Below are 72,089 nucleotides of genomic sequence, written 5' to 3' on the forward strand. Positions count from 1 at the left end.
CAACACAGTCATTAAGTGTTTTATATACCAAATTAACTAATTTTCTGAAAGTATACATATATCATCTGAAAGAAAAGAAAAAAATGTCACGTAACTTGACATGCACAAGATGAACTATACGTTTTTTATAGCTCTTCTTGTATTTGTAAATATTCCACTAATTGCAATCAAGATCAGAAATATTTGTGTTAAATTTTCTGTGCATATGATAAATTGAAGCTAAAGTGCACCAAACGCAAATTCACTTTTAGAATACGATAACCGAACCCATATTATGAATAAGGTACTATATTTTAGATCTTTAAATAAATGCGCGCGAAGATTTTCTCTCTTTTATAATTGCTTCTTGTAAGTGAAATAACAATCGACACAAACAGATCATACCGTTAACAATATTACAGTTTGACGTTGCCAAGCAAAAGAGTCCATGAAATCATTATTGTCCAATGGAAAATAAGCATGAAAAAGTATGGGAAAGATGATAATGAAACTATTGACCGGGGTAATAGTCTTTGAAACTATTGACTGGCAAATAGTCTGTGGAATGAAATAGCACAACTATTTCATTATGTTTTATATAGAAAAAACATACTGAGGTATAATAATTGTAGTTTTTCCGATCTAAACACCATGATATAGAGAACGCTCTGATTGGCTTATTTATTTTTTCATTTTTGTTATCTATCATATCAAAACTACATTATTGTCGTTTTTCAAAAATAACTCAATCTGAATAATCATAAGAATGGATGACAAATGCGACTGTCCATGTTACCTATAGAACACAGAGGAATGATGATTAATTTATCGTGGCACACAAAATGAGGTCTTCTCGTTTAAAGTATAGATTGTCAAAAGATTGTGTTAAAATCCGTATTATAGTGCGAAGTGGAAGAGCTTTAAACAAAAAAATTCCAAATACAGCTAAGGTTATTTGTTTCTCGGGTAGAAAAGACTTAGTATTTCAAAGATTCAATGTTTTGTAAACAGTTTGTAAACAAATGATAATTTTTTGCCAAAAATATGTTGATTAATTTTGTTAGTGGATATATAAGTCATATAATATTGGTTTCTTGCATACGGCATGGATTGATTGCATACGAAATGAAACGATTTGACGGAATCAAATGCTTATTCTTCCCACTAGCAGATCAATAGATACTCATTTCTATAACATATATAAATTGAGCTATTACTGTTTTTATAAAGACATAGACTATAGTTCTTCCTGAAAAGAAATCAATTGTTTGACGGATGCCATCATGAGTTGGTTGACTGTTATTGAATATCTGTTTCGCAGATGATGATGGGTATGTTCCTTATGTCTGCAATCCCGTACCTTTTTCTCAAACATGACAGTTCCTTTTTTTTCATTATTATCGAGGCATATCATCCTTTATACCATTCTTAATACTGACAAAAATCACTGAGACATGTTAACTATGCAAAAGAAGTAAACAAACCATTCACAAACGAACACAAAGTCTGCACGTGAATATTTTAAAATGTGCAGATTTTGACGCTATAACTAGCATTTACTTTTGTTTTATTAACGTTAATCGTTCAATTTTAAAGTCTGTTACCATAAATTTTGCATTTTCTTTATTACAATATACTTGTGAGGCGCTTACACAGTCGAAAATATTGCCTGTTCGCGCAAAACTATAAAGAAAGACAAAAGATACCAGAGGGACAGTCAAACTCATAAATCGAAAATAAACTGACAACGCCTGGATAAAAATGAAAGAAGACAAACAGACAAATAATAGAACACATAAAACAAATAAAGGCAACAGTAGTATACCGCTGTTCAAAACTCATAAATCTATGGACAAAATACAAAATCGGGGTAACAAACTAAAACTGAGGGAAACGCATTAAATATTAGAGGAGAACAACGACACAACATTAAAATGTAACACACACAGCAACGGACTAAGCATTGGACAACATCCGATGAGAATAACCAATATAACATCAAAACCAAATACATGAATTTGGGATAAAAAAGTACCGTGAAACGTCTTATAGTAATGTGAATTCACACTCAAAAATAGGAGAAAACAAACGACACAACGGAAACACAACGTAAAAATGTTACACACACAGAAACGAACTATGATATAACAATGGCCATTTTCCTGACTTGGTACAGGACATTTTTAAAGAAAAAAATGGTGGGTTGAACCTGGTTTTGTGGCATGCCAAACCTCGCACTTTGATGGCATTGTTAAATATAACATTAAAATGACAACATAATAATACAGGACTACAATACAAATAAATAGCAGAACGTATAAGGCATAGAAACACATGAATAATAGATAACAAAAGGCATCAGGTTTAAAATTCATTACGTCAAAAACGCGCCTCGTCCAAACAAGACTAACCAGTGACGCCCAGGTATAAAAGTTCGAAAGTCAAAAAAAAGGGGGACAAAGTTGTACAGCTCTGAGGATCAAAAGTTGAAAAAGATTGTGCCAAATACGGCTAGGGTTTTTTGCTTGTGATAAGAACATCCTTATTATATAGAACAATTTATGCTATTGCAAACAGTAAATTTTATCAAATGAATATAAAAGATTTACATGATCAAACTGACGTTAACTAATTACAGAAAACAAAACCATAATACATAATGCATTGAAGACCAACAAAGAAAACTAAAGAATAAACAAAACGAACCCCACCAAAAACTAAAAAAATTAAAACGAGCTGACTATGCAATTGAGAAAAAGACATTGCACGTATATCAGCATAAAATAAGAAAAATCTACAAATCATTAGTTTCATCAGATCGATAAACAGAATGCAAAAAAGCATCTAACAAAAAGCACACAAAGTGCGGATCTGGTAATACCCGCAGACAATAAAAACTAATTAACCAATCATGTTATTAAACGTTATTACACATGTTACATGAGCAACTCGATGAATTCTAAATGTAGCAACTGTGATCGACCTAGATTTTTGTGGTGCTCGTATTGATCAGTCTTTAGTTTCTATACTGTGTTTTGTAAACTATGGGCTTATAGGAGATTGATTCAATGTCCTTTAGAATTTTTGCCTCTTTTTGCAAATACTTAAACAATTTACAAACATTTAGAACATACCATATGTATTCCCGAAGATAAGTGGATTTCTAAATTGTTTTCTAATTTCCAATGGAATCTCACTCATCTTTTTTCTTCTTTTATGAAACAACTTTTTGTTCTTATCAAACAGTTTATAACAATAAGGAGATAATCTTGTAAAACAGATGAATGAAAGTTGTATAACTAACTGTATATAAAGTAAAAGTAGGGCGACAGATACAAGAGGGACATTCAATCTCATAGATCGAAAATAAATAATTACAATAACATGGCTGAAAAAGAAAAAGACAAACATACAAATAATAAGTCAAAAGACACAACATGCACAGCATAGAACATCAAAGGGAAATTCCGCGTTTTTTTACTTATCATCTAATTATGTTCATCTTAACATAAAAAACACATTTGCAAAGTTTTAAATTTATATTCCTTCTAATAACGGAGAAAATCAAGTATTTGTAACTTTTTTGGTTGACCTTCTCGAGTGGGTTGGGACGTTTTAGCCCGATGTGTTGAATTCTGGGAAAAAATAAAATCTGTTTAACTCTTATACCTTATCGACAATATACGTAATTAAAAGCGCACAGCTGACGAATGGTCGTAGTTATTAACCACAATATAAGAATGAACGAAAATGAATATGCGTATACCGTTTTGTATTTATTGAATTAAATATAAAATCTATAAAATTATCGCTAGTAAATATTTTCGAATAAATTTCATTAATTTTTGTTGAGATATTTTCATAAGATATCTATTGAACATTTTTACTGATATTGAACTGAAAATATTTCCGTTCTATTTACCGTTATTATTTCAATAATCATTTCAATGCAACTTATGTGTGAGCAGAGTGTGTATATTATTTTGTAAAGGTCACTGTTTATTTCTCGGCTTGAGGTCAATTCGTTTACCTTGTAGCTATTTAATCGCAGGTGAGAGTTCAATCGTACACAGGTATGAAAGTTGTTATTTGGAAAGGATAAACAGGAAGAGTATGCCGGCGTATTTATTTAATACACTAAAATTAAATACACGATGAGAATAACGATACAATAATTAAATTGTTTAAATCAATTGAAAATAAAATTCAGATTAGTAATTCCGAAAGTGTATAAAAATAAAAGGAAACAATTTTTGATTACTTTCTTAGCGGCAATTGGCGTAAATATTCAAATATGAAGGTCAAAAATAGTACTTTTAATCTTTAAGAAAAACTAAATGCAATATTACCCAATTTGATTCACATTGATCATTGCACATCTGTTTGATATACTTTACTGGAATTTCTTGACTTGTATTCAAATCTGGCTGTGTTTGAATGCTAACAATCGTAAAAATATCGCAATTTTAAAGTTTTCAATTGAAAAAAAAAAAATACACCATACAACATGCAGGATTTTTTTAGTTTGTTTTTAATATATCATTCTTACATAATTAAATTCATTGGACAATCATTTACACGAACTATTTGTGAAAAGAATACCAATCATCGTTTATCTCATTAATGGATATGCATACAATATTATAAATCTAAGCTAATACATTATTTTGTTTGAGGATTTTTTTTTTACATTTTTTTTTTAAATTCTATGATAATATTTGTGCAATGTTGAACATGATAGCCGTCATTAATCCAAATAAGTAATACAGTAGTTGTAATAAATGTAAATATTTTATTCATGTATAACTGATATTGACGAATTTAAAATAGTTCGTCACTACATCGTTGTTCTTGAAACCATCATTATTAGTATACATGTAAATTTCCTGACGTATAAGCGCCATTGAGGATTAGCTCCAGAGAAAGCATACTAGTAGCGTTTCGTTAGTTTGTTTGTTGGGAAAGGAGAGGACACGCAGCCACTGGTACAGATAAACGACAGAATCACCATACATGCAATTATAGTCAACACAATCAGAAAGAGTTCCCATCGTCGGACGGGGAATATGAAGGCTTCCAAGAATGAACAAGTTACATGTCTAACTCTGAACAGTTAGAAAACGGACTATCGACATCGACCGCTTGTTCTTGATATTTTGATATTTGAAACTGCATGCATATACGTATACGTGTATGATAGTGTTGAGTTCTTGCGTCGTCTGACGAAAACTAAATTCCTGCATGGTTATATCTTGCCATACGTTTATATTGGTTTGGTAGGTGATTACGCAAAATCTTTATTTAAAATTCTGTTTGTGATTCATTTCAATACCGAAATTTCGTCTATATATTAAGTTTCACAAGTGTATAACACGGAGAAGCACTAAATGTACATTACTCCCGTTTTGTTTGGGTGTAAACCATCGATGTTTACAGCAATATCAAAGAATAAGATGATGATGGTAGAAAGAACTATGGGCGTCATGTGGCAAATATTACATGCATATCGGACCATGAGTTGTCAATCTGTATGAAAAGATTTCCAATACAACCATATTATTGAGAAGGAATGTTTACATGCGATATAATCTCGTACTAGTATTACAGGGTCCTTGTGTCGTTCACCTTAGACACACATCTTTTTAACGATGTTTAAAAAAAATATGACAGAACCAATTTAATGTCATATTTCCCTATTTTTTAAAATAACTAAAGTCTTTTATCTGGCAAAAATACCCGTTTTTAGCGGACAAGCAGTTTATTCTTTTTTCTGTTATTGAATACCAAGAAAGAAAATAAATCCCGAAATTAATTTGAAACTTTGATACTAAATAGTTTTCCTGAAAAATATTCACATCCCTTGGAGATAATTAGTGTACGTCCAGTGGCATATATAACATCGGAACAGGAAATTTGGCATAATGCACTTTCAGAACCATGTTCACATTATTATACATTATACCCAACAATTGTGATGACGACTTCCTTCCTTTGTTCGAGAACAATCTTATTGAAATAGAAATCTGTGATTTTACTATGTCCATAACTTCGATGAACCAAAGGAAGTTAAATATCGACCTGAATTTAATTCAAATTGGTTCTCTTCTTCTTCTTCGTCCTTCGACATCCCATGATAACATACTGTTGTCATACGAGGACTAGTCTATTTACAAAACTTTTAACCCAAATTAAACAAAATGTATGTTTGTTTCTTATGTTCAATGTACAAATGTATATAATTTTAAATTGCAACTATCTATAGTTCCGTAACTTTTTATCCAGGCGTATATAAACGAATGGTCGACAAGTGCGTATATTTTTGTTTAATCAATATTTTTTGTATGTTTTAAACTGTCCTTCACTTTTAACAACGAGTACTTACATTTCCCCAAATTTACCCTGGGAAAAAAATGTGTAAACAGATTTTTATTTCATCAAATCTATTTTTTGGGGAATTATTTAGATTTTTATAAATCATATTCTTTACACCAGAAATGTTTAAAAAAAACCCAAGCGTATGAGTAGTAATGACTAGTATATCACTATCGGACACGTAAGACAGAGATGTTTATACACCTGATAGTTCAAAATGGAAAGTTTCAATTTATCGGTCGTGTACACTGATCAATACCCTCAGAAGTGAAACGATGCATGAACTTGCAAGTCCGACAGGAAATCGCTTGAATACCTGAACGTGTCACCTCACATGATAACATAATGTTGTCATTTGCATTACTGATCAATGGGGGCAGACGTGTTTTCCAAAGCTCTTGGATTTATGTATCTAATTAACTAAAGTTCATAATTTAAAAAAAAAATGGATATAATATAGGTTGAACAGCTTGATTAATTTTAACAAATGACTTACATTAGAAGTGATAAATTATAATGGATAATTAATTAAATGATAAACAATGGATGATACAAAAATATACATTTCAAACTGTGAGTATTATGATATCACTGATTATACTGACAAAACATCATCTATTACAATAACATTTGCAACTGCTGAAGTATTCCAGATACTAAGTCAAACTTTATTTAATAAAATTGAAAAATCTCTCTTTGAAAATCGTCACAAAAATGGATTAGTACATGAAACTAAATTTGAGAATAGAAAAGTGGTGCTTCATTTGCATGAATCTACAAAATTACCATTTTGTGGTTTGAAAACATATTCAAAAGTATTGGAAAAGAAATTCATGAAAAATTTAAAAGCAATTCTCCCAATTTACAAAGGGATGATCAGGATGAATCTGAAACGGATCCAAAACAGATGTTGGAAAACACAGAAAGTCTCTTATCAGATACAATATTAAGTGATGTTATGTACACAAGTGCTATTGAAATATCCTGTGGTTATGGAAAACCCAAATTTATGGCTACACCGCAAACAAATCGGTCAACATCTGGATTATGTCACCATGAAAACAGTGAATTAATCCAAAGTCTAATTACAAGAATCAATGACCTCACTGAACAATGTAACACTCTAGCAGATCAAGTGTCAAATTTATCTGCATTAAGTTTACAGAACATTAAATCCACTAACACCATGGAAACACAAACAATGCTAGATATAAATGAATCAAATATAAACATCAGGATGACACACCACATGGGGACACAAACGGAACCTGAATATACTAATCAGCCAATTAGAATAATTAAAGAAAGTGTACTGAGTGTAGATAACCACACTCAAACTGAAACTTGTACGGTTTCTACTAATTATTCAAAAACTCTTCCGATGCCAAAAATAAATAATTCAAAACAAGAGAGACATGTGCAGCCTAGACATGCTAGAGATGACCCGAAAGAAACCCTAATTATTGGTAGTTCGATCCTACAAAGGATACGGACTCGAGGACTCATGAAAAACACCGCCGTAAAGACAATTCGTGGGGCTAATACATCACGCATTAGACACGAACTAGAAAATATGGATTTAAAAGATTTTAAAACTTTTTTCATACAAGTAGGAGGCAATGATGCTAGCAACAAGCGTGATCCTGAACTCATTGAATGTGAATTTGTTAATATGATCGACATAATTCGTAAAACAACTAGAAATGCTAGAATTATTTTAGCCGAATGTCCACCACGAAGAGATGCAAACGTAAAAATCGTTAACCACATAATTGGGAAAGTAGCCGAAAGTTATGATGTGGAATGTCTACAAACTGTCCAAAGCTTTATTAGACCAAATGGTCATCTCAACAGCGAACAAATCTGGCGTGACGGAATTCACCTCACTGACAGAGGAACGGCAACACTTCTCAGACTATACGATACACTTGTCAAAGTCACCAAAGAAAAGTCGGACACAACATCTTTAAATCACAACAACTCTCACGTTGCTGTTTGTTTTTTCTGTGGCGAAGAGGGACACAACTCTCGGTTTTGCCGCCATGAGACAAAAATACTGTGTTGGACCTGCTCAAAATATGGACATAAAATGAAAAACTGCTGGTATTCATCAAATTAGGACACTGGCAATGCATGTTATGCCGAAACTTTTCTTTTACAAACAATGAACAAATTTGAATGTTTAAATAACATATGTACCTTGTGTGATAATATTGAATGCAAATGTAAAGGAATGGAAAATGATCAATACTATTCTTCCATAAGTGCAGAAAAAACTTTAAACTTACAGAACACAACTTTAAAGAAAAACAGATCTTTAAATAATAACAGAAAAGAATCAATAAAAGCAACAAAATATCAAAATAATGAAAATAAAACTACAAAATGTTTAGAAGAAACATATTTTGGCCTTAAGAAAAATGGATTAAAAATTTCTCATTTAAACATAAGAGGGGTCCTATCTAAATTTGATGAGATGAAATTATTTATAAATCAAAAAAATAACACACATATTATGGGAATATGTGAAACATTTCTCACAAGTAACACGGAAGACAGTTTTATTAGTATTAAAGGATTTGAACTTGAACGCAAAGATCGATGTGAAACAAGTGAGAAAAAGGGAGGGGGTGTAGTTGCTTACGTTTCTAGCTCTTTAAAATACAAAAGAAGAACTGATTTAGAAATAAGTTCACTGGAAAGTATATGGCTTCAGATTCATTTCAAAAACTCCAAATCCCTATTAATATGTTTTATCTACAGACCTCCTGATATGCCACAATCGTGGATTGATGAATTTGAAAAGGAAATCGAGAAGGCAAATGAATTAGAACTAGAAAAGATAATAATGGGCGATATCAATATCGATTTTACAGGGGGGTGCTTGAACAATAAATGGGAAAATGTTTTACTAACACAATCTATTGTACAATTAATTGATACTCCTACCCGTATCACATCAACATCAAGTACTATCATTGATCATGTGTATACTAACCACCTTGAAAATATAGTTGAAACAAATGTCCCAAAAATAGCCCTTAGTGATCACTATCCAGTATGTATTACGAGGAAAATAAACCAAAAAGATGTTCCAAGCTTACAGCATAAACAAATTAGGTATCGTTGTTTCAAAAACTTTAATGAAAACAAGTTTTTGGAGGATTTAAATAAGACAAATTTTGCTCAAATTGAACAAATAAGTGATATTCAATCTGCCACTGACATGTGGTATAAACTATTTCTGTCAGTTATTAACAGGCACGCTCCTGTCAAAGTAAAAAGAATTAAACATATACGCCAACCAGATTGGCTTACAGATGAGATAAAAGACGCTCAAAAGAAAAGAAACTATTATCAAAGCAAGAGGGATTGGGAAAAATTCCGTTATTGGCGCAACAAATGTACTAAATTAATAGAAAAATCTAAACAGTCCTTTTTCAAGCAATCAATAGAAAATAACAAAAAACCTAAAGAAATTTGGGCTTTACTCAAAGATTTAAAACCCAAAACCCAAAATGAAGTTCCATCTACCATGAATTTTGACAATAAAGAGTATGATAATGTGCAAGATATAGTAAATCATTTCAACACTCACTTTACAACAATAGGTGATAAATATGTTACAAATAACACGCAATATCAAGCAAATAAATTAAATGCTTATGTTCAAGATAAAATACCCGCTGGTGTTAGATTTACGATTCCGTTTATTCAACTAGACGAAACTAAGAAATTACTTTCTAAACTAGAAACATCAAAAGCAACTGGACTAGATGAAGTTGGTCCGTTTTTCATTAAACTGTCATCGGAAGCTTTAGCCCCAAGTATAACGTATTTAATAAACTTAAGTATACTAGAGGGTGTTTTCCCAGAAAATCTTAAATTAGCTAAAGTAACTCCAATATTTAAAAATGGTGATAAACATATGCCAGAAAAATACAGACCTATATCAATACTTCCTACATTATCAAAAATATTTGAAAAACATGTCGCAAAACATTTTTATCTATATCTGTCAAAATATAAAGTATTACATGAAGCACAATCTGGATTTCGATCTAACCACTCATGTCAGACAGCCCTTACCAAATTAATTGACACCTGGCTCAAATGTATTGATAATGGTAATGTTGTAGGAACAGTCTTTCTAGATTTAAAAAAGGCATTTGATCTTGTTAATCACACCATTCTCTGCCATAAATTACATTTATACAAAGTCTCTTATCATTCAATAAAATGGTTTGAGTCGTACCTGTCTAATAGAAAACAAAAAGTGTGCTCTGGTAATACAGCCTCAGAATCTAAATGCATCAAATATGGGGTTCCCCAAGGGTCCATTTTAGGTCCCCTTTTGTTTGTCTTATTCATAAATGACATGACTTTAGAAGCCACTCATACAGCCATTGATATGTATGCTGATGATACAACACTTCATACATATGGAACAAATAAGGAAGAGATAGAAAGGAAACTAAATTACGATGCCAACACCATAAATAATTGGTGTCTGAACAATAGGATGGTTATAAATCCCTTAAAAACTACTTCTATGTTGATTGGAACAAATAAGAAACGGACTTTGCTAGGAAATGATATGAATATATGTATACAAGATAGCCCAATCACACCCGTTGAAATACAGAAACTTTTGGGTGTATATATTGACAAAAATTTGGACTGGAAATTTCAAATTGACTATGTATGTAAAAACTTAAGTTCTCGTATCGCACTGCTATCTAGAATTAAGAAATTTTTGGATATAAGTAGTAGAAAGCTATTTTATAATGCTTATATTCTGCCCATATTTGATTTTTGTTGCTCAATATGGGGAAATTGCTATGAGGATGGATATTCTTAAAATGCAGAAAAGAGCTGCAAGGATTATACTTGATGCACCAATACTAACACCTAGTATAAATTTATTTAAAGAGCTAAAGTGGTTGAGTTTCAAATCTAGAATTTCCTATCATATTCTTGTTCATAAAATTCTAAACGATAAAGCACCTGATTACTTAAAGGAACTCTGTTGTCCAATTGTTAACCTACATAGTAGAAATCTAAGGTCATCTGCAAATAATAATTTAGCTGTTGTACGACCGAACACAAATTCAATGAAGAAATCTTTTGCATATAGCTCATCTATACTTTGGAATAAACTACCAAATGAAATAAAATGTTGTGAAAACCTGGACACTTTTAAACAAAAATGTGTTGATTTCTTGACTATAAATGATTTATAACAACTTACTCAAATATTCTAATGATTTGTATGTTATGTATATATATGAATTTATTTTTCTCTTGTTCTACAAACAGTTTATAGTTAGTATGAATAGTGCATTTACATAATATGTTAGAAACTGTAAGCTTTGTAATATTTGTACTGTTTGTTCTTTGTGAGGGCCTCAAGGTAGATTAGCGAAAGCTAATTGAGTCACCCTCTTTAAATAAAGTCATTACTTACTTACTTACTTACTTACTTACCGTGAATACATTTGGGAGTAATACCTTTAGCCATGCTGGTGATCAAACAGGGGAAGGTCCGAATTTATTTAAATAAGTTTATTACATTAAAGAATTATGAACAAATTAGATTTTCGAAAACAATTTTCACGGAACACTTATTTATGCTCATTTATGACTTTGAACTATGACTTTTCACAAATTCCCATATAAACAGTTTAAAACGACAGACCTTGGTTACTTAAAAAAAAACATTTTCCGTATGAAGTTAGTTAGTCGGATAAAAGAACCGTACGATTGACACGATATCGACACGCAATTACGACTACATTAGGCTACTGTGGTTTTGGTCCTTTCTGGTTCATAGACAAATCGTGTTTACAAACGGAGAGGATGGTCAAAATGGCGACACGCAGAGAATTGATACTTTAAATTTGAAATCGATGGTGATCTCTTGTCTAGCAGAATAAAACTTTAATATCTACGAATTTGAGCATTTGTATACAGAATGGACATAATATCAAATTTTGATTTTTCTGCGGAGTTTCCCTTTAAAGACTGAACAACACGAACCCAACCAACAACTGAGGGTGATTTTAGGTGCTCCGGAAGGGTAAGCAGATCATGCTCCACATATAAATTGAACGTTTCGCGTCATTTCCTAGCTATATTGGTATCTCGCTGATTATTAAAAAGACGCTTCACTAAACATCCTTGACCTTCTCCTTGACGAAGTTGTTTGTCGATAGAATTAATCAAATTTAATACAAATATAATTCAGTGTTATTAAAGAGCAATGCATATTGTAATTTTTATTTCACAGTTGATTATTAAAAATTGTAAGGCAAATATAAAATGTCATTGTGATCTTTCGATATTTTCACAGCTACATTACTAAACTGTCTGTTTAAGGACGTCATAAAAAGGTTCAAAAATAAAACACAATAGTTTTGTAATTAATGTCAAAGTCTATTTTCTAAATGCTGATTGGCACCTAATATGAAAAAAAGTATAGATTTTTGAATATTAAATGCCTTCCCATCTGTGTCAATCTATTCATCCTGAGGTATCATACTCCAGTATCAACCCAATAAATGAATATCGAACCACGAATTTAAATATTCAACAAATTACAAATTGTGTTTATGAATTTATGCAGACGGTGACATCTTATATCTGTGAAAATGCAAGTTTTCCACAATCCACAAAAATTGGTTCCTCCGAAATTAATGAATCCACAGAATTTAAGTTTCACTTTGTTTTAGTGTTATGTGTAGGTTTCGGATTCTCTTATCCCAGGTATAGATAACATTACTCGTATTTTATCAACTTTTTTGAGTTTTGGGTCATAATTGCTCTTCAACCTTGTACTTTGTTTGTTTGGCTTTCTACCAATTTTGATATCAGCTTCACTGATGAGTCTTATGTAGACGAAACGCGCGTCTTATTAGCCTGGTACCTTTGATTTTTTGTCAACTAATTTGTTGACTATTGTTAATACTTTTACTATATTCCTCTTCGATATATGTATCCCTGCTTTCTTTTCTCCCTTTTACCAAGACATAAATAGCCTAGCTAGAAAACTTGATATATGTTTGAGTTGTTATTGGCTTTAAACTAGATTTCAGTAACTGCAAGTACTCCCAGAATAGTGATTTTATATTTTTTTTATCTCAAAGTTACCTGAAATTACTCCTCCGGGTGCGAGAGTTTCTCGTTGTGTTGAAGACGCAATTGGTGGGCTTTGTCTGTTGTCTGCTCTATGGTCGGGTTGTTGGCTCTTTGACACATCCCTCATTTCCATTTGTCCATCTTATCGTTTCTGCTTTCATTAAAATATGAAAAGTACAGCAGTTTCATACTGATTTTTACTGTTTTTCCGATGATTGTTATGATATTGTAATTATTGTATTTATTTATGTTTGTCTGCTTTGTGTTGTGTGGCCTGAAAGTTGTTTACAGAATAATCTTAGAACTGTGCAGTTTAGAAATTACTGGAACAATTACAGAATGATTGGAACTTTCCAGAATGATCCTAATAAAAGATGCGTTATATAAACTTCTACCTTTTACTAGAAACTTCCGTTGTAACTTTCTAGGATGTTCCATTATAAAGTGTTCTAGAATTTTCCTTGACAATTATATATATACAGACACTAAAGTTAAACACTCACTCTTGGACTAAGACTTAGACATCGATAGACATTAATATTCATAGCATTTGGATTGACACTTTTATTTTACAAACAACATTATACTGGATTGTGACCGTAGTAGTGAACGGAATATTCAGATTGGATTCCGAAAGATATCCGGATACGGATAAAGATAAAAGATTGGACTCATATTTTGACAGTTAAGTTGACAGTAATATTTGTGTAATACTTCTTGTAAACTTTTGTATAATAAATATTGTTAAATTTTATTATTGATTTGTGTCTTTTGTTGGCTACAGTTTAAAGGTAATTTCTGGCCGTAACATGATGTAATACTGTTCCAGGCCCAAGGAAATGTCTGTTTGGTGCTTGTAAACAAATAGCTGATTATACAGTATGGGCTTTTGATATTTCTTTGTTAGTTTGTCCTATTGTGTAGAGCTTTCTCCTTAGAAGAATACAACATCTTCATAATTTTATATGTTTAACACAACCACATTTATTTGTGCCTATCCCAATGAGACCGTTATTCAGGGGTTGTAGTCTATAGTAATTAAAATTGTTTTTGTCATAAGTTTGGTGCAAAATATTTCATTTCGGTACCTGACTATACAGTAATGGATTTGCTAATTGTTGAAGGTCGTATTGTGACCTAAAATATAAAAAATGTGGAGGTCTATGACAGAATATTTTCTCTCGAACAATCATATAATGTGTAAAACATGTTGGTTTGTGCTTTAACAGTTCTATTGATAGAACAATTATCTTTCTCAATTAGGTATAAAACAGTAAAATAAAAACAAAACTCGTCTCAGACTTTAATATTCAATTTATTGTATAAAACCAAATGCAACAAGTTATATACGTAATATTATATCACATTGCATGAGAAAATACTGACAGTAACTCAAATCAAATTGCAAGGCTTTATCTGATGCTGAGCTTTTGATCACTGTTGTGTCGATTCAAGGAGTACATAGTACAATTCAACGATCATGGGCTTCTGTCTCGTCAGTGTTACATTAAGAAGATGAGCTTACTATACACTTGCTAACTATTTACTATATGTCCTTATTATTATAGAATAATTAAGATACAGTGAAGAGGTAGAACTCAATCACGTTCCCCACTACCAATCTCCTTTCCTGCTATACTATATGTACGTCCTATCTGTTCAGATGTCAGTTTGTCAATCACGCTCCCCACTACCAGTCTCTTTCCTGCTATACTATATGTACGTCCTATCTGTACCAGTCTCCTTTCTTGCTATACTATATGTACGTCCTTTCTGTTCAGATGTCAGTTTGTCAATCACGTTCCCAACTACCAGTCTCCTTTCCTGCTATACTATATGTACGTCCTATCTGTTCAGATGTCAGTTTGTCAATCACGTTCCCCACTACCAGTCTCCTTTTCTGCTATACTATATGTACGCCCTATCTGTATCAGTCTCCTTTCCTGCTATACTATATGTACGTCCTATCTGTTCAGATGTCAGTTTGTCATGCTGGTCCACAAATATAGTCATACCTCGCCCATTGTCAGAAATGGTAAACAACATATTGCGATCTCGTCTTGATTTGCAAAGTTCAGTGATCAGATTTGAACTAGCTGCTGGTAATACTACAGACATATTTTTCAAATTAAAACTATTATTTCTTATCTTTTTCAATAATATTTCGAACACATTCAAATTACTTCCTTTCTGTTTCTTCAAACGGAACAATAACTTATCAGCTATTTCCAATTCGGACATTTTCAATATCAGTTTCTCCCTTATATGTAAAAACTAAATGGGCGTGTTCACAAAAAGGCGGGGTTATACTTTAAAGTTAAATATTTTAACTCAGCAAAAAACAATTTAGATTTATTAATAGCCAAAAGGCATGGTATTATGTTGAGTCTGAAGATTTAATGTCAAAACTAGTTATCTCAGCGGCTATTCGTCAAACAATTTAAGTTCACTGTGTTTAGCACATTTACCAGCATATTTTCTTTGTTTCGAAAATAATGTCTTTCGTAAATCATTTCGCTTTTTATCTTTGCGAAAGAAAAGAAAATTCACAAAAATATTTAAATCCGAGGAAAATTCAAAAAGAAAAATCCCTAATCAAATAGAAAAATCAAACGCTCAAACACATCAAAACAACTGTCATATTCCTGACTTGGTACAGTCATATTCTTATGTAGAAAATGGTTGATTGAATCTGGTTTTAAAGCCAAATATGTCTAAACACCTCACTTGTTAGACAGTCGCATCAAATTACATCGAGAAGGTTTTATAATGTGCGTGTGTCTGTATATTTGATATGTTGATTTACAAGACGACTGATGCATGCATAGCAGAAGGTGCTTACCAATCGACTTAACGAACTCTAGCATTTTAAGGGACACGTGAACTCCTTATATTTCATTTCTACATGAATCGTTTTGTTCGCCCTCACTAAATTCAAACAAAGGTAAAATATTGTTATATTTCTAACATTAAAGGCATATTCGCTTTGAATAATTCCATAACAAAACAATAACGTATGACAAAAAGCAGTTAAGGATGGATTTTATATTTTGAGACTGTCTGATTTTCCAAATAGTAGATTTTTAAAGAAATTTGCAAAAAACAAAAAAATTAGCCCAAAATAATGAAATTTTATCAATATTTTAAAACTTACCAAGTTTTTCTTTATTCTTCTATATTTCTTCTTTCTGAAAATAATTAATGAAATTCTCCGCATGGCGCAGCTTGATACATCCTCAGAGGTCGAACCCTGAACAGTTAGGTTAAGTATGGACACAATATTCAAGCTTGTTACAGCTCTTAATTTGGATTGTGATTAAATATTTGACACAGCATAGGTTCCTGACACAGAATGAATGTGGTCTAAGAACTAAAAAAAAAAAAAAAAAAAAAAAATGAAATCGGATATTTACTAATAATGGTCCAATATCCAAAATCTAAATACATGGCTAGATTCAGCATATTAAAGAACCTCAAGAATTCATGTTTTATGAAATAAAACAAAGTTTAATTTTGGACCCTTTGGACCTCAATGTTGGCCCAAAATCCAAATACATGTACATTTGTACACGGGTAGATTTAGCATATATTAAAGAACCCAATATATCATTTTTGTTGAAATCAAACAAAGTTTAATTTTGGACCCCAAGTTGGACCAATCCCTGCAGCTAGGGCATTCTATAACTTTTATCTCTACCTAGACGGTATACAACCAGAAAGAATTTTGACTCAGGTTTAGCTCCATAAAATACTGATACAAATGAAAACTGACTGCTGGTAAATAAGCATATTTAAATCTAAATAGCACAGCACATAACCAGCACAAGTTCTCTGTTGGACCAAGTCAGTGTGGGATTTTCTACGCTATACTTGGTTGGCAGATGAACTTGATTATGTTTTACCATAATAACGTCCTCAGAGCTCTATCGAACCAAGTCAGTGTGGGTTTTTCTACGCTATACTAGGTTGGCAGTAGCACCAAAGGATAAAGAACATAAAGAAAACAACGCAGATATCCACCTAAATAAATCACCACAGTAACAGCTTTAGTGCATTGTCGAACCAAGTCAGTGAAAACTTGGAATTGAAAAAAAAGTCATCAACACATCTCAATAGTTGGAAACATTACAAACAAAGCAGAAAACTTCTAGAAATGACCATCTAGTAAACAATGAATCTATACAAGACACATCTCTTCAAATTATTGATCTTTGTCCAATATGCCAACAACCCTCGCATGATGATACAATAGAATGTTGTGAATGCAGCCTATGGCTACACTTTACATGTGCTGGAATCTCAGACAAAAAATTGCCAACATTTAGACAAAATGATTTCAAATGCCACATATGTGATGAAAACCTTAAGTATTACACAAATCAGATAGATAATGAGCATGATCACCAACATAATGATAGCCTCGCTATAGTAAAATCACTGCATAACAACAGTGAAATAAACTGAGACTGATAAGCCTGATAATATTGTAATAGATCCACTAATCAGGAAACAAACCCCCAAACAAGAGGTTCATCCTATAGAAAATCATGAGATCAATGAAACAAATACATTAGATAAAACAACTCTAAATGTTAAACAAAGTAGAATTCAACAAGAAGTAAATGATCTTCCCAAAATTACAGGGAAAACATCGGACAAAATCTAAGGCTAAAGAAAAAATCAGTCTAGATAAGGCATACATCTCACAATTAGAGACACAAATTGAAAGGCTTACCTCTACGGTAGAAATTCTACAAAAATCTCAAAATTTGGGCAGACAACAAAATAACCACTCGTCTGAGCCTTCAGACATACAGCAAGATCAGTCTCCATTAAATAGTGCTTCTCAAAACCAACATTCTCACAACATCTGTAGCAAACTTATTGAACACAAATTAAACGAGCACAGAATTAGAAATTCAGAACTACAAATGCTTCAAAATATACAAACTATACAAGCTCAATATCAACAATTAATGATGCAATTTCAGAGTCATCAACACCATCAACCTTATCTGCCACCAAAACTTCCTGTACCTCCTCAATACCATCATTCAGCTTACACACAAATACCACATCAAGCTGTTCACTAAAGGAGGGACGAAAGATACCAAAGGGACAGTAAAACTCATGAATCGAAAAAAAACTGACAACGCCATGGCTAAAAATGAAAAAGACAAACAGACAAACAATAGTACACATGACACAACATAGAAAACTAAAGAATGAGCAACAAGAACCCCACCAAAGATTGGGGTGATTTCAGGTGCTCCGGAAGGGTAAGCAGATCCTGTTCCACGTGTGGCACCCGTTGTGCTGCTCATATTATAACAAATTCGGTAAATAGTCTAATTCGGTAGATCACATTCATGAAAGGGAAGTGGATTGTAGTTACGACGTAAGGAATTGAAAATTTTAGTTGCAATACGTTTGGTATAGGTATAAGAAATGATTGGTACAGACTGATGTTTATTATAACAATGAATAAGGAGGTATTTTTGATTGAACTAATTTATGATAAAAGATATTGTCTAAGTTGACGCCATCGAGACCTTTTTTGGCAAAGGAAAGATTAAGAAAAGATCTTTTATCTTTTTCATTTGTTCCAATGCGGACTGTTTTTAAAGGTCTGTGACTTGCAATATCCGAAATTATAGCTGTCAGTTTGTATTGGTTTGAATGAGGGTTTGTAACAGTGGTTTCCAAACATAAATTAACAGAGAATGAAGTTTTGAAAGGGGTAATGAATAAAGTTTCGTGCGAATGTGATAAATACCTAACGGCTTTTTTATAAATGGCAGCAAGTCATTAATAGAGACATCATGCATCCACATCATCTGTACCTACTAACCAACTCACAATCTCTCAGTTCACTCCATTGATGAGTATTCAGACTGCCTTGATATTCTTTTCAACATCATATTTAAATTTTAGTGATACACCATAAATTGTTGTCGCAGGAGACTTTAATGTCACACTATTAGGAACGACATCAAAAGTTCAATGAAGGATAAAAAACTTAATTCACATAGTTTTTTCACTGACCCGCACACCCCCTCCTCTTAACTTAATTTGGGAAAAATTGATTGACCAATAGGGATATATGTAAAATCGATTTTAGATTAACAAAACTTGCAGCAATGTTGACCCCCACCCCAAACTATTTGATTTAAGTTTTTTTTATCCTACATCGATCTTTTGATGTCATCCATTAGCCTCTAGAGCATACAACAAGCATGATGAACAATTTACGAAAATCATCTTCGCTTAATGCAGCCTTCATTGTAACCCAAAGTGCAGACTTCTTCAAAGAAATACTTGCACAGCTTGTTCTCCTGACATTGGATGCTCACAAAGCATTTGACAAATTAAACCATGAGATATTCTTCAATAAACTGTACCACGACGTCATAACTGGCAACAGGTGGATTTTTCATAGAAATATGTACAAAAATGTCACAGTTAAAGTACAATGGGATAATACTCTGTCAGAGACAAAGGGTAAGGCATTTAGGATCAAAGCTTTCCACGATACTTTACAAAAGATACAACAACAATATTTTAGATGCTTTAGATCGAGTTAATATAGGGGCAAAATTAGGCAACATAAACGTCGTGTCACCAACTTGCGCATACGACATAGCGCTGCTAGCTAGTCATAAACATGAGATTCAAGCATTATTAGATATTGTACATGATAGCACAAAGAAAGACCTTGTGACAATTAATCAAAGTAAGTCCGATTTAGTACCAGTAACAACAAAATGTTAAAAATTCTCTGTTAAACTTTGAAATGATATTATAGATAAAAAATCAGAAACAAAACATCTAGTCAGAGACTCCAAAAATGAGCTAAATATTCAAGATCGATAGGTTGAAAACCGCAGGGAAACCGTCTACGCATTATTAGGTCCGGGCCTTCATACACAAAAAGTAATGTCACCTATAGTAGTAGCAAACATATGCAATCCCAAAATGTTTGTCCGGTATAGAGATAATGAACTATACAAAAACAAAAACAAATTTAGGGACTGCCCAACAGAACAACTAACACCGCCACATATGTTATGCTTGGGGTAGAGCCAGTACAAGAAGCTGTCGATCGTCTTGTTCTTCCTCTTTTCGGAGGCATTATTCAGGATCGTGCTAGCATCGAATTTATGATCATAGAAAGGCAATTATGCATGTCACCACCAAAAAGTAACAACTTTATAAATAGATTAAAAGAAATTTTGAATAAATATTGTCTACGAAAGGCACAAGAAATAATGAACAATAAACCAACAAATGAGATCTGGAAAAGGACTGTAAAAAAGGCAAAAAACATGCATTGGGAAAAACAGTGGTTAGCAGAGAAAGAAAATAAAACCACTATGCGATATCTTAAAATAAATCCACTGCACCTATCGGAAAGCCTCATCACATCTGGCATGTAGTACCCAATACAACTTTCGAAGTGAAAAAGGCTGAAATTAAAGCAAGAATATCCAACTAAGTCAGACATCACGTGACTTTTGTGACGTATACAAGTCGCCATTTTGTATCATATTGCCCCATATAAAGTGCATAGGTGCTTCAAAAATGGGTAATTTTCTGATTAACCTGACCCGTTTTCAATCCTTGATAATCAAACATATTTCTACCAAACAATGTTGGTCCTAACAGTTTAATTTTTGATTAAATTCTGTCACTGGAGAAACGTAAAAACATGTACTTTTTCTCGTTATTTTTCCGTTGACTCAATGCTAAATGTACCGATACCCATGTCTACATGTACAACAAATAAAGAAATGTCTGTCAAAAATCGATTTAAAAAAGTGAATATTTCGGGATTTTTCAAAATGGCGGATGATGTATATGGAAATGTTGCATCAAATCAAGGATCTGTATAGCATGGTAAGACTTTACTGGATTAAATTTAATGTAGAATCTCTGATGTTTCTATTATTTTCTTTGGTGATATAAAAATTTCTTAATAAATTTTTTTTAAGTGTACATGTGACACGGGAACATTTTTATTTTGACAGATATCCAGGATATACTGTTACCAGAAAATAGTTATAACAATAAAATTTATAAAATCTTTAAAAAAATAATTTTTGGCTTAAAAGATAATCAAATTAATATTTATGTATCTATAATTATTTTAAAGAAACTTTTTGATTCAAATTTTAATTTACATGGATTTTGTTTTATTTCTTAGAAAATTTTATAAACGAGAGTTCACTTAAATATGATTTCCTTTTTTTTATTCAATTTTTAAGCTAAATCCAGGCATTCTATGAATCGATATAAAGTTAACGTGCTTAAAAAAATGTTATTGTATACATTTCAACACTGAGAAACTTATAATTCGATTGCTCTGATTTCAACAGATTGTTTACCCAGTATAATATATATATATCGACAGAGTTATCAGTCCTGAATAAGACTAATATATAGTTGGGTATGGTTAATTACAAGAATTTACACACTACAATCAGACAAAGAAAAATTCACAAGAGGTCGAGAAAACGACAAGTGCTTGCTATGTGAAACAAGCCGTGAAGATACACACCACTAACTGATCATATGTACTGCCTTAAAGATAGAACGGGTTAGCCATTTGTCAGTAACTGTTCTTAAATCCTACTTGAAGAACTACACACCAGTTTGAACATTTGACAAAGTAGAGGCACAAGGATTGCTTGTACTATTCATTCTTAATCCATCAGCTACAAAGTTTAAGGAGCTATTCAATTGGAGAAATTAAACTATAAAGATTATAGTGAAGCAATTACAAGAAAGTGGAAAGGGATTAATATAAGTTGCAAAACTTGTTTCCCAATCCACTACATACATGTATAACATGTATAAATAAATATGTTTAAACTAATATCAAGAACATCATGTTACATCAAGGACGTATATGTTAGTTATACGTCCTTGGTTACAGTCTTCATATAAAACGTACTATATAAAATCAGACCAGAGACATATTATAGTATTTACTTTATAGTACAGCCCGAAGAATGCCCTCAGATTTGAGGGAATCTCAAATTTCACAACTGATTACCTTCACAGTTTGAAGTCCTTGTAAATTATATATCACTCTTCCCAATAAACTGACCACAGATGTTACATATAGATTATCTGATAAGACGGTCAATATTTTGGCATTTTCTGTCTTTTCTTGAAAAATTTCTACTACATGTAACATTATCTATGTGTGTATATTCTTCATAAGATTTTGACAATCAAGTCACTGTTTTTTTTTTATCAACTTCATGCTCAAATACAGTTAAAGGAATATAAAATAAAGTTCACAATGAATATTTTTTTTATTAATTTTCATTTTTTTTTTAAATGTTAATTGAATAGATATAGTAATTGATGTCATTTTGAAGATTAATTTTATTAAGAAATGAATATTCTTTGTAATTTTCACATTTTTTTAATAAAATATTCATGAAGCATGGACAATTTGGGATAAGAACACCCCTCCCCCCTTTTATACTCCTGATTAAAGGAAGTCTTATGGTATATCTTTGTCCGTCTGTCTTTAGCATGTCAGACATTAACATTATCTAGTTTTTGGAGAAAAACTAAAACATACTTTCAGCAGTTCTCATGAAACTTTGGTGAATTGTTTATATCTATTTATTTAAGCTCCCTTTCGCTTTTTATAAATTATTTACCCCCACATTTCCGAGTTATTGGATTTTATTCATGAAAAAGAGTGATTCTCTAGTTTTCATACAATAACCTTAAAGTGCTTTGATCATTTTTCATTAAACTTTGTTGACTGATTTATATCTATTAAGATAACCCCCCTTTTTCATAAATTTCTGGTATGACACTGAGAAGTTATTGAACTGTATTCTTGAAAACCGCTAGGCGTATCATGCGCTCTAGCTCATGGCAGTGCAGCTGTTTATGATCTTTATGCCCCACCTACAATAGTAGAGGGGCTTTATGTTTTCTGGTTGTAGCATCCGTTTGTCCGTCCTTATGTCTGTCCCACGTCAGGTTACAGTTTTTGGTCAAGGTAGTTTTTGATGAAGTTGGAATCCGATCAACTTGAAACTAAGTACACATGTTCCCTTTGATATGATCTTTCTAATTTTAATGCCAAATTAGAATTTTTACCACAATTTCACTGAACATAGAAAATGATTGTTCGAGTGGGGCATCCGTGTACTGTGGACACATTCTTGTTATGCTTAATTTTCGTTTTATCTCACTCATTTCAATGCAATACTATGCAATACTATAACAATAAAAGTGGTTTATATACATATTGCCCCTCTATTCAGTGGAAAATAAAAAGGGGTGTGTGTCCACTTCACATTTGCACGTCAACAGAATTAGGTACTATTTTAATGAAGAATATATGGATTGGTCCTGAACCTGATTGATTTCAATATAGTTATTTGAGTACACTGACTGCCTTAGAGGGGCCTGCTCCGGTCAGGCTTCAGTGATTCCCCATTTAATCAATCAAATTTCTCCCAGAAAAGGGGGGGGGCTTCGTCCCCTCTAAATCCGCTTCTGGAGTATCCCCATAATTGAAACCAAATTCGAACCATTCTAAGTATTACAAGAAAGGAAACATATAGGTTAGGGATACCTGATGAGGATAGGTGACCGTAACCGAAACACCTTTAGTATTAGAACCAAATGAATTTTTAAAGTATTTTTTTTCATTCAAAATACCTTGAATATGAGAATATTTTATAGACAAGAATATAAAATGTATTTAGTGCAGAGGATATGGAAATTAAATAATCTTGACCAGCTAACCATCTGTGTTCATTTGATAACATCAGTGGACACCAACTGTGAATGAAGCACTTAACCTAATCATTTAATTGCTTGTATAAACAATCAATTACATGGTTTCAATGTTGAATATCAGGGAAAATCCGGGCTGTTCTCTAAAATACAATATTATATGTCTCTGATCAGACCAATTTAAGGGTTGATTGGATTATAAATTGATCAAATAAGAGCAGTATATCTAATATCAAAATGACAATTCAAAGTGAAGGATATAGTAACAAGTATCAAAAGATATTGTACATATTTGACAATGTGTTAGTGCTAATAAAGTTATCTTATATCTTATCTTATCTTATCATGAAAGAATGTGTCCGTCACTGTCGTATTACAGTAATCAAAATTTAAGGAATATATTGTACAGCGAGATGACTTTTATATGGGTAATGGTGCTACAACAGTAAGTTAAAAAACTAGGTCCCTGTAAATATTCATATACCTGTAAATTATTTATATTCTTATCCTTCGGAAGTGCTCCTTAGATAGGAGGAACATACCAGTACCAGTAACAGTAACAGTGTCATTGGTTTTCCTCCCCCTACTTATATTCCCCTGCAGAAAGAAAAATGGAATCGCCATACGCGGTGTCTCCTACATGTTCACGTCAGAGTTCTTCTCCTTGTCCAGATTCAGACGATCACGATGTATCCTCTGATAATGTATACGAGTTCAGAAGACCAGCTACCAAGCGATTGGCTTCCGGTAACTGTTCAGGAACGAAACAAATTTTACCGGAATGGGTATGCAATTGGAAAAGACGAACAGTTGAGCATCATTTAAACATTTATTATGAAAAGAATTATCTGAATTGTCCTCATGATGTGCTTAATAAAGTAGGAAATATTGAAAAACTGTCCGATGGACAAATGACATACGTTTCTATGGTGAACTCTTATTTACATTTCGACGCAGAAATGCCAAAGAAGTATGCCCCACCGTATGCCTTCTATAGTCAAGATCTCAAACCAGTATTTGATGACATTCTGGATAAAGTAATGACAACACCTGTGGAAGAAGAAATACAATTTTCGTAAGATAATTGATTAAGTTTAGTGTTGAATGTAACTCTTACTGTTAATTATCTTTTAGTTTCAGATATAACAGTCAGGTACCAGGGCTGCCAAGTCTCGTGCATTTAGCGTGAGACTCACGCATGTTCATGCTTTTTTGGCAGCATTTTCCTTTGATCTATTGTTTTTCTCTTTGATCTTTTCAATTTTGGCCAAACCTCAAGCATTTGCTTCATGAAAAGTTGACAGATCTGGGGTACCTCCAATATTCAAACAAAAATCCATACCCCTTGCGAAATGCTGTTCAAGGAAACCTCATACTCTCTATACGAATTGTTCAAGAAATCTATTATGTATTCTGGACCATCCTTGTGGAACAGTTTTCCTTTATCGTTACGAAATATTACTAACATTTGACAAATGTTAATTTTTTCAAATACAAAATAACAGATCATCTATTGAAATCAACCATTTGAAAAATAATGAATATTAATTATTTCATCATGTTTATTTTTTCATAATACTAATGTATGCCAATGCCTATTTTTTATTGTTACTTTTTGAAGGTAATTGTAGCCAGTGTCTACAATGTACATGTATGCTAGCTGAATATATATGTTATGCATGTTATGCATTAGACCATCATTTTTCTCTTTAAGGTTTGCTAGAATTAAAGTTCATAGATTTATTAAAGAACTTCGAAGACTACTGGAAGTAATAGAAGAAAAGAAGAAAACATATGAAGTTACGTTTGAGGCAAACTATTCAAGGCTTCTGGGTACTTTTGCTGAAATGTGTTGTTTGGAAGCAGTGTAAGTAAAAATACGACGATAAAATCTTCTTATACTTGTTAATATCAGTGTGAGCTATTTGGCCAAAATAAGATATGCATGATATATGTGTGTTTCCGGTTATCTGACCGACCTCATTTTTTCGCTGCAATCTCAAACATTTTATTGAAGTCTGATTGAAAAAAGTGAAAAAAAATCCAGAATTTATCGTGTAGAGTACATGAATTTCCAGTTTGACCATGTACCATTTTTCAGAGAGACAAGAAAATATTTTTTCAAAATAAAATGTTTAATGTTTTTCCTACAGTACACACAGAGAGGATGTAGTCTCATACTCCCAACACGGATTCTGGTGTAACACAGTGTCACACTGTAACGCAGATTTCCCTCCCAAAAAACACCAAGTAATTACTCCCATCTGGGAGGGTTTTATGACCTGTTGATTGCAGGTGAAAGTAATAAAAATTTGTGACATATAATTACATGTCAACTATTCTCTCACTTCTTCCTTTTTCAATCATTTACTATTTAGTTTTATATCTGAAAGCTATAAAAAGGTTAATGAAATGATTTAAAAAAAATATATACAAAAAGTATTTTTAGATTGAAAATTATTTACATTCTTTCAAAATCTCATATTTAAGAATGGCAACTTGATATTTATAATAAATTATATTTATAGTCAGTTTAAACATATAGATATTAATATATACATGGTTTAAAAAATAATAGTAGTGATACAAAAAAAAAAAATGAATAAAATAATGTAGATTTATTTCATACATATTATATTTATATAATCTTCATTTATTATTTAAATTTATAAAAAAAAATTGAATAAATTCAATTAAAATATATGTCTTTATTTTCTATTAATTATACTCCACTAACCATTTTGCTAACAGGTGATGTTTTGTTTGTTTTAATTATGTTTCTTAAGTATGAAAAACCAACACTGTCAGAACAAATGCTGAATATATTTTTAATAAAGTTGTGCAGGATTCTTTAATAAAATCAGATTATAATATATCTCTGATTAAATTTAACAAATCTCACACTTTACATCATTTTTGTGATTGTCATTAATGACAGGAAACACAAGAAATGTTTATTGTAGTCATCAACTACTGGCACGCTTCAAAGGTAAACATAGCAATAAAAATCATGGTGTTGGGAGAAACCACACCAAGGTAATAAACAGTTAAGGAGTTTTAGGGTGGAATAACACCAAGTTTCTCCCAATTTCCTCCCAAGATTTGGAGAGTGTTGCTGGAGTTTCCTGGTGTGACACCAAGTTTTTACACAGTGTAGGGAGTATGAGATTACATCCTCTCTGTGTGTACTGTAGCTACCTACCCTACGTCATGTAATAGGAAACACACATATATTTTATTTGGCCTTACAACAAAATTAAAGAACTGATTTGATACGCATACTTGACTTTGTTTTGATTTACTGTGTGGTCCAAACAAACATGAATAACCAGTTTTTTATGAATTGTCCTCTGGCTTGCTTTGATAGACAAAAAAGTAAGTGAACAGTTGGAATATACCCTGACTGTTCATGGGCCATGTTGTGTTTGACAAAGAGTGTTGTTATTGTTCAGTTATAGATAAAATTGAGAATGGAAATGGGGAATGTTCCAAAGAGACAACAACCCGACCATAGAAAAAAACAACAGCAGAAGGCCTAGGTCACCAACAGGTCTTCAATGTAGCGAGAAATTCCCTCACCCGGAGGCGTCCTTCAGCTGGCCCCTAAACAAATATATACTAGTTCAGTGATAATGAACGCCATACTAATTTCCAAATTGTACACAAGAAACTAAAATTAAAATAATACAAGACTAACAAAGGCCAGAGGCTCCTGACTTGGGACAGGCGCAAAAATGCGGCGGGGTTAAACATGTTTGTGAGATCTCAACCCTCCCCCTATACCTCTAGCCAATGTAGAAAAGTAAGACTACAGTCTTTCCATTAATTGTAAATCTTAGATTTATTATTTTTATACTGATGCTTTAAAAAAGTTTTACATCTGTCTGTCCGTCCATCCGTCCCATGAATATTTTTCGTTGCATCTTTCTCAGGAACTACATCATAAGTATTTCTGAAATTTGTTTCAGGGTTTATATAAGTCAGCTATACAGTGTGATGCGTAATCAGATTCATCAGTCAACTTAACTTCCTGTTTACAGAATACTTACATATTTTTACACTACTAACATGATTAAAATTATCCTGTTGCAGTCATTTAAATTTAGTATTTGCTCTCCAGCACTTCATGTTACAGTGCTTATGTGTGTGTGATTGATTTATATATAACACTTATTTATATATTGATTTTCTTTCTTTCTAGTTACTCATGAACTTCCTGTTTACCAAATTGTCAAGTTTGGGGTATTATTAGTGGGCAGTAGCTCACAGTTTTACTTGTTTGTCTCGCCTGCAATGAAAGTCACAGAATGCGAAACATAGGCATGATAGGGATTTCAATCCAGAGGGGGAGACGTCATAACTATTTGTTTAAAGCTTTATATTTCAAAAGCAAGAATACCTGGATGCTCCATACTTTGTATGCAGATACCTTATGTTATGAAGTTTCCATCTGTCATACAAATGTATGCCCATTTTCTTTGACCTCATTTTCATGGTTCAGTGATTGAAAAAATGGGTTCCTTGCAAGGTCTATATGTCCATCAGGTAGGGTTGACTTAACCTCATTTCATAGATTGGTGTTCAAGGTTAAAGTTATGTGGTTAAGTCAGTATTCCAATTACTATAAGCAGAAGGTCAACTATATTTGGTATATGGAATGATTGTTATTTGGTGTATGGAATGATTGTAAGGTGTGTATGTCCTACTGGCAGATTTTATCTGACCTTGACCTCAATTCTATGGTTCATTGGACAATATTTAGTTTTTGTGGTTTGGTCTATTTCTCAGATACTAAAAGCAATAGGTCAAGCATATTTAATTTGGTGTATGGAATGATTGTAAGGTGTACATGTCTGTCTGGCAGGTTTCATCTGACCTTGACCTCATTTTCATGGTTCATTGGTTAATGATAGGTTTTTGGTTAATGATAGGTTTTTTGTGGTTATGTTAGCTTATCGGTTACTATAAGCAATAGGTCAACTATCATGACTATAGTTGGTGTATGGGATGATTGTAAGGTGAACATGTCTGTCTGGTAGTGTTTTTTTTTTGGGGTGGGGTGGGGTGGGGGTACTAATTTTCATGGATTTCATGGGTATAGGTGAACCACGAATTCAAAGAAACATAAATTTCTCAAAGGCTTGTATATTGTACATTATTAATACCAGGAAATCAAGAAAGTATTTTTTCAGAATCCACAAAGTTTGTACCCAAGAAATCTTCCACAGATTTTAACAGAATAGAAAATGCAGCACCAAAGATTAGTTGGACAGGTAGCCATATATTCAAAATAAAAACAACAAAGATTAGATTGGTTGTGGGTTTTTAATACCACTTTCAGTGCTCTTTTTATTGATTAAGGAAGCCGGGTATTTATACTATAGATTACCTTCTTACACCGCTTGGCCACCGAGGCCACAAAAGAGATTAGAAATTGAATTCAACCATGTTTATCATATGTATATGATCATTATTGAAAGGTAGTCACATCTTTTGATTTGTAATACATGTATTATAATAAAACAATTTAAGTCTTTGCATATCAGTAAATGTAAATAATATATTAATTTTAGGTTGTGTACATCTGTAGATCAGACCGTTTGGAAACATTTAAGAGAGCTGCAGATTACATCAAAACCAGATTTTCGTTTCTATAAATGTGGAATTCTTGAATCAGCATCAGATGTTGTGGTATCTGGTATTGAGGTAACAAGACAATAAGATGTCTTCTGTAATAGTTTTACATCATTATCAGAGCTTGAAATGGTTGCAAATATCATAAATAGCATATTACTTTTATTTCAGCATTGTAATTTTTCAGAATTTACCTATAGGTCAAAATTAGTATTATGAATCCATTGTAAAACTGTATGCCCACACAACATGCCCAATGAAAAGTCCATATTGTAAACAGTTCACTGTCCAAGTATGAGTTCTCCTTCTGTGTATCTGTCCAGCTTAATTTTTCACACAGTTTTCAAATTCAAGAAACCAAATTTTTATTTTGCAAAATGGTTTTTCACATATATAATGTGCATAATACAATGTACACAGAATAGCAGGATTGTTATGTTCCATGCTACAAAGTACTTCAAACTTCACCAAAATCAGAAAATACAAATATAAATAGAATTATTCAGAAAGAAACTGTGTATGTGTACAAAGCAATTCATTCTCCATTCACACTTTATTTTCATGTTCATTGAACCAAGAAATACATGAAATAGGGATAAAACCATAATTTGTAAAACACTGAAGCACATAACAGCTGTGAACCATGATAAATTAATGACCCAATTTGCTATACATGCTATATAGGTAATTGCTTCAAATGCCATCAAATATGGTTTATATGCTTATTGAAAAGAATCACCAGATCCCGAATTCGACAATAAATGTCTCTTCAGTGATATTAGGGATCGAAATGGTATTTGGAAGGCCATATAATTTACCTCAATTTAGGATAGACTCTTGAATTTAAAAGTCAAAATAGGATGAACCAGTGATTTTGTTTGCCTAATATTAGTGGAGAATACAGGCTTTTTCCCCTGGAGAAGAATCCCAATTTGAAGAAAAAATGGCTTAAAATTATTCCCAAAAGACAACTTTTTTCCCAAACAGTGCATTCTCAGTAGTAATTGTACATGAATACAAACTGAAAAACACTCATTTATACATTTTTCATGCATAAAATGACTATAGTTGCAGATTTGAGGGTCTGTTTATGTATCATTTCTGACAAAAAGGGGTTTTATTTCAAAGCAGGGTTTGACTCTTGAAAGGGGTCTGAAAATTGAAATTTCAGTCAAATTCATGGTTTATTCTAAATTTCCCAATTTGATGAAAATTACGCATATTTTCCCAATAAAAACAGTCAGGGGACTTACTTAAATGAGTGATTTTCTAAATCACTGATTCAAGTAACATTATTTCCATAAAGGTTGAAAGTAAGAGTTGTCTTTCTTTAATATTCACCTATTTAAGTAGTACAAAATAATCACTAGAAGAAGTGATTTAATTTTACTGTAGCTTTAAATATAGAATACTAATGATCCAGGGACTAATTATGTTTCTAAACTTATCAAAACCAACATCTGTGTTGTCTAGGATGACCATGTCATTTCAGGTGATGACTTTGTACTGAATCTAGGATAATGACATAAACATCACTTGTTAAGTATCATACCTCAATTTCCTTCCCAAAAATCACTTCTTTAAGTATCATTATTTTAATAACCCCCACTAATTTCAACACCCCCGAACAGTGAAATTTTTATCGTGAACAGTAGAATTTTATTACATAATCTGAAAGATGGAACCTTGAACTTTACAGGAAAAATACTCCCACTGCTGGGAAAAATCTGTTAAGAAAGTATCAGTTCATTATGTAAAGCCATTATTATAGCATTTTTTCAACTAAAATAGAATTTGCAGCTAAATAATAGCATCAAAGGCATAAACCTTGATACTTAAAAGAAGCAAAAAATTCATTTTTTTCAATTTTACTAATGAAAAGATATTTTTTTTAACCTATGTGTTTAAAATTTTGGTAAAACTACAAAATCACAATTTGTGACAAAACTTCAAATTTGCTACTCAAATAAGTGATTTAAAAATCCCTTATTTCAGTAAGTCCCCTAAATGAAAAAAGGGTAGAGGTAGTTTTGAAAAAAGGCAACAATATCACTGGATGAACGGACCATATAAACCGAAGGGAAAATATGATACAAGCCCAAATGAAAAAATACAAACAAGTTTGAATTGAAAACTACATTCAAACCTATGAATGCGTACATATAGGTGGTGTATAATTTTTTATGAATTGATTGACGAGCCAAAAAGTAAAATAAAATGTTGTCTTAAATGTCTAAGCTGTCTTCAGTGTACTTTTTGTTCATAAATGACAAATTTTGAGAAACATTTTTTTGCAAAGATTTTGATTTAAATCAGACTGTAGGTATAATTTGCTACTCCAAATTAATTCCCTGTTTCTAAAATTATTGTTTGCCCACCATTTACACAATTGCTGCCAAAAAACATTGTGCCATGATTTTTATCAAAACTAGATATTCACTGAGATCAAATCCTTTGTCTTTGCCTCACACATAAATTGTGTAAGCAGATCCTTGCTGGCAGGTTCGTTTTCTATTTTTCTATTGGCATTGAATTTACCAGCTGTTGCAATCTTGAAACAGGCAGTTAGATTCAGGTGAACTGTTTAGAGCTACCTTCGGCAAGTTTTATTTGCAGTTGAAATAAAAATTATGTTCTGCATACTTCTTAGGTTAAAAGAGATTTTGAAGAGCCATCAGAACAAGCAAACAGAAAAAAAGAATTGAGTGAACCTCCAAAGAAAAAGATGAGAGTTTGCAGTGCATTATCCTCTTCCTCTGTCAGCAGTAGTAGTACAAATTCAAAACCAAGGTCTACAAAATCCAGAACAGAAAAACCACAGATAGAACTTGAAGAAAAACCACAGATAGAACTTGATTTGAATAAAAAAATACTGGGACAACATGCTGGAGAACTCTTGTTAGATCTTGATAGATATCGGGTGTCTAATGAAAAATTAGCTGATTTAAGTAACAAACTAACTATGCCTGGTATGATACTCGATGGAACTAAGGTGAGAAAACATAGATATAGGAAGATGTGGTATGAGTGCCAATGAGACAACTCTCCATCCAAATAACAATTTATAAAAGTAAACCATTATAGCTATAGGTCAAGGTACAGCCTTCAATATGGAGCCTTGGTTCACATCAAACAACAAGCTATAAAGGGCCCCTAGTGTAAAACCATTCAAACAGGAAGGCCAATGGTCTAATCTATATAAAAAAATAAAAACGAGAAACACCAATAAATTACATATAATTAAACAAACGACAACTACTGTACTTCAGATTCCTGACTTAGGACAGGTGCAAACATTTGCAGTGGGATTAATTGTTTTAATGATACCAGTTTGTCAAATCCAAAACACTGCAGTAGCAAATTTAACATTTTGCCTGTTTTGACATTAATATTGCTAAAGGTGAAACATAGGAACTACTATATAGCTATTCAGTGGAAAAGGTAGACCAGATAAAATATTCTTAACTAAAGGTGATTTTGGATTTTTATGTTAGAACTCTTTAGACACAATTATTATATGGCTTAACACATTAAATGTAGATTATATCATAGGTTCCTGATTGAATTTTAATTGATAAAAGTTGTTATATTGTTTCCTTTTCGTTTTTGTTGAACCTGAAACATTTTGTTGATGAAGCGAGACATAGCGATTTTAAATTTGTTGTTGTCTTCATTGTCAACATTTACGTTTCAGTTTTTGTGTCGCCACGATGAAAGTCATAGAATGGGAGGCATGATTAATATGCAGCGGCAGCTTCATCAGCTGTTTGTATAAAGCTTAATATTTCAGAAGGTAGAAGACCTGGATGCTTCCTACCTTGTATGCAGATACCTTGTTACAAAGTTACTGTCAGCCATATAACCATTGTCCGTGACCTCTTTTTTGTTCACTTATTATGAGTAATAGCATAACAACATGGACTAAACAGGGTTTTACAGCTGGGCGAATATATTTTATCATCCTGATTGCCCAGCTGGCGACTGTAAAAAATTTGCTAGCCTTTTATATCCACCACGATATAAACTAAAACTGTTCCCAAACAGTAACCTGATTGTCTAATTGAAGCGGAAAATTTAAAGAGAGAATTTCCGGAAACCAATAAGTTAATTTTAATAACCAAAACCCAGCAGGACAACTTAGTTTTTGATGCGAAGTCACGATATGACATATACCCCTTCTCTAAACACGTGTTCTTATCACTCTTTTTAAGCTTCTACAATTATTTCATTATTGTTCAGTGTTTTCATTTAAACTGTTGAATCTGCATTGCTTGGGAGATGCATTCCAGTTGTCCAGGGAGTCATTACTAGCCTGTATTTGACGATAGCTTGTCCAAGCATCGCGATATACAAAATCATTTTTGATGGTACTGTTTGTTCAATTTGGCCTTTTATTTCATCAATTAACCATATGTTTATTTTTTCCTGATTTGATTATTGTAGGTATTCTTTACATTGTTAGAAATGACTGTAAAACATCACACAAGGTTGCATTACAATCAAGAATTGGATGAGGATGACAAAGCCACAGTTTATTATTCACGACCCCTAGACATATTGATAGAGAAGGATAGGCAAATCTTGATAGAGAATTTTATAAGGCTCAATAACATTCCTTAAGGGAATAGATGAATTAATTGAAATATGTAAGAAATGTAATATTTTATATTACTTAAAAATTTGTGTTTGATGTTATGGTTTGCTTGTAGACAAAATGTTTTTTAATGCAATGCAGAACCAAGGGCAGGTAATAATGCAGCAAAATCAAACGCTGTGTTTTCGCAATGTTGCTTATGACAAGCATCAAACATTTACAGAAAAATCTCTAATGTTATCCAATCCATTACATGAATATGAAAGTATTTGTAAAGGAAAACGAACATGTTTTATATTTTAGCAAGAAATGTACTTTGATGGTGTACAATTAGAGACAAAAACATTAACAGTAACAATTTTACTAATGAAGAATGTTTACTTTTCCATTATGATTATTAATAAATTGGTATATGAAAGTTATTCATATTACGTTTTAATGTACGTCAGGAATAGATATAAGAAGGTATTGCATTAAGAAAACACTACTACATAATTAAGAGCGAAAATTGGGAAATGGGATCTCTAGCATTTTAAAAGCCACGTTTTCTTTTTCTATCGAAGCACATGGACCCACATTTCTTTACTTTTGCAATCGACTATATACTACTTCAAGAATGTTATACGAAAATTTCAAGAAAAAAATCAACTGTCAATGATTTTGTTTATGTTGATTTGTACCAAAAAGACCAAGTGCTCGTTTTACTTATGCTGTTTCAGTGTGATAACTTGAAAACTATTCAACCAATTTTGAAATATGAATATTTTGTTTCTGGTGAAAACATGCAGTTACAACTTATGCTGAAGATGAGTTATGGCCCTTGATTGCTTTTGACAATGATGAAAATAATTGTAAGGAAAACCAGGCATTGAAATCATAAAACTTTCAAATCAGTTTTTTGTACTCATACTCCAAAAACAACCAATCGAAATGCTGGATTTCATGTTTCGAGCATGAATTTGTGCTCCGAGTACTGAGCAAAGTTTTATAACTTCAAACCCAGGTTTGCTATCATTTTAATATCCTCTTGTTGATATATTTATTTTATTATATATTTAAGCAAACAAAACCGTTGTGATTTGTATTTGTCAATTTCATAATGAGTTTGACTGTCCCTTTGGTATCTTTCGTCCCTCTTTCATTATGCAGAGAATCAGAAAGAAAGAGATTTCCAAATAATTTATATTCTAGTTTGTTTATATCATGGTAAAACAGTAGTCTTTTGTTGTTATATATTTGAAACCAAGTAACACCTTAGTCAGGTGGTGCTGAAAGGGTGATGTAAAATCCTGACTATTGAAAAAAATAGATAAATAATAAAAAAAATCTCATTATGCAGTTTCGTACTTTCTTTTTATGCCCCACCTACGATAGTAGAGGGGCATTATGTTTTCTGGTCTGTGGCTCCGTTCGTCCGTCCGTCTGTGGTTCCGTTCGTTCGTCCGTCCGTTCAGGTTAAAGTTTTTGGTCAAAGTAGTTTTTGATGAAACTGAAGTCCAATCAACTTGAAACTTAGTACACTTGTTGCTTATGATATGATCTTTCTAATTTTAAAGCCAAATTAGACTTTTGACCCCAATTTCATGGTCCACTGAACATAGAAAATTAAAGTGGGAGTTTCAGGTTAAAGTTTTTGGTCAAGGTAGTTTTTGATAAAGCTGAAGTCCAATCAACTTGAAACTTAGTACACTTGTTGCTTATGATATGATCTTTCTAATTTTAAAGGTGAAATGCAAAGGTTTTTAAAAACTTTTTTTGTTTCATATTTTAATAAATTGGTTAAAATAAATACTAAAAAAAATATTGGTAGTCGTTTGTGTGTCCTCGTTATACCTATAAAACAGGTAACTTCATGGTTCATCGGGGAAAGTGCAACATGATTATCTCCCTTTGTTCCGGAATGCTGGTGACGTCATATGTGTCCTCTCATTATGTAAACAAACAAGCATGGCCGCGAATATGTGAACGACAATACAACGATACAACTATGGACTATCGATTCACAGACGATGAACGTGAACAGATATATACATTCCCAAGGTTAAACTAACTATGTCAGTACAATCATACATGTATGAACCTGTAAGTCAGAGCTAGAGGATTGCCGGTGCTGAATCGGTAACTGGATAAAGAAGCCAACATTTTCTACATCCGATGGTGAAGATGGAAACGAAATAGATCTTTAACAGCCTGTCGGCTTCAAACTCTCATGGTGCGTAAATTAGATAGTAAAATAATGTATTTCGGCATACTTTTTGTGAGTCCGAGATTACTCTGACATCCAACGGATGTTCTGTCAGACATCGAGAGACAAGCTTGGGCCCCTCAGTTGGGCCCTCGTCACGACCCCAGTTTGTCTGGCAAAACAGCCGTTGGACGTCATAGTCATCTCGGACAAATTTTTGTAATCATATATACTGCAGCTGTCCTATTTGAGCAGTCAAATTGCATTGACCGTATATTCATATGTGATATACAGTCACTGACCGTATATCACCTTGTTTATGACGTTGACAATGTGTTTCCGTAGAGTTTTATTTATGACGTCAATAAAACATACAGGTTCGCGGAAATATTACGTCTTCTGCTCAAAATTAGGAAATGATGGTTTTTACTCTAAATACTTCATTTAGAGCAGTTATAAGAGTTGCAGTATATAAAGGATAACCATACATTGCCTCGAAATATCAATGTTATTTGTACTCGGCTCGAAACAGTTAGAAATGCTCGGCACAGCCTCGCTTTCTACCTGTTTCTAAGCCTTGTACAAATAACATTGATATTTCGAGACAATGTATGGTTATTCTATATATAAGTAGGTTGGTAAACACAGTTAATGTACATTGCGACCTTTAGCTGTTGAGGGAGGGGTTGGCAGGGAACATGCGAAATTGAGGGGGAGTAGGGAGATGGAATTGGATGGGTTAGGGAAGAGGAAAATTATCAAAAGACTCCTGCTCACCCCTCTTAAATTAAAGTTGAGATAAAAAGGAAAAAAAGGGGGGGATTTTGTTTGATTTGATTGAAAAAGAAGGCCTGAAATGGAAATGTCTTCAAATGATACTATCAATTCTTCCCTCTCTGTATGATATACATCATTACATGTACAATGTATTTATTACAATATAGTGGGTAATATAAACAAAAGCAATTGTGTGTGGTAATTTGTACAGTGAATCTACATGTGTGCACTATATATTATATATATGTAGACAATTTTTGTCATGAGTTATTGAACACCTCTGAATAAATTATATTTATAGTCACTAGTCAGTCCTAATTTTAAACAAATTTGCACATTTACAGTACTTTAATACATGAGTTGGTGAAATATCTTCATACATGTACATTTGTGTATGTCTCTGGTGTGATGTACTTGTATATATATATCAACACATGGGGAGGGTGGGTGCATGTTTGATCATGTTGATTGTTTAAATTAATTTTAACTGTTTAAGTCGTGAATGGAATAAATTAAGAAAATATATTTCTCTCTTATTTTAAATTCAATACATGATGATTGATCAACATATATGGCAAACTTGCTACAGTAAGAGACTGTTGCATTTATGCTTATTAATTTGCTTGAACAGAGCGATTCTCTCTATAAACTCCATCTCATAAATATCAAAGTATTTAGAAAACTTGTTAAGGAAAGTCATGGCTTTGTTTGTAATCAATTGCACTTTGTAACAGTATTACATTTGTAATACACTTGACACATGTACATTGTACATGATAAACATGATAAAGCCCAAGTTAATTGGGTTAAGCTCTTGTAGAGTTGATATACTTATATCCCTTTTGATTGATTGATTTTGTCCAACCCAAACAATACCTTCTTGTGCATGTTATATTATGAATACATTGTACATGGGTGAATACCTTCAAGAACTAATCCATTTAATCCAAATCATATGATTCATGAGTAAGTATATTGTAACATTGCTTAATTATGCCAGTAGCAAGTAACCCCTCATTATACACTAACTTGTACTACTTAAATGACTATATTCTTTTATTTTGCCAACACAAACCTGTCAATTACCCTGTATGGAATCTAGTTTTCTGGAAAGTTCCCATTTCTTGGTCTCCTAATGACAAACTGTTGTATTGTTAATATTTAGACAAGAAGTTAATTTTCTGTGATTAGGTTTTTAACATACAAATTCAATTACAAACAATGAATATCACTTGCATTTATTTGTGACTGGCACAGAGACTGATGCATACAGAGCAATTCATGTTCAGTTTTCATAGATTTTTATACCAGCAGCTATTTCAGAAGCACCAGTAAATGTAAATTTTGTATATAATTTCTGTGCCATTTGGCCTCTTGTGTATTGTTGTCTCATTGACACCCATTCCACTACTTCCCTACTCGAGCTATAATAAGATTACAGTTGATAATTAAAGTAAGATTTTGTACTTGATTTTTAAATCCTTATCAAGTTTCAAAAGAGTTAATAAACAGCCATATGATTTTTACTACTAAATATGTATGAATATACAACCAAACAAAAATAACTAAGACACTTTGTATAATTTTATTTTTAAAATAAGTTTTCACATGTCTCACTGAATAGTTTTTTTGTTTTCAGAAATAACAGATATTTGTCACAAAGAAGATTTACCATGTACTAGGAGAAATATATGAGTTGTGTTGCCATCAGGTGTTGTTTGCAAAATAAGGGAACAGTTCCAAGTTGAACAATTAACAAACTTTAAATATCCCTAATGACCACACAAAGAGTCAAATTATATTAACTATATTGATAATAAAATTTTATCACATTTATTCATTGTTTAATTTATTTATAAGTGGTCTCCTTTTCTTGTCTGTTTGCCTGATTTGCTAGTAGAGGTGGCTCAGCCAGTCTTTTATCAACTGCTGCTACAAATGTATATCTAAGCCACTTTTGTATGAAGGATACTTCCATAAGTTCATGCACATTACCTTTAAAAATAAAGAAAAAGAGAATTAGTCTTGTTCAATTGAAAAAACAATTTGATTTGCATAGGAACAACCTAGCTTGAATCTTTCAGCATGGTTAATAATTATGGACAACTTTCATTGGATGCCAGACTCCTAATGGATTTGTTTAAATGATAACACCATAATATGTACTTTCTGCATCATTTAGTCTCTGGTGGAGAGATGTCTCATTGGAAATCATATCTCATCTTCTTATTTCTATATGTGTTAATTAATCAGTTTCAAATTAATGTGACTGACTAGAAAACATAATGCCCATCTACTACTGTCATAGACATGTGAACAAAAACAAGAGAAACTATAAATAAAGCAGGAATGAATATAAAAATAGAAGATCTGGTATGATTTCCAATAAGACAACTCTCCAGAAAAGACAAAATATCATAGAAATTAACAACTATAGGTCATCGTACAGCCTTCAACAATGAGCAAAGCCCATACCACATAGTAAGCTATAGAAGGTCCCATTGACAAATGTAAAACAATTCAAAAGAGAAAACTGATGGCCTAATTTATGTACAAAAAATGAACGAAAAACAAATATTTAACAAATTAACAAACAACATCCACTGAATTACAGGCTCCTGACACAGAGAGGACATGACCGTATATCCCAACAACAAAAAGACTAATTACTGATCTGAGAGTACTGACAGTTACTGACAACTAATAAAAAAAAGTCTTATATATCTTTGAATCCAATTATCTTTTCTTTTTCTTTCCTAATTCTTCTTATTCTTTTTTTATGAAAAGGGGGGGGGGGGGGGGGGGGCTTGTTTAATGATTGCCATACAAAGTTGGTTTAGGTTCATTCTTAAATTCTGTAAATTGACTTGATAGTTGTATACAGCCTTGTTGTTTTATTACTCATTCAAGGTTTTATACTGACATGTACATGTACCAGGGGCGGATCCAGAAATTTAGAAAAGAGGGGGGGGGGAATTTTTGAGACCTTTTTCGGGCTAAAAAACATAAAATAAGTGTTAAATGTACTTTTTTAAACGGTTCCTGACGTGGGACATGTATATTTTAATGTTGCTGTATAGTGTAAGAGTTGGACATTTTTGATTCTTGTTGTAAACAATATTTACGCCAGGCTATTCGATGAAATTTACAATACCACCGACATGAGATAAAAAAGACAAACAAGCATTTTTATCCAAATGTTTGGTTGATATATGTTTCACCCAACAAAATTAAGGGAAGTGAGGGATTCCAAATCAACCAAAAGGCTACGAATGAGTTTGTAATGACAGCGAATTTATGAATGACGGTCGACAAATAGAGACATAAAGGCCCCATCCAGTCGGCAGATTGCAGCCCTGGTCTTGAAAAAAGTATTCAATATATCAGTTCAGCGAAACAGACATTCAAACGCCCGGCCTCAAAAAATACGCCCGTTTTTTATTCATCATGTTCATTTAATGCTATCGGCTATATTATTCTGTTGGAAATTTTCGTTTCTAATAGCGAAAAAGTAGACAACATTATTTTTTTTAATCCAGATACGGCCAGAATTTTTGTTTAAGGCAAAAATCAGAGTCAAATATCTCAGACTGCCTCCTCAAACCAATGGAACTTTTTCATCATCGGAGAGTGTAACAGAGTAAACCTTTCTGTTTGGTGGAGTTGTGAAATAGAAGTCAATACGTTCTTGTTCAATCCTGTATCGCTTTGAAGGTGACGTGATTGTTATGCTCAGACTATGCAATGTGTTACTGTAATTTGAATTTCAAAACGGCTGGGTGACGTTTTTTCGACGAACTGGTCAACACCACCATAGCGAATCCCATGTTTTGATGCGACTGTCATACAAATTAAAGGCTTAGCGCTAAAAAAAAAAAAAAAACAGGTTCAATTCACCATTTTCTACATTGCCTGTACCAAGTCAGGAATATGACAGTTGTCCATTCGTTTGTTGTGTTTTATAATTTGATTTTGCCATTTGATAATGGACTTTCCGTTTTGTATTTTCCTCGGAGTTCAGGATTTTGGTGATTTTTCTTTTGACACGATCATTAAATACCAGCGAAAAATATCTTTATTAAGTAAAGAATTGTCGCATAAAGATTACACGGGAAATGGCAATGGTCACAAAGTCTAGTAGTCTGATTAATCATTTTTCAAAAAAAAAAAAAGAAAAAAAAGTCCAATCAAAAAAGGGGGGCGTACGCCCTCTACGCCCCTCTCTGGATCCGCTACTGTGTACACTGTAGGTGAAGTACATTTTATATCATTTTTATTGAGCCTTCGACTTTTGTTGAAAAATCGAGACAGTGATCCTACATTCTGTCGGTGGCATCGTTGTCGTCCACAAATATTTTGTGGTCAAAGTTTTTAAAATATTAATTACTTTCTTAAATTGGCCTGGATTTCTACCAAACTTGGACAGAAGCTTCAAGATACAGCAGCTCATGATCATAAGATAGTACATAGAATATAGAAGTAAATTTTGTTAAAAAAAAATCCATTTTTTTCGGTATTTTACTTATTTATATATAAATAGACTTAGTGTTTCTGTCAGTTAACATTACATACAGTCTGCAGTTCAACTTTTTATATTTCAATATTTATTTGATTCATTAACTATCCTGGGTTTTTACCAAACTTGGACAGAAGCTGCTCACAATATAAAGATAGAATCAAGTGGATTTTTTAATCATTTTTTCCCTCCTTTTTGTCGATCCTGCAATTAACAGCAAAAGTAGGCGAGACACTGTGTTCCGCGGAACCCTTATATATTTTTCTAATACTATATATACATAAATGAGACAGCAACCTATCAGCAAACTATTTTTTGAAGGTTTAATGTTTTCCTGGTATATATAAGCCCCTCCCCCTTTTATAGAAAAAGATCAGTGATTGACTTTCAAACCTACCACTATTTTGTTATCAGTCTTAGAAAACATTTCAAATGCCTGTATTTGGTCTGTAATACATGAAACTGCAAGTGACACACTGGTGTTCATTCACTTTATGCAGGTCTACTATACCTTCTAAACAATGTTACATTTTACAGCCTCGAAGTTAAAATATATAGTTTAAACTGTACATGGTCCCAGTCTATGTAGATCGAGCTCCAATAAAAATAATCCTAACCCGGCAAATTATAAACACAAATGATGCCTACCCTGCCTTTATTTAAGAACCATATATGCCTTACGAATAATGAAATATATTACTTTGTAATATAGATATACCTCTATTCTAATCTCCGTCGTTTTCCTATGGCTATGTGTTCTAGATGCATACTTGGGCTGGCTCCCTGCAGGAAGGGCAGAAGTCTGTTCTTGCCGTCTTGTCATAATTAATAAAACATTTGCTTTCAGTCTTATTCTGTTTTGGTGTCAATGTGACTTTGTCATGAACGAGGCAATCCTTGCATCAATAACAAATTGATCAAAATCAAAGTGTTTGGGGTCATAATCTGGAATGCTCCGTTGAACGAAGTTCTTCATCTTTCGTGTCCAACTCTTTCGTCTTTATTGGTATATCGGAAATGTAAACAAACATAATCCCTGACCTGATCCAGTATTACAGTTGTATGCAACACAAAACACCATAGCCGGTTAACGTTGTTTACAAGTTTACGTTCTAACACATGTATTCGATACCAATGTAACAAAGGACTCATATGACGCCACAGCGAGAAGGAAATAAAGGGAGATAAACAAGGTTGGTATTTCCCGCATTTTTCGACACCTATATTTACTTGTTATTTTTAGTACCAACGAGGTTTGGAATTATTGTATAAATATAAATTTCAACATTTTAAACCTAAATTCTTGCGATTTACACCTTTTCCTCAATTTTTTTTTCTACCTTTGCATTTCACCTTTAAAGCTAAATTAGACTTTTGACCCCAATTTCACGGTCCACTAAACATAGAAAATGAAAGTGGGAGTTTCAGGTTAAAGTTTTTGGTCAAGGTAGTTTTTGATGAAGCTGAAGTCCAATCAACTTGAAACTTAGTACACTTGTTGCTTATGATATGATCTTTCTAATTTTAATGCCAAATTAGATTATTACCCAATTTCACGGTCCATGGAACATGGAAAAGGATAGTGCGAGTGGGGCATCCGTGTACTTTGGACACATTCTTGTTTGTTCTAATTTTCTGTTTTTCTGAAATCATATTTTACAGTGAAAGTTGTCTGTGTTAATGTAAAAAGCTGAAAGATATACATGTACCACATTCTATCTGCTGGAAAACATCTTTAAGTGAAATTTCATTAAAATACAAAGAATTCAATAGAAGTGCATAATCTGTAAAGAATTATGCAAATGTCAAATGTGCAAATTCTGCAAATGTGATATGTAGATTGGTTACCCTCTGCTGTTGTCTGTTCTATGGTCGGGTTGTTGTCTCTTTGACCCATTTCCAATCTCAATTTTATGATTGCCAATAAAAAATTATATTATATTGAATTCTTAGAACGTACCCACCCCTTCTCGTCCAATGAAAAGTCAGTTTTTTACCCTCTAATTTTCATAGTACATGGTTTTCCATGCACTATGAAATGCTATACATGAATGACTTTTCATTGTCAGTTAATTATGAAAGTGAACTCGTAACAACTGCACTAACGAACTGTTCAATTCCCTGAGGCATTTTTCATAGGGAAAAAGTCTACTGATTAAAGGTGAAAGAGCAATGATTAAAACAAAACATTTTAAATTTTGCAAATTTTCATACATTTTCTAATGGTACACATATTTAGAATAAACAGAAAACAATTGGGGTAAGGATATAGATAAAGTAGTATTTATTTAATTTATATACCTGACATTTAATGGATTTTTTTTTCTTTCAAGAAAACAATGCCAGACTGCTGATATATAAAGCAAAGGATTTTTTTCAGAGAAACACAATACATCCAAATTTATCAATAAAAAGTAAGCATTTAATGTTGAATGGTCTGAATTTAAATATCTATACAGAGAGTTTTATATTTATAAAAAAAAAATCAAATTTCAAAAAGGGAATTTATATAATATTGTGTTGCTTTTCAAAATAAAAATATCTCAAGATAAATAAGTATTAAATTTTACCTGAAGCAGAAGAAAAACATTTTATCCACTTGGTCCTGACAAACTATGTCAGAGCTATATCATTCCATCCATTGAAATGATGATTACCTATGTTTTACATTTAGTTCATTATAAAAAGTGAACTCTTATTTAGGTTTGAATATATTACAATGGGAAAGGATAATTTTGTAAGGTCACTCGAAAGTGTGAATATGTTCTAAATTGGTCAGACAATACTTGGTCATGTTTTATGAAGATTTAAGCCCTCGGCTTCGCCTTGGGCTTAAATCTTCATAAAACATGACCAAGTATAGTCTAACCTATAATACACTGTTATATGCGCAACTTGAGTTTTCATCATGTTCACATCGATGATAGCATAAAAATATGACCACAATTATCACGAACATGAAATAACTTCTCCGTTATCATCTATCAAAAGGTGTTTTAATAACATTCAAATTACTCGAGATGGCGTTAGTAAAATTTAAGAAGGTAATATTTCAACTTCATCACATGGAACGTTGGTTTATTATCATTCTTGTGAACAGCAATCAAGGAAATCATGACAGAAAATACATACCTGGAATATTGTATCAACTGGCAGATTTGTACTCCAGTGCCGCTGCATTGTAGCTACATAGAAATTGAAAGTTCACAATAAGGAAGCTGAAATCATCTCTTATGTCGTTATTGTTTTTAGCCTACACTTATTGTCAATTTCTTGATGTAAATCAAGATTAGAGCTTTACATATACCCTTTAGAATTGCTTTAATCCAACTATATCATCATATGCCTGCACTCTTTGACGGCGCATTAAACAGTTTGTTTTTGTTTGGTGTCATATAAATGAGAAGTTTAGCTAGCTATAAAACCAGGTCCAATCCACCATTTTTTACATAAGAAAATGTCTGTACCAATTCCGGAATATGACAGTTGTTATCCATTCGTTTGATGTGTTTGAGCTTTTGATTTTGCTATTTGATCATGTTGATTAGGGACTTTCCGTTTTGAATTTTTCTCGGAGTTCAGTATTTTTGTGATTTTACTTTTAACACGATCGTGTGCAATAATCGAATTCAAAGCAGTAAAAACCATCACTATAGAACAAACAAAATACAATCACGGAGCAAACGTTCTAGAGGTCACGGGGTCAAACTACTAGTGTAGGTTAACAAGTATTATCAAATGTTCGTTTCTATATATTATATATGTGTGTGTGGAACCATGCATACCATCTGGTGCAGATAAAGAAGTGCCGTTTATGTCATTAGTACTACTAGGTCGTAACCTTTGATGGATGAATTCCCCTAGGGGATCAGCAGCCAAGTTTCCAGTACTTCGGTCTTGCGATAAAATTACAGATTTTGTGTTATAAAAATTGCTGTTACAAAATTTTGGAAATTATTAAAAACGAAAGGAATGTATAAACGTGAGAAACATTTTTTATTTAAACAGTCAAATTTTGTTTTTAAATAAAACTTGCAATCGCACATATCTTTCTTCAATGAATGTGACAATAATCAATCAATCAATCAACTCATTTCTAATGATTGAAGACCTTTTCCGTCCATCTATTTGGAAGACACAGACGGCTCTCATTTTGTGTCAAATTCGGCCAAGAAAAAAGGTTAACAAACTGAGTTTTGATTGTATCATTTCATTGATAAATACTAAAATAGATAGAAATATTTTACATAAATGACCTTTCAAATCGGGAGAACCATAATATCAAACCACGCGTTTGACATTAATTTGGTAAGGGTAAATCAGACTAAAACAGGAAAATCTAGAAATATCACATGTCTCATTAGCCGAAATGTTCTTATTTTACGACTTTATTCGCAAATAATTTTATTAGGAAAGTCTATATATTGATAGCATTTTCGTCAGAATTCATCCTTAATCATAAAACGAACAAGGAAAATTTATGCTAATTACATCAATTCGTCGAAGTGAACCTTGAGTACAACAATGTAATCAGTGGAGAAGAAACTGCTGACCATTTCGAAAGTTCATATTTACCTGGTTTTGGTGTTGTTCTTAGTGCTTTGATTAATCATCTGTTTCTGTTTATCTTCCGTTCTTTGTTCTGTCTGTCTGTCTTTCTTTCTTGATTATACTGTAGATGTTTACTCAATTCTTCAAACAAGGTTGTGATTATACTGCAGATATTCACTCTATTCTCTAAACGAGGTTGTGATCATACTGAAGATGTTCACTCTATTCTCTAAACAATGTTGTGATTATACTGTAGATGTTCACTCAATTCTCTAAACAAGGTTGTGATTATACTGTAGATGTTCACTCAATTCTCTAAACGAGGTGATTATACTGTAGATGTTCACTCAATTCTCTAACGAGGTTGTGATTATACTGTAGATGTTCACTCAATTCTCTGAACAAGGTTGTGATTAAACTGTAGATGTTCATTCTATTCTCAAAACAAGGTTGTGATTATACTGTAGATGTTCACTCAATTTTCTAAACAAGGTTGTGATTATACTGTAGATATTCACTCAATTCTCTAAACAAGGTTGTGATTATACTGTAGATGTTCAACACCATTATGTATAATGTTCATACAAACAAATTAGCTAAGTTATAGTTTGACAAAATATTAAAAAGTTCTTATGTTGTATTTACAACAGTATAATAAAAAGAAAAAGAAAAGGATCCCACGAAAGTACCAAAGTGTGGAATTTAATAAAACTTACAAAATCAAACGTCAAATCGACTTTAACAACAAACAGAACATAAGGATTACAAATACATAAATTATGGGTAGTTCGTTCTTGGCATTTCTGTTTTCCTGTTTTATTCATGAAGTTGCTGTGTAAAATATATTTCAAAAACAAAATCAATTTTTTTTTGAACTTACAACATAAACGGAACATATATTTCTGCACCAGATGCACATTTTGACAATTAATGTTTCGTCAGCATTCTATAGGGATGGTATGTACACTTTAAAGTAAATTATTGCTCCCTTCCACAAAATGCATCTCAGTCGTTCCATTTTGTTTTTTATAAACAGTATATAAATAACCAAAATTTGATCTGAAACTGTCATGCTGATCTGAACAGCTCTTAAAAGACTAAACTATAAATTATACAGTCAGTTGCAGTCTTGCTGTCCAGTTTCAGACTAATCGACTGCGGTATTTTCAAACCGTTAAATCCTTTGCACTCAATCAAAATCTATTCAGTCTATGTAAGTCTTTCCAGAAGTCGCTTTTGCCTGTTTACATCAACATAATACTGGATTGTCTAAACGGCTATTGAATTTACCGCAGTAAATAAGTCTGAAAATTTACAAAAAGACTGCACATCACGGAATTATTTATCTGTTAAGACTTTTCAGATGATATTTAGATCAAAATGACTGAGATCCATGTACTAGTTCTATGTTTGTTCTACAACAATGTTTTTGCCTTTGCAACAATATTATTGTAAACAAGGTTGTGATTGCAAAAATAAAATTTTTGATTTTTATTGGTCCCTATGTTTATTTTGGAAGCGTCAAATACGTTATCAAGCCATTGTTTCTGAGTAAACTGTCGAATATTTCACATTTAAAATGTTTCGCATACAAAACTATTTAATTTCATGTTATTCAAATATTAAGAACAATATTTACTGCTCTTAAATGTGAGTTAGATATTTGCCGTAATCTTTAAATTCGGTCGACAAACAATTAACTGCAAGAAAAGTTCACGAATGATTAAAAGGAAATGTGAGATAAACATCACCATCAACAAAGCAACAATCCTACAGGAAAAGGTCAAAGATGTGGAAAGGGATAAATATGTGATATACATGAACAAAATCAGGAATATTGGTTATGAGATATCTGGCACATCTTTACAGTTTTAATGACAAACGGAATGATAGACAGAATTCGAACCTGAAAATAATCAGTATCAAATTCATAAAAAGAAAAAATTGTATTTGTCAATTCGACATCATCCTTACGACAAAATTAAGAAATACTGTAGATTCATTAGTATTCGTTGGATAACGATTTTTGTGGATTTTGTTGGTACAGGTTAACCACGAATTTTAATGTTTAACGAATTGTAAATTTCACATTGGCTTGTTAGCATACTTTGACAAAACTACGAAATGTAATATCCACGAAAGTTGGTACCCTGGAAAAAAATTAATCCACAGTATACATTCAGGCAAAGTAAACCTTAGATGAAATTAGTAATTTTGAAATACTAATGCTTTTCTACCTCAGGAATATATATAACCTGAGCTGTACCTGGCAAAATTTTAAGGAGTTTTTAGTCCACAATGCCCTTCAACTTCGTACTTTATTTGGCCTTTTTAACTTTGTTTGATTCGAGCTGCATAGATGATTATTTTGTAGACGAAACGCGAGTCTGGCGCAAATACAAAATGTCATTCTGGTATAATAAGTTTATTTATAACGTGCTTTTTTTTACAACACTTTGTACATACAACTGTTTGTAGAATTTCAGACCCGGGGTATCATCAGCTCAGTAGTCAGTCCTTTGGTACTGGCATGACTCGTAACGACCTTTCTAAAACTGTCTGTTCATAAATTTTTAAGTTAAAACGATAATTAGATTTTAACTTCCTGAGCTAATCTTAATAATTGGTGTGCTACTTCAAATGCATCTAATAACGTCATCAGACGGACTGCTTAGTTGGGTTATTGTGGAAATGGCGTTTCAAGTTTTTGTTTTGACTTTCAAATTCAAACAGATAACTGTGAAACAAAAATACCAATATGCATTGCTCTTAACGTTGAATTATATTTGTGTTAAATTTTATTAACAAACAACTTTCGCGGGGAAATAGTCAGACATGTGTAATTTATTTCATGTATGTTCCAAAGGAACACAAATTAGCAATATATACAAAAGTTTAGTCCGGTAATAGAGGCCTCCCGAGAGGTAATTCGGCGAAATTTGAACTGCGTTTGAAAAATGAGGTTAAACTGGATCAGGACGGATTTACCCTGCAACAAGTCACCTCAACACCTATAAAAGAGTTTTTATAGGGTTCTAAGCGTGAAGAGCGCTTGTCACTGTCACTACATGTACACGAGGTGTAATATTTAACGTCGCCATTTTGACCACACGTAACTGACGTAGCTGAGTACACCCAGCACATCCAAACGGACGTCTAGCTTTCGAAGAATTTTACTACTGGTCAGAGGTAGTCCAGGAGTAACCATATTTCTATTCCTCAGTTGCCCTTTGATTTTCATCTCTTTTAAAGATACCTCGCTACACCTGAAAGTAAGTTTAAATACCCATTAGTAAATTACACGATATTTTCAAAGAGTGTGACACCATCTCATTCTTCAGCCCACTGTATGAATATTCTCGTATAATTACAGCTTTTTGTCACCATAGGCTGTTCCCGCGTATCGACAAACCTGAAGATCATAAACGTCATTTTTTGAAAATTAAATATATTAGCAGAGGTATTGATTTAACCAACTTATCTAGTATATTTGATGACTCTACCGTTCAAAACTTTATACCTCCCTATTTTGATAATATAGAACCACCTATAATTTCATACACATACAAAAAACCCAGCAGAAGTTTTATTTTTAATTATACGTCAGTTACATCAGACGTGAATATAGATAGTAATACTCCCTTAACTTGAAACTGTGAATCGTCGAAGTTTAGATATGTTCCCTATGGCCATGTTATTACAGGGGACCTCAATATCGTCCAGGACAGAGAGGTTAAAAACTTTTTGAAAAAAGGACCAAAATATCGTCCTCCATCTAAAATAGATTGGAAAGAGTGTCGTCAAGTCACCAAAGATGCTCTTTCCTCGTTTTTGTAAAAAATGGTGTAAACGGGAAAAATCTGATAAAAAATCTCTTGATTCTTATTTAAAAAAATTTATGAATGTGGTAGATAAGAGAATATCACATTTTGAAAATAATTTAGAAGTTAATAATAGAGTACATAATACACCTATTTCCAGAATGAGAAATACACTTCAAATACTTTCAAAGCGGTTTGTGTTTGTACCGGCCGACAAAGCAGCCAACGATGTGGTGGTGGTATGCCGTAAATACTACACGGACGTTCTTAAGAATGAAATTTTAAATTTATCTACATTCAAGTCCATCCACTCCACAGAGAGTCATATAGTAAACAAGCGTATTACAACCACATCAAAGCTTAAGGCTTCTTCTGAACATGTGAAGGTCCCTACTATGTATTGGCTTCCTAAACCACACAAAAAACCATTTAAATATCGTTTCATCTCGGCCTCTAGTAAGTGTTTTACAACTAATCTTTCAGTGCTCTTAACTAGTTCATTAACTACTATTAAAGAGCTTATCATAAACTATTGTAATACAATATATGAACATAGTGGTATAAACCATTTTTGGAGTGTAAAAAATTCTTTGGATGTTTTAGATAAATTACGTGCTTTTGATGGTCCTTTTGATTCTGTTAATAGTTTTGATTTTTCTACTCTTTACACTACACTTCCACACTGTCTTATCAAACAAAAGTTTTTCTATTTAATTAAATGGTCGTTTGGTGAAGCTGAATGTAGATATATTTGCTGCAACTCATTTAAAGCCTTCTTCTCAAATGAGAAAGGTAAATATGCTAGATATACTTACTGGAGGTGTGATGAGATGATTGAAGCTGTTAATTTTCTCCTTGATAATATTTATGTACGTTTCGGCAACAAAGTTTATCGACAGGTTGTAGGTATCCCCATGGGCACTAATTGTGCCCCTTTAATAGCAGACTTGTTTTTGTACGGTTACGAATCACAGTTTATGACTAAACTCAGTAAACCCGTCGAAATTGCATTTAATTGATAAATTCAACAACACTTACCGTTATCTTGATGATATTTTTTCGTTAAATAATCAAGAATTTTCTCAATATACTGCTGAAATTTACCCCAAGGAACTTACTTTAAATAAATCAAATTTATTCGGTAATAACTGTCCTTTCCTTGATTTAGATATTTCGGTTTTAAACCGGAAACTCCACACTAAAATTTACGACAAAAGAGACGATTTTTCGTTCCATATTGTTAATTTTCCATTTTTAGATGGTGATGTTCCTTTGGCACCATCTTACGGTGTTTATATTTCACAACTTGTTCGCTATGCCTGTGTCTTTTGTGACGTTTTTGATTTTAACGAACGCAACCTATGTATTACTGGTAAATTATTAAACTAGGGATATCGTTACCATAAATTACTTAAAACTTTCACTAAATTTTCCATAGATATAAAGATTTGGTTTTGAAGTTTGGTTGTACCTGTAGAAAACTTCAAACGGGATAGCACATCCTCATTTTTACGGAAATGTTGTTAACTGTGCCTGGAAATTTAGAAATGATCCATGTAAACTTGTCGTTCCTTTAAATAAACTTATTCTAAAAGGTTACCTATTCAACACTGTAATAAGATCATTGAATATTGTTTTTATTGGTACAAATATTGATTTTGTTATCAGTAAATTAAAAGCTTACTAAATATTACTAGTATGTTATATACATATACATATTCATGGATCTACAATCTGTCGATACCTGTAACTTGGCATTGCACAAGGTCATGTTTTTCTCTGGCTGTTTATGACGTATTTATACTAAATCCATTGGATGTTGGATGTGTACGGATTGATAGTTTAGTCTTAGATGCATGATTTTTTTATTAGTTGTTAGTGGCTTTGAAGTAGCTGTCAGATAACTGCGAGTAATCTCAGATCTGTTCATTGCGTCTTTTTGTGTCGGGATGTATAAGTACCGGGCCACGTCCACTTGTATTTTTGTCCATCTGATGAGTTAAGCCTTTTTCAACTAATTTTTATAGTTCGTTCTTATGTTGTACTGTTATACCACTGTCCCAGGTTAGGGGGAGGGTTGGGATCCCGCTAACATGTTTAACTCCGCCACATTATTTATGTGTGTGCCTGTCCCAAGTCAGGAGCCTGTAATTCAGTGGTAGTCGTTTGTTTATGTGTTACATATTTGTTTTTCGTTCATTTTTTTACATAAATAAGGCCGTTAGTTTTCTTGTTTGAATTGTTTTACATTGTCTTATCGGGGCCTGTTATATCTGAGTATGCGGTATGGGCTATGCTCATTGTTGAAGGCCGTACGGTTACCTATAGTTGTTAATGTCTGTGTCATTTTGGTCTTTTGTGGATAGTTGTCTCATTGGCAATCATACAACATCTTCTTTTTTATATTAAAGTAATGTGCATGCTAATATATCACGCTGTCATACGCTGTAATGTAGAATTATATTTGAAAAATAATATTTTATACAGCAACGACATGAATGTGAAAGACAAACTATAGGACAACATCTAAAATTAACCAGCTGTATACATCAATATCATGCTGATAAAACCCTGTTCTGTATTGCTTCTTTCCGCATAATAAATCAGACTTACTAACTACAAAATGATTTTTTGTATGAGAATATAGAGAAATATAGCTATATGAGTATTCCTCTATTTTGCAATCTTCTTTACACTTTGGGTTTGATAAAACTAAGAAATCAGTTATTCTTTCAGAAATAACACAATACACGCAGACCTGGCACAGTAATCTCAGACTTGGCACAATGCGCTTCTGTTGTATGTATAAAGAGAAGCCTCATATAAACTGGACACTTTTTACATTGTTGAAAATCTAAGATTAGATACAAAGTCAATAATTTAAGAATTGACTCTTAGTGCTTTTTTTTAATTATAAATGCGTCTAATGACATCATTAAACTGACGGATTAAGTGCTAAATTTGAATAGTTATTTGATCATAAAACAACAAAAACAAGGAAATGGTCGAGGATGTGACAAATGATTAAAAGAAGATGGAGGATTTACACCAATGTGACAGCAGTCCAGCACTATAACTATGCAGTGTGGCATGCAAGTGTTTCAAGATTTCCCTGTCAACGCAGAAAGTCTCTCCCTTTTTAGACTTATCAACGGGTGTGTACTTACATGAGCAACTCGACGGGTGCCACATATGCAGCCGGATCTGCTGATCCGTCTGGAGCTCTTGAGATCACCCCATGTGTATGTTTAGATTCGTATTTCTTATAATTTAGATTTTTTTGTTCTGTTTTTTTGCACAGTTGTTTGTCTGTTTGTTTCTATTGGTCTTTTTACTTTTTTAGTCAATGCGTTGTCAATTTATCTTTAATGTCACATTAGAATCTGATATTTGTTTAAATATTTTGATAATGCAATACATCACTAAGTTTTCTCTAAGAACATTCAACAGTCTTATATCAATTGATTGTACATCTCTATCTAAATTTGCAGACTTAAACAAAGAATTACACCGACTGTGTACTGCAGTTGTACAATCCAAGATGGCGGTATACCATGAATCTACCTTTATAAACTGTAGATGTTCAACCACGTTTTTTTGTCAATTTAAATGTCGGTCGGTCACTCGTTCAGTATTACTGTTTATAAAACCTGTGAAACATGTTTTTTTTTCATTTAAACAGTCAACTTTTGTTTTTAAATAAAATTAGCAAACGCATATATTTTAATAAATGTAACAAGTATCAATCAACTAATCAATCAAATCAACTCAAATTGAAAAGTGTCCTTTTCGTTCAATTCATAAGGAAGACACAGACAGCTCACATTTTTGTTTTTACTTGTGAAATTCGGTCAAGAATAGAAGTCAACGAACTGAGTTCCGATTTTATCATTTCATTGATTAATACTATAATACTATAGAGACAAACGTAGGCATATTTTACTTTCATAGTTGACCTTTCATATTTGGAGCAAAATAATATCAAACCAAGCGTTTGATATTAACTTGGTAAGGTTAAATCAGAGTAAAAATGGAAATAGAAATACCATATGTCTCATTAGCCGAAATGTTTTTATTTTACGACTTTAATCGGAAATAATTTTATTGTGAAAGTCTATTTATTAATAGCGTTTTCTTTAGAATTCACTCTTAATCATAAAACGAGCAAGGAAAATTTAAGCAAATTTCACCAATTCTACAAAGTGAACATTTAGTACGATAATGTCATCAGTGCAGCAGAAACTGTTGACCATTTCGGAGAGACTAAGTTCATATTTAACTGTTGTTCTTATTCCTCTTTTTATCGTCTGTTTCTGCTTTTATTCGGTCTTTGTTGTGTCTGTCTTTCTTTATTTATTGTTCTCAATTGTCTGAACAAGATTATGATTATACTGCATAAGTAGATGTCATTTTTTTAAACACACTTGTGATTATACTGTAAATATTCAATTACAACGTCTGCTATGTTGTTTGATACAAATAGATTAGCCAAATTATAGTTTACAAATAAAATTCGGAATGTGTCAAAGAGACAACAACCCATCCAAACAAGTACGAAGTTGAAGAGAATTGAGGAACCAAAATTCAAAAAATATTCGCCAAATACGGCTAAGGTAATCTATTCCTGGGATAAGGAAATCCTTAGTTTTTTTTTAAAAATTCAAAGTTATGTGAACAGGAAAGGTGCCTCAAACTTTAGATTCATCTGACAAAAGATTTTGACAACTTTTTAAACACTTACGTGTCTATTTCATTTGATTCAATTAGTTTATGTGAACGATTTTAACTAATTTAGTCATTAAAAACGATCCGATTCAAGCTCAAATATTAAAAATGTACCAAATATGCCGAAAAATGTCACTTTTCAGATGATTTTTGTCAAAAATGAAAGTGGCCGCATCCGTGCATGCCGTGTTCATCCTCAACCTTTATATATGTTATGTATTATAATCAAATACAACTTAAAAGGATGAACACGAATGCAGCCACTTTCGTTTTACACGGAAACCGTCTAAAATTTAACTAAAATTAAAAGAAGCGGAAGATGTCAGTAATTTAGCACGACTTAATGGTGCTAGTACCCGATATATGTGCATTGTATGGTCAAAAACAGCCCATATTTATGTAGCAGAAGCATTTTACTATCCAATAAATAACAAAAAGTTTACATTTTAACAATTTTGTTAAACTGCTATATTTTGGGGCCAAAAGGGGTCTTACTGGACCTACTCCTTTATAAAAATGACCATATAATTGATATTCTTGCCAACACCAAAGTACTGACGACTGGGCTGGTGATAGCCTCGGGGACAAAACGCCCACCATTAGTGGCATCGACCCAGTGGTGTATATAGTTATCATATGTATCAGGATTATAAGTAAATACGCCAGACGCGAGTTTCGTCTTCATAAGACTTATCAGTGATGCTCCGATCAAAATAGTTATACAGCCAAAGAAGTACAAAGGCTTCAAAAAACAACTTTCGCGGTGAAATGGTCAGACATGCATAATTTATTTCATGCATGTTCCGGAGGAAAACAAATTAGCAATACACTAGTATACAAAAGTTAAGACCGGTAAATAGAGGTCTCCCGAGAGGGGAGTCGGGGAAATTTGAACTGTGACTGAAAAATTAGGTTTAACTGGATCGGGACGGATTTTCCCTGCAACAAGTCAACTCAACACCTATCAAAGTGTTTTTGAAGTGCTCTAAGCGTGTAGCGAGCGTGTCACTGACACTACACGAGACGTCATATTTGACGTCGCCATTTTGTCCACACGTAACTGACGGAGGTGAGTACATCAAACACATTCAAACGGCCGTCCAGCTTCACAAGAATCTTTCTGCCGGTCGGAAGAGATCCAGGATTGTCCATATTTCTATTCCTCAGTTACCCTTTGATTATCATTTACCAGAGACATCTCGTTTCACCCGAAAGCAAGTTTAAAGCACTGTACATGCTAGTATAAAGTCACGCTTCCCTACGCTGTAATATTGAATTATAGTTCAGTTAATAGGTTAGGACTTACTAACTGAAATATTAAAAAGATGTTTTTGTATAAGAATGTTGAGAAATATTGTTAAATGAATATTCCTCTATTTTGCCATCCTTTTTACATTTTAGGTTTGATACAACTAAGAAGTGAATTATTCTTCAGACATAGCACAATACACGCCGACCTAGCACAATACGCACAGACTTAGCACAGTACACTCATACCTAGCATCATAAAACCTCTTTTGTATGTATAAAGAAACAAAATTGAAAATGGAAATGGGGAATGTGCCAAAGAGACAACAACCCGACCATAGAAAAAAAAAAAAAAAAACAGCAGAAGGTCACCAACAGGTCTTCAATGTAGCAAGAAATTCCCGCACCCGGAGGCGTCCTTCAACTGGCCCCTAAACAAATATATATAAAAAAAGAAAAGCTACATATAAACTAGACTCTTTTTAATTGTTGAAAATCTAGAATTAGACATGAAGTCGATTATATGAGAATTGACACTTAGTTCTTGAATTTATTATGCGTCTAATAGACATTATCAAACTGAAAAATTTAGTGCTAGTTTTGGCTGTTAATTTGACCATAAATCATCATCAGAAACAAGGAAAATGTCAAGAATGTGACGAGTGATGAAAAGAAGGATTTAAATCAATGTGGCAGCAGCCCAGCACGAAAACAGTAGTGCGTGTCATGCTTGCATTCCAGGAAAAGACTTCCCTGTCGACACAGACATTCTCGTTCCTTTTAGACTTATCAAAGGGATTGTACTTACATGAGAAACACGAAGACGAGTGGCCCATGTGCAGCCGGATCTGCTGACCCTTTCGGAAAACGTAAGATCACCCTATGTGTATGATTTGATTCGCGTTTCTTAGTATTTAGTTTTCTATGTTCTGTTTTTTTGTACTGGTGTTAGTCTGTTTTGTCTGTTTGTTTCTATTTTTTCATTTTTAATCAATGCGTTGTTAATTGATGTTCGACATATGTGTTTGAATTTGAAATCGGAACCTGCCTACTCGTTTTTGTTGTTGGTTCATATGTCGTATTTTTAAAATTTGTTTAAAGCTTTTACTTAATTTGTTTTGACATCAAATTGTCTATCGAGAAAACAGAATTAAAAAAAAAATCTACTTCGATGTTTGAAAAAAAAAAATTCTTGGAAACAAAGTCATTAATTTGAAAATGGTATTTGAAATTTCGATTGGTTCTTGTGTTTATTTTAAAAGCGTCAAATACGTCACCAAACCGTTGTTCCTAAGATAACTGTAGAATATATTCATTTTCTAAATGTTTTGTCTAAAATAATTTAATAACATGTCTGATAAATATCAGAAACAATCATTACTACACTTTTACTGTGAGTTATATATATTACCTATGTTGATTAATTCGATCTACAATAAAAACAGCATAAAGAATAGGGTTACCCTTTCGGAGAATCAGAGTTCACCCTCTGTTTTCGATGGGGGTTCGGGTCGTGCAGTCTTTACTGCTTTATCTTTTGTTTTGTATGCTGTCATTAATATATTATAATATAAAGTAAAGTAATTTTCTATATATTTCATTTCTAAGTTGTTTTTATTTATTTCTTAAATTGTATGTGATTGTATTTTGTAATTTACCTCTTGTTTCACATGTTAATGTGGCGGAGTGTTTTTAAAATAAAGCATATTGTATTGTATTGTATTGTATTGTATTGTATTGTATTGTATTGTATTGTTTTGTATTGTATTGTATTGTCATTCGTCTTTTTAAAATGCTCCCTTTTTTGCCATGCCATTGTCTGCTTGTTTTCGACTTCGAGTTTGAATACCATTTTCTTATTTCATGGTCAAAGATTTTTAATGATAACAATGATAAAAGATATATACATATATAATCTCGATGCAAAAAGTAATATCACAAAAATACTGAACTCAGAGGAAAATCAAACCGGAAAATCCATAATCACATGGCAAAATCAAATGACAAAACACATAAAAAACGAATGGACAACAACTGTCATATTCCTGACTTGGTACAGACATTTTCAAATGTAGAAAATGGTGGATTAAACCTGGTTTTATAGCGCTAAACCTCTCACTTTGTACGACAGTCTCATTAAATTCCGTTATATTTTGCTATCGCTCAGGGTAAAATGTTTGCCATAAAGGGCCAACCCGCTGTAAAATCACGATATATTCAACCCCCATAAATTATTTCTTAATCTAAGAATATATAACACGCTTTTACGATGATACACAACGTCAGTACCCAGCATGTATACTTCAAGACCAAAATATATAATTTTTGAAGATGATACGGAATATTTATCAACAAGGTCTTGGTACATTCCGATTAACTTTTTTGGAAATAGGACGAGTCGTTCTTTGACGTACTCCTTATTCATCAAAGTTTTCAACTTTCTGTGATTTAAGTAGTGAAATTAAAAGAATCATTTTTTGTAGCCATTGCATGTCTTTTCAGACCAGGACAAATTACCATGAAGCGAAACTGTGTATGAAAGGATGAAGGGAAAATCCATGAATTTTATTGTGTTTATATGGTTTTGATTATACGAATTGTGCCTCTACATGGGTTTGAATGTGAACTTATTGCAGGCTTTTCATTGTCTTTAGGAAAAGGTAAAGATCATGTTGAATAAAGGCAACATTAGTATACCGCTGTTCAAAAGTCATAAATCGATTCAGAAAAAAAAATCAGAGTTAGAAACTAAAACTGAGGGAAACACATGAACTATAAGAGGGAAACAACGAAACAAAAGAACACAGAATTGCAAAAGAAAAAAAGAAATACGTAAATACGTAAATACAAAATAATATTACATTTATACGTGTTAACCACAGAAAAACAACGAATAACTGAACCGAGTTAGGACAATACACAATAACAGCATAATAGAATTACGAACGGTCTGTCACACAAATGTATTAACGCCACAAAAAGTGACGTGACAGGTAAATTTCTAAAAATTGGATATAAATTGAGATAAGGTTTCTTATGATGTTATTTGATGTATTTTAAGACAATTACAAGAATATGAATATAGAAATTGTGTTAATAGCAGTGCAACTAACTATGTCTGCCTTTTTTTCCAATCAATCAAACAAATCCTGTGCACATAGTTGCTTTTTACAAAATCATACAAATGAACTGGGTGATCAATTATCTTTACTTTCACATACGAAGAGAAAATAAAAGAATCATAACTACAAACGATAAGACACAAAACAATATCCGATCAGAACTACAAAAAAAAAAAAAAAAAGAATAAGTCCCTAAATACATGAACGCTAGATAAACAAATACCAAAACACTTCTTATAGCAATGTGACTTAACACTCAGTAAAAGAGTCACAGTCAATTCATCATTCAAAAGAAAACAAATGAAATTGAAATTCCGCAATCAAATGACAAAATCAAGAGCACAAACACTTCAAACGAATGGTTCAGTACAGGTATTACCTGATGAAGAACATTGTAGAATTAAGTGAACATGTGATATAGTTAGCTACTGTAGGAAGCAAAACAGTTTAAAAATAGTTCAATAAATGATACGAGCAAATCAGCTCTAATACGGATAAATCAGCATGCGCAGTACTGATGACGTTGTCCTGTCGATATAAATCAAGAGTTAATAATATCATGACATTTTATTTTGCTATTCATAAATATAAAAAGTCTTTAGTTGAAGTTAAAATGTCTAACTTTAAGGTTTAACCACGCCTATTTGTGATCACGCCTATTTAAGTTTTTTACATATAAAAGAGAAATTGAAATAAAAAATGTTTCAAGTTGGTTATTTCTATGTCATTTTGGTCTCTTGTGGAGAGTTGTCTCATTGGCAATCTTAACACATCTTTTTTATACTTATCTGGGAAGTGATTGTATCGTTCTAGAAAGCAGAAAGGAAGCTATTTGAATATGTTCGAAATATTAGAGAAGATTGAAAAAGATACGAAATAATAGTTTTAATTTGAAAAAAGATGTCAGTAGTATTGCCTGCCAGTTCAAATTTGATACCTACACTTTGCGAATCCAGACGAAATCACAATATGCTGTTCACCATTTATGCCAATGAACGAAACTTGACTTGTTTTATGGACCAGCATTCAAAACAAAAACCTCAACAGATAGATCGTGCATGTAGTTTATCAGGAATGAAGACTGGTAGTTGGGAAAGTGATTGAGTTCTACCTCTTCGCCATATCTTAATTATTCTATAATAATAAGGACATATAATTGGCTCATCTTCTAAATGTAATATAGAAATGTAGAGGACCGAGAACTTGATTAAAAGGTAGAAACCCGAGATGTTTTAATTTTTCTATGTACTCATTCAATCGATACAACATTGATCAAAAGTTTTGTTTCATTATCAACATACACATGTATAAAGCTTTTAAATGTGCTTTGTGCTAATGTCAGTATTTTCACATGCAATGTGATATAACCTTACGAATATAATTAGTTGCTTTTGGTTTTTATACAATAAATTAAATACTAACATCTGAGTTGAGAGTTTGTTATATTTACTGACAAGCACCTAATTGAGATGAATAATTGTAATACCAATAGAATTGTTTGTGTCAAACTCACATGCTTGACAGATGATATGATCGATTGTTCGACAGAAAATATTATGGCATAAATTTTCAAATTGCATAGAACGTAGGGAGCAATACGACCTTAAACAATGAGCGAAACCATTGATGTATAGTCAGACACCAAAGCATCGCAATGCAACGAAACATATAACTAAACAATAAAACATAACGGGCTCATTGGGAGAGGCACATATAAATGTGTTTGTTTTAAACATATACAAATAAGAAGATGTAGTATATGTTGCTCATGAGACAACTCTCCACTAGAGGACCAACTGACACATAAATTATCAGTTAAAGGTCACCGTATGGACTTCAATAATGAGCAAAGCTCATAACACATTGTCAGCCACATATGTTTGTGCTGACATGAATTATCATTGATATTGTTATATTTATAAATTAACTGTTTACAAAATATTGAATTTTTAGAAATACTTAGGCTTTTCTAACTCAGGCATAGATTACCTTAGCTGTATTTGGCAACACTTTTAGGAATTTTGGATCTCAATGCTCTTCAACTTTGTACTTTATTTGGCTTTTTCAACTTTTTTAGATTCGAGCGTCACTGATGAGTCTTATTTAGACGAAACGTGCGTCTGGCGTATATATAAAATTTAGTCCTGGAATCTATGATGAGTTTATTTGCAAGCACCAAACATACCTGTCATTTTATTTTGCCATGTGATTAGGGACTTTCCGATTTGATTTTCCCCTGAGTTCAGTATTTTGTGATTTTCCATTTTCCTTTGAACTTGGCCAGTATTAAAACAGTACAGTACATCTTAACAGAAACGGTAAAAATCAGTTTAAAATTGCATAACTCTTCAAATTTACACGAAAGCATAAAATAATCCCAAAACTTATTTTGATATAAACGTCATAAAGTACTAATTTAGGAGTACTTGCAGTTACTGAAAACAAGTTGTAAGCCTTTAAGATACCTATCCCAACAAACGTCGTTAGCAAACTCTGCTTCTTGTTGACCCTAGTGGGACATTCATTCTGTTAAATTCATATTCAAACATTATCGAAGTAACAGTTGATAAGATGATATTATTGTTTCACATTCTATAAGTGTAAAGACAGTAAATCGGTCTAAAGTGACACATAGTTTTAGAGATGTTCGCTTGTCATATTTTGGAATTTTTGTCAGATTTCCAGAATTCTCTGGTTTTATCCATTTGAATGCCTTAAAAAAATTGCCGATTGACCCCCATGTTTCTTTTTATAAATATTTTACATGTATAATAATAAGCCATCTGTAAAAGTCTTATGAAATTTAAACTTTTTAATAGTTTTTGAAAACTTGTCAATGAAAAAGGTATGAAAAGTTAAGAGAGAACATTTTCCCGCCAAAATTTGAATGGCCAATATCTCGCAAATAAGCATATTGACCTATTTTTTTTGCTCTACTTTACTAATCTTCTATCAATGTAAACTAGTGTTTAGTAAAGCTAATAATTTTTAAACTGAGAAGCGAACTCCCTTAAGAGTAGATTTTGATTATATTTTACTACTTGCATTTGTTACTTTTACTGTTATTGTTGATAAATTATAAAAAATGTATTTTATTTTTAATTTTCATGATATTGATGTATTGGTTAGGTAATGGAGTTTTATTTATACCTCAAGATTGATTGATTAACACAAATGGGAACGCATGTTGGTGTCATTTTTCTAGTTAAATGATACAAAAGAAACAAAACGATAGTCTAAATCATGTAAAAACAGTACACACGAAACAAATATTAAATACAACGAAACACGACTTCATGTAAATTACAGAGTCCTGAATTTGTAAAGGTACATACAAAATATGAAGGAATTAAACATATTGAAAACTATTTCAAAGGCAATGACAACTAAATAACCAATCATGCAACGGATGACACATATAGAACTTCTTATACCTGCACCGAAGATCACCCTTGCGGTCGCGTTTCCTAGTATCTTTAGTTTCTATGCTGTTTTTGAAAATAACAACTAATTAACCAATCATGTAACGGATGTCATATATAGAGCTTCATATACCTGCACATGAGATCATCCTTGGAGTCGCATTTCCTAATCACTTTAGTTTCTATGTTGTTTTTGGAAACTGTATTTGCCTTTTTTTTTTGTCATGGGGTTGTCAGTTTATTATCATCTTATTTGAGATTGAGTATCCTTTGATATCTTTGCCTCTTTTTTCAAAATGAATAAATATTTTGATATGAACGTCACTGAAGAGTCTTATGTAGACGAAACGTGCGTCTGGCGTACTAAATTATAATCCTGGTACCTTTGATAACTATTCAAACACCGAAGACCAGACAATTTTTATATTGTAGGTAATTAATAACACATGTACTCTCGAAATGAAATCAAATTAATCTTTTTCCTTCCTTTTGGATTTTTATTTCTAACCAAACATTTTGTAACAATAAGGAAATAATCGAACAACACATGAATGATGGCCGGCCTAACTACCTGTATAGGATGTAAATCGTATGTTTCTCGTTATTTCAAAGTAAGATTGTTGTATCACTGCTATTGAACCAGTTTCATGATTTATCCTTGACCTTTTCCTTGAGGAAGTTGTTTGTCGATAGAATTGATCAAATTTAATACAAATATAATACAATGTTAAAGAGCAGTGTTATTTTTATTCCACAGTTGATAATTAAAAATTGTAAGGCAAACGTGAAATGCCATTGTGATCTTTGGATATTTTCACAGCTTCTTAACTAAACTGTGTATTTTAGGACGTCATAAGAATCTAAAATAACACAAGAATTTTATAGTAAATGTCAAATATAAAAAAAGAAGATGTGGTATGATTGCAAACTGACATTTACAACTACAGGTCACCGTACGGCCTTCAACAATAAACAAAGCCAATATTGCATAGTCAGCTATAAAAGACGCCGATATTACAATGTAAAACATTTCAAACGAGAAAACTAACGGCCTTATTGATATAAAAAAATGAACGAAAAACAAATATGTAACACATAAACAAACGACAACCACTGAAATACAGGCTCCTGACTTTTGACAGGCACATACATAAATAATGTGGCGGGGTTGAACATGTTAACGGGATCCCAACCCTCCCCCTAACCTTGGACAGTGGTATAATAGTACAACATAAGAACGAACTATAAAAATCAGTTGAAAAGGCTTAACTCATCAGATGGACAAAGTCCGTTTTTTTTTTAAATCACCTACTTTGTTTGTAAACTTCTATGTTATGGTTAATAAGTGGAAACATTTGTGTTGGACAGAAGGGGAAAGTTCGGCGCAGACGAAGCTATACATAAAGTAAACACACGTTAAGGAACCGTGCACATACTCATTTTTTCTCTAACTTTTCGCGTTTAATTATTATTTAACATTACCTCTATTCGAGTATATGAGGAGTGACTATGTGTATTTTGTGTAGTTAGATAGATGGCATTTATTTCAGATTTCACTCTTGTACTCTTCCTGATAACTTGTTGTGAAAATAACCATCAAACAATGTATTGTTATGACCATTTTCTATTTTGATATTTTTATATAAAATCATTTTTTTTTAAAGTGAATGATATCTGGTTTTCATGCGAATAGGTAAATCTTTACTACACCAGTACGTGTTAATAAAAGAAGGGGTAAAAGATACCATAAGGAACTTTCAAACTCATAGCTCGGAAATTAGAACGCCATGGTTAAAGAAGAAAAAGACAGACAAACAATGGTACACCAGATATACTTCAAATAAAAAAAGACTAAGCAACCTGAGTCCAACCAAAAACTGGGAGATATTAGTTGCGCTGAATAGGTTATCAGATCTTGCTCCACATGTGGCACCCGTCGTGTTGCTGATGTTATTACAAACCCGAGTAGTCTTCTTCGGTAGGTATATTTGTGGTAAGGGAAAATGATTGTAGTTACGACATAATGAACATTTTCAATATAATCTGTGAAACCTATATTCCGTAACGGTCAACCAACTCGTGATATCGTACGTCAAATTTAAAATATTTTAAAAGGAATCGTTTCGACTTCACCATTTGAAACTATTGGTTCAATAACTTCCTTGTGAGTAGCAATTCTCTATCATGTTATTCATGATAGGAAATAAAAACCCGGGAATATCTTATCAATTGGGAGGTATATACTCAATATGCAGGCGCTGCTGGAATGTTGCTACATAGACATCAAAAGTTCACAATTGGGACGCTGAAATCATCTCTTTTGTCGAAAAGTTTTGCTTTCAACCGACCCTTATTGTTAATTTCTAGATGGGAACATTTAACACTTTCATTTTTTAATGGCTAATGTATATGCTGCGTATAATAAATGCACTTCATGTGAACGCCACCTTAACTCTACGTTAATTCCGAAATCTCATTACGTTGCAATACGGAGAGCTAGGTATTAGCCGGGTTCCTGAAAGTCTTTTACGATTTACTACGTCACAAAATATGGAATATTATGATAACAAACTGACATAAGGCTTCTGAATGAATGTACTAAACTTGTTAAGCCCAACTTACTCTGTGTCTTGCCGTTGAGGTATACATTACATTATCCAACATAAATAATCAACAACTGCTGATTATAATTAATTGGCAGGAATTTGATATTGATAATACACAAAGTGACAGGACAGGGGTCTAGCTACTTGATGACAGAAGTAGAGGTGACAAAAGAGTAGGTGGTGGACTATGGACTGACTTCCCTATCCATGACCACTTTGAGCCACTCGTGACTGAATTTTGTGAGAAAATATCGGCAACATTTTAGAACTTTGAAAGAATAGTCCAAAATATGTTTCAAGAACTGCAACATGTCGTTGGTCTGCGGATTACGAAGAACATCACATATTGTACAGACAGACAGATAGATAATTTGTCTAACAACTGTCAAAAACGCAAAACAATCTAGAATTAACTGCCATATAGAAATGATGACTGCCTAGGATATTATAGAAATGAAACGGTTCGTACTTATCCCTACTTATACCGTAGCAAACCGCTGTTTATAAGCAGTACAATTGTCCCAACACGTGTCGTTGCGTACTAAACCGTGTAATTTCTGTATTAAACCGTGTCTTGCCGTAAGAACCCATATCACCGATGTCGCAAAATGAACCCGTTCTTCATTATCAGTGATAGTAACGACAAATGCCGTAGTCATACTGTTGTGTGTCCGTAACCGATCAGTATCGGACTACGGAAACTGCATTTCCTGGATAATCTAGTATAAGATTCAATCCGTAGTGGATCCGGCGAGGTGATCCGTTTATGTGTGACCTAGGCATTAGGAATTGAAAATTAATTACGGTAAAGAAGTACAAAGTGAATATTTATCCTGAAACTGAAAAACCAACAAGACTTACAGTTCAAGAAAATCTGGCAAAACAAATACTGAAGATAGACATGAGTTGCTACGATCAGATATTGTTCAAAAATATAGAAAAACAGCTATTTCAAGTTATTGTAACTGATGTTCAGCAATTAAAGTACGGCCTTCAACACACAGCATTGGCTTACACAGAACATCAAACTTTATGTATCAAAAACAAGAAACGATAAACACATATGAATTCGAAGCACACCAACAAACGACAACCACTGAACTACAAGCTCTTGACTAAGGACAGGTGCATAGAAGTGCAACGGGTTGGTGATATTGTTATACTGGACACGTGTTGTTCCATCTGTAAAAAGACACACTCAAGACTTTCTTATTGAAAAACAAAGTCGAAAATAACAAAAAATACATTATGACATTTTTATTTTTATGTGAGTTTATTTCAGAATCCTCAAATACGTCATTCAGCAAATGTATCTAAATTAAGTGTGGAAAATATTTAAATGTGAGTTATACATTTGATGGCATTTATAAATTTGATCGACAAATAACTGATAAAACAAAAAAATTGTGTCAAATTAATTGAAGACGGCGCGAAATAAGCACAAGCGAAGATGAAAAATGTGTCGATTGAAGAAAAAGAACCATGCGATATACAACAACATGGTACTAAATCGACTAGGTTGAGGATTAGTGTTGCATGATATAAAATGGATATGAGGTATTCATGATAAAGGTATAAACCTTATGAGGAAACGTCATGTATTTGTTACATGATAAAAACGATAAAAACGATAAGCGGGATTCACATTTACGAGTCAGAGTAAAATCGAACGAGAGACCAAAAGTACTAAAGGGATATCCAAACTCATCAGTCGAACATAAACTGACAAGCACATTGCTAGGACGAAAAAGACAAACAACACTACACAAAACAAAAGACTGAGCAAAAAGAACCCCATTCAAAAATCGAATTTAAATATTAGGTCTTGAAAATTGGTAGGGGGATCATTCCTGACATGAGACACTTGTTGCTGATGTTAATACTTATTCGGTAATTTGATAGGTCACTTTCGAAGGCCGTGAGTGTAATGTTGACATTGATACATATCTGTCGTCATCCATAACGGTCAACCAACTCATGATCGCGTCCGTAAAAAATTTCAGAGATGATTTTTTACTTCAACATTTGAACCTCTTGGTTTAATATGTTCCTTATGAGCAGCAACGCTCTTTTGAGGAAATAATGATAAGCAAAACAAGCCCTAGAAGATCAACTGGAAGATATAAATAATAATTCCGTATGAAGGCCAGCTGGAATGTTTCTACTTTGAAATTGGAAAGTTTAAATTTTGGAAAATGAAATAATCTTTTTTGTCTTACACTTTTTTTTGGTTTACTGAACCTTACTGTATTTTTTTTAGATGTAAGTCAAAAGACTTTACTGTATCTGTTGTTTCCTTTATCCTCAGTTGAATATATATTTTATATATCAGAATATATAGGAAACATACATTTAACAAACGTTACAAATCTAGAAAGAAGCAGGCAGTTTTTAATTATGTGCAGGTGATGAGGTAATTACAATTTATATTTGTTTGGGTAGAATGTCTTCAATTGAAACAGTTCTTTTAAAGAAATCAACTTCCGAAATGTTTTGCCACATAAAAAAAAAAAAAAAAAACAGTAGTGGCTACCGGGCTAGACATATCCAACAGCAAAGGTATCAATCCTATTTTGTAAACAAACCCATCTTAAGTAACCGGGTTTGCATTTTCTGCGACAAACGTGAGTTTACAGAAGTACTACATGTATCACTAACTTTCAAATAAAAAAAAAAAGAAAAAGCAAAAAAAGCAAAAACAGATCATTATGGAACTTCTGATATTTGCAGTGGTAAAGTTACAGTTTTTTTTTTGTTATTTGAAATATTATCTGCTCTCCAAAAATTATTCTTGATCACTGGAATAACAAAAAGTACATGAAAAACACAAAAAAAAAAAACCTGGCTCGTATATCAGAAATAATGGCAAAACGGGAACAAAAACATGTAAAACACACAAGATCAAGTACAAACAGGGGCATTATAGACACAAGTATATACTGGCCAAATTCAAAAAGCTACTACAAGCAAATAGTCAGATTCTTATGATATTTTAAATCTGTTCAGTTATTGCATTGTTATCGAATTACTACATACTAATACTTATACAATATGGTTCCGATGCACTGTTGACATCAATGATATAAACGTTCACTACAAAGAAATAGTAAAGCATGTTTAAATTTGCCTTGCGCGTTCTAAATTTAGAATTAAAGTTCTAAAACTCCAAAGACCTGTTTTTATATTTGGCTGTTTTACCCCGATTTAACCTTATCATGTTAATATCATGAGCGTCTCTTGATATTATGTGTCTTCGGTTATGGATATCTTATTAAATTTTCTAATCTATTTAGGTATTATCAATAAAATAATAAAGCTAAGTTTATTAACTTTTATACAAGACCGAATTTTAAAGGTTCAAGGACATCATGAGATTCATTAAAAAAATGTTTGGATGGTAACAAAAAAGACAACAAAGTTTATTGGTTACGTTAGTACCAATGTATTTATTTGGTTTTATATCATGTAATACCAAACATTTGATAGTGAATGCTAATAATCAAAATATATGATAAAAAATTACCATGCATCAAAACAGTGTGTAATTTATCCAATCATGTTTACTAAAAGAGGCGAAAGATGCAAGAAAGACAAGCTGTTAACGCCATAACTAAATAAAAGGACCAACAAACAAACAATATATTACAAAACACAACATAGAAAACATATCCGAAATCATGAAATGGACAATCCATATGGATCAACCAACTTTGGTAGCGTCCTTAACATTAACAAAGAGATTCTTTCAAATTCACCATTTAGAACTATAAATGTAATAGCTTCCTTATGATAAACATCCTAATAGGAATTATAAGACTTGGAAGATAGTATCAATTGGGAGATATTTACTCCGAATGTAGGCGCCGCTGGAATGTTGCTCTTTTGACATTGAGAAAATAAATAATCCAAGAATTTAAAATTTTGAAAGAAAAATTTACAGACAGACCAAACAACATGACAATAAGTGTTGTTTGGTCACGAGTTCAATATTTGTCAGTTAAATAACAAACCGATTGAACCGTTTCCTCCCTGAAAGAACCATCAATAATTATTTTATGGCAGTCCTATGACAATCCTTTTCTAATTCAATCTTTTCTGTTCAAGAGAAACAAAAGGTCTGAACTCTCTATAGGCAAAATTTACCTAAAATGAATTTAGCTATTTTTCCTTTAATGTCATATTTTGTCTACTGCTCTAATATTTTACGCATCTCATCTTTCAATTGTAGAGGTTTACATATTTCCTTGATTTACGTTTTGTTAGACCATGGACAGTTGGATTTTCCAGAAAGAAATATAAACAAATGCCACAGTAGTATACCGCTTTTCGAAAGTCATAAATCGATTGAGAGAAAACAAATCCAGGTTACAAACTAAAACCGAAGGCAAACATCGAAACAACAGAAACACTGAGGTGCAACAAAAAGAAACGACAATACAATAAACATAGAAAGGAACTGTTAGGTAACAACTGTTAGGATTTCATTGTGATATATTTATGCGTGATACACACGAATGGAGTCCCGGAGTTTATGAAAGTTGAACAAACCTCAATTGTTTGGATTTAAAAATTCCATTTTTAATATTAATATGTGATTCGGGCTTCGAACTTGTATACAGTGTGCACATGTCTTAGTTTTCACATCAGCATTTCTGTGTTGACTTGAGTTATCATTGATATGTTCATAATTATAAATCACAATGTAGCTGTAAACTTAACTTTGAATTTTTGAAAAACCAAGGCTTTTCTACCCTAGGAATATTTTGGTCCTCAATGATCTTCAACTTTGTACTCTATTTGGCCTTTAAATATTTTTTGATTCGAGCGTCACTAATGAGTCTTTTTAGACGAAACGCGCGTCTTGCGTAAATATAAAATTTTAATCCTGGTATCTATGATGAGTTTTTTCGTACATGTAAACGATTATTGTCTGTAGCATTTATGTCAATGTTGAGTATAAAATAGAAAAGAAAAAGTAGAAAACCACAAAAATATAGTCTGAAACCAAACAAAAAAAACCCGCAATAAACTAACACCAACCCTTCAAAAACTTGGATTACTCTTTTGTTCTTCGAAACGGTGAACATAACCTGCTCAGAGAAGTAAAAAATACTAAATACCTAGGAAAATTTCCTAATCAAATAATACAATCAAAATCTCAAAACGCATCAAACGATAACAACTGTCATATACCTGACTTGTTATAGGCATTTTCGTACGTAGAAAGGTGGATTGAATCTGGTTTCATAGCTAGCTGAACCTCCCACTTGCAAGTCGCATCAAATTTCATTATATGACAACGATGAATGAACAAAACACAAACAGACACAATAGGTAAAAATTTACAAAAATAGGGTACAGCTGTCAACATTGTGGTATCATCTTAAATCACTATAAAAACAAACAAATGTAACAAAGAACATGTATAAGTAACTGCATAGTATGCTTTAAAGGACCCAACATGAGAAAGTGTAGAAACGAAAACAAACTAAAGGGCTTTTTTTACAATACATCATACAGCAAGAGTTTTACAAACACGAAGCAAAGCAAAGCACTGAATAACAGGCTCCTTACTCGGAATAGACACCTGACATATGCTGTGAATGAAATTATTTCGTCAATGCTGTATCCGAGTATTAATAGGGGACAGTGGTGGAATAGATAAAAAAAAGGTATACAAAAAATGCCGAACTTCAAGGCAAATACAAAATCAGGTTAGCATAAAAACTGTTAAAGTTTTGGCATGAATAACACTCACAACAAACAAAGAGGACAGTAGACAAAACAATTACAAACATAAGAGTACTCCCAGTACGTGAAAGCTGACAAATTGAAAACAATACATACTTCATTTTGCAACCCTGACATTAACTGCACAGACATAGGCACACCTTATAATAAACTGATACAGAAAGAAACAAAAATGCCAAGAAGATAAATTATTATTGACATTTATATTCACAGACTCATCACAATTTCACGACATTTTACTCTTAAAACCTTTGGAATCATTTATTGATGTAGTTGACATTTTCAACTTAAAAGTAATGCCACGCCTATTTAGCACCACGTCTATTTACTTTATATAAAAGACTAATATAGAATAGAAAATCCTAAGAATTGGATCTGTGAGGTACTTAAAGGGAACAGATAGGAAGTTATTTGAATGTGTTCAAAACATTACCTGGAATTGCAACAAAAATTATCAGTTTTAATCGAGAAAAGATGTCTCTAGTATTACCAGCTAGTTCAAATCTGATTTCTGGACTTCGAGAATCCAGAGGAACTTGCAATATGATGTTTACCGTTTGTGACAATGGACGGAACACAAATATTTGTATGGACCAGGAGGAGAAAATTATTCCTAAGCAGATAGGACGTTCATATAGTATATTAGGATTGAACACAGTCAGTTGACGACCTGATTGCGTTGTACCTCTAACATTGCGGTATATATATGCATATAGTATGCTCATCTTCTAAATGTAACATTGAAAAGATAGAAGCCCGCGGTCGTTGTTTAGCAGATAATGACTTTAAATGTGCTTTGAGGTACTGTCAGTATTTGCGAATGCGCTGTGATATAATATTATATATATAATTTGTTGTATTTGTTAAACTACAATA

At 32.5% G+C, this 72,089-nt stretch overlaps 1 protein-coding gene and 2 long non-coding RNA genes across 3 annotated transcripts; 2 read left to right on the forward strand and 1 right to left on the reverse strand.

Annotated features, from left to right (window-relative positions):
* The first annotated feature begins 24,841 nt into the window (after window positions 1-24,841).
* LOC143059628 (uncharacterized) lies at window positions 24,842-35,825 on the forward strand. The gene is made up of 5 exons (XM_076233142.1): window positions 24,842-25,336; window positions 25,976-26,128; window positions 29,835-29,967; window positions 32,546-32,887; window positions 34,339-35,825. The coding sequence occupies exons 1-5, from the start codon at window positions 24,873-24,875 to the stop codon at window positions 34,513-34,515; spliced, it is 1,269 nt and encodes a 422-aa protein (XP_076089257.1). The 5' UTR covers window positions 24,842-24,872; the 3' UTR covers window positions 34,516-35,825.
* Window positions 35,826-36,213: 388 nt separating this feature from the next.
* Window positions 36,214-39,287, forward strand: LOC143059629 (uncharacterized). Its single transcript, XR_012973542.1, has 2 exons — window positions 36,214-36,701; window positions 39,091-39,287. It is a non-coding gene; the product is annotated as an uncharacterized LOC143059629 (long non-coding RNA).
* LOC143059631 (uncharacterized) lies at window positions 39,025-43,124 on the reverse strand. The gene is made up of 2 exons (XR_012973543.1): window positions 42,686-43,124; window positions 39,025-39,446 (listed from the first exon to the last, which is right to left on the reverse strand). It is a non-coding gene; the product is annotated as an uncharacterized LOC143059631 (long non-coding RNA).
* Between the last annotated feature and the right edge of the window lie 28,965 nt (window positions 43,125-72,089).

Source organism: Mytilus galloprovincialis, chromosome 14 (genome assembly GCF_965363235.1).
Source record: "Mytilus galloprovincialis chromosome 14, xbMytGall1.hap1.1, whole genome shotgun sequence".
NCBI classification, from domain to species: domain Eukaryota; kingdom Metazoa; phylum Mollusca; class Bivalvia; order Mytilida; family Mytilidae; genus Mytilus; species Mytilus galloprovincialis.

What these genes read in the sequence shown, in the direction of transcription:
- LOC143059628 (XM_076233142.1), top strand. Translation starts at nt 24,873, where the DNA reads ATGGAATCGCCATACGCGGTGTCTCCTACATGTTCACGTCAGAGTTCT. An exon ending in GAAGAAGAAATACAATTTTC is followed by an intron (nt 25,337 to 25,975) that starts GTAAGATAATTG and finishes TTTCTCTTTAAG; the next exon opens with GTTTGCTAGAATTAAAGTTC. An exon ending in TGATACTCGATGGAACTAAG is followed by an intron (nt 32,888 to 34,338) that starts GTGAGAAAACAT and finishes TGATTATTGTAG; the next exon opens with GTATTCTTTACATTGTTAGA.